Below are 72,089 nucleotides of genomic sequence, written 5' to 3' on the forward strand. Positions count from 1 at the left end.
TCTTCTCTAAGAACCCTTCTGGACACTTCAGAAGTGGGTTCTGGTCTCTCTAACCCTGCCCCAGTTCTAGCTTTTATAGGGGCTGCCTGCTCCCCCTACTGGCCTGGGAGGTGCTGCATGCTAATTGTCCCTGACCAGGGAACCTCCCTCCTGCTCTCAGACACAGCCTTTAATATTTGTGGCATCCAGGCCTGGGGTGACACACATCTAATGACCCTGTCTAATTAATCATCTGACGGCTGGGTTGTAGCACAGTTCAGCTATGCTATGCTGAAGAACCCACTGATGCCATCCGAATTTGTACCTTATGATGCTGTCTAGTTTATGAAAAACAAGTGTAGATATGACCCTTTCTCATAAAGTAGCCCCCAGACCATCTGACGGCATCATCATTGCACTGAAAGCTGTTCTATGTTCAGCTCTGCTATACATGCAGGGGAGATCATGATCATAGCTCTATAGATCTGCATGACCCAATTAAATGTTTTGTAAATAGTAATGAATTGGTCAGATAGTGGTCACCTCATCCATATAAATAAAAACTTTACTGGAATCACACATGAAAAGAACAAATACAAGTTTATGGGTCCATGAAAATCACAGAACGCACATGGATGGCATCAGTGTGGAGTCCGTGTTGTGTCTGTGATTAACTTTGGCTGCAGATCCACATGGAGTTGTCCTGCGGTGCAGATTTTAAATGTGCGACATCTGAATTAAACTGCAGCGTTTCGCTGTGGATTTCACCCATTGCTTTACATAGGATGAATTCCATTGCAAAATTCTGAGCAAATGTGCATGTTAACCATGTGCTTTTTGCCACACATTTTGCCCAAGATTAGCAGCAGGGATTTTTTTTTAATGCGAAATTTAGCTTTTTTTCACTGATTTGCTACACCTGTAATTTTTCCCCGCTTTCTAGTACACCATATGATAAAATGAAAGGTGTCATTCAAAAGTGCAACTTGTACCACAAAAAAAACAAGTTGTGACACAGCTATATCGATGGAAAAATAAAGTTATGGCTCTTGGAAGCAAAGGAGGTAAAAACAAAAGGGCAAAAATGGAAAATTGCCAAGTCCGGAAGGGGTTAAACGGCACATTTTCACAGTGAATGCAAAAAAACAAAGTAATGCAGCCACATGTACAGCAGCGTGTGACGTCATCCAGTCTACGGAGCATGCAAGTCCCGGTCCTTACGCGTTTCAGAAAACTCGGTTTCCTTCATCAGAGGAAACTGTTAACAGTTAACTTTTTGCGTTCAGGCACGCCACCGGCTGGAGCTGCCTGTTCCCTACACTGCAGCTCTACGTGCATCTTTTTTTTCGCCGAGGACCTCCGTACACCCACCGAGTGGGGGTCTTCCTGCTCTTCTTTCAAGCGGATGCAACAAAGAACTTTGCTGGACTGCATAGGTAAATAGGGTAATTATCTACTCCATTAGTGTATTGTGCTTATCACTATGTTTCTTCAGTGTTTAACATGTAACTGGATACACATTGATACATATGCTATAATAGCAGGGTGGGCAAATTAGGCTGATCTCCTAACTTCAATTTTTTCCAATTTTTTCTAAATGATCTTTGCAGCCAGGTTAGTCACCTGCCCCAAAGCTTGCTATTCGGTGTACAATGCACATATACAATCTCTTTTCTTGTTTTTACTGTTTTTATTGGTGTTCATTTACATGTATACTTATTGTGCTGTTGATGTATACATGAAGTTTTTTGAAATTTAGCACACTTGTTGTGTGTCCTATGTGCTTATGGTTTCTTAAACACATCGAAAGCAGACAAAACAGGTTTTCTATAAAAACGACACAAAGCAGCCCAGTAAGTGATACTGTTCCCATGCGCTTGGTTCTGAACACTACTCTCATCATGGTTCCATGCCTGCGCTGCGTTCAGCACCAGCAGGGACTATGATGAGGGTAGTGGTAGTCTGCTCACGCAGTGTCCTCACTGTAAAAAAAAATAATAAAATAATAAAATCCATGCACTCACTTCTCCTAGGTGTCCCCCACTGTATTCCATGTGACTACTGGACTAGGTGGACCTCCACAATATTAAAGGGGGTTACCCACAAAGTTCATTTTTAATTAATGGATCTTAATTTCTGCTATCTTTTTAAGTTTCCCATGATGATGATATAAATGTTCCCCTGCTGTGACCATGCAGCAGCTGTGATCCCATGCTGTCCTGTACACTTTTTTTTTTAATACATCCAATTGTGGAACATATTGATCCAAGATCTATTAATTGAAATGAGCTTGGTTCATGGAACAATCTCAAGACTTGGGCTGCATGGTGATACTTAACTGTGATCTGGGTCTTGCTGCCAAAAATCTCTGCCAATACTAGCATATTACTACCTTTTTTTTTGTTGTGGCCAAAGTCTCCTTGTAGCCCCAGCAGCCAATTGCTGGCCCATTCACAGGATGCTGGGCCACACAACACCTTACCATATCACAACTTAGTGGCTAAAGTCTTTTAAAATAGTCGGTTATGTACTGTGCAATTAGAGCAGGTGTCTGGTAGTTACATGGATGTACAGTGGGTACGGAAAGTATTCAGACCCCTTTAAATGTTTCACACTTTATTTCATTGCAGCCATTTGGTAAATTCTAAAGAGTTCAGTTTTTTTTGCTCTCATTAATGTACACTCTGCACCCTATCTTGACTGAAAAAAAAAACAGAAATGTAGAAGTTTTTGCAAATTTATTAAAAAAGATAAACTTAAATATCACATGGTCATAAGTATTCAGACCCTTTGCTCAGACACTCATATTTTAGTCACATGCTGTCCATTTCCTTGTGATCCTCCTTGAGATGGTTCTACTCCTTCATTGGAGTCTAGCTGTGTTTAATTAAACTGATAGGACTTGATTTGGAAAGGCACACACCTGTCTATATAAGACCTCACAGCTCACAGTGCATGTCAGACCAAATGAGAATCATGAGCTCAAAAGGAACTGCCCAAGGAGCTCAGAGACAAAATTGTGGCAAGGCACAGATCTGGCCAAGGTTACAAAAGAATTTCTGCTGTACTCAAGGATCCTAAGAGCACAGTGGCCTCCATAATCCTTAAATGGAAGAAGTTTGGGACCACCAGAAGACTTCCTAGACCTGGCTGACCAGCCAAACTGAGCAATTGTGGGAGAAGAGCTTTGGTGAGAGGTAAAGAACCCCAAAATCACTGTGGCTGAGCTCCAGAGATGCAGTAGGGAGATGGGAGAAAGTTCCACAAAGTCAACTCTCGCTGCAGCCCTCCACCAGTCGGGCCTTTTTGGCAGAGTGGCTCGACGGAAGCCTCTCCTCAGTGCAAGACATATGAAAGCCGGCATAGAGTTTGCTCAAAAACACATGAAGGACTCCCAGACTATGAGAAATAAGATTCTCTGGTCTGATGAGATGAAGATAGAACTTTTTGGTGATAATTCTAAGCGGTATATGTGGAGAAAACCAGCACTGCTCATCACCTGCCAATACAATCCCAACAGTGAAACATGGTGGTGGCAGCATCATGCTATGGGGGGTGTTTTTCAGCTGCAGGGACAGGATGACTGGTTGCAATTGAAAGACACTTTTTTTTTTAATGAAGTGACAGCATTTTAACTAAAATTTTGTTTTCCCGCTGTTAAACCTGCTGATACAGATTTTAGTTTCATAAGTTTGTCCTGTTACCGATATATTTTGTTTTTATTTAAGTCACAATGTAGAGAGTGGGGTATTAAAGGCATTTCAATTTAGTTCTGTAATGTCAGGAATTTTTCAGAAAACAAATAAAGATGGACTGAAATCTGGTGTCATTTTTCTTCTATATTGAACACTTGCAATGTTTAATAAGCCCCCACAAAGCCAAGGGCGGACATACCGCCCCGACCCGAAGGTGGAGAGGGGCCCTTGCAGGCAGGAGCATGTGAGAGTGTGAAATGTGATAACAGCAGGAGAGCACTAGGACCCTGTGACTTTTGCCTGGCTGAGCTCAGAGGAGGGGCAGTGCAAGAAACTATGTGTTCTAAGAGTGTCTGAGGTGTGAGAGGCTAGACAGGAAGTCTGTGAGAACGGAGTTGCAGGAAGATGCTGTCTTTACACGTTTCCCTGTGGATTTTGTTTACCCCTTTCTCTCTTTAAGAACAAGTGCTGAGCTGGGGAAAGCTGTGTGGCTCTGTGGAGTTTTGTCGAAGTCCATGCTGAGTGAATTAGAGACTTTGTGCTGGAGGAGTCACGTGTCGAGTGATAAAGGAAGGGACTGAGGAATCCATTTCTGTGACGGAGCACATGGTTGGTGTACTGAATAAGAGTGAGAAACTTCGGGAGGAAAGAAGGTTTCTGGTGCCATTTCTACTGAGAGGATATTGACAAGCCTTTGTGAAGAGATCTTCCCAGACCTTAATCTGAGGCTACAGGACTAAAGTCCCCGGCGTGTGGGCTCGGCATCGGCCGACAAGACAAGGAATTTTTGCTGTTTTTGGTTTTTGTGAACTTTGTTTTTGTTTTGGCGCCAAAGGTTTCCGGGACTAGCTGCAGCCACCGTGATTCACAGGCCTGTGATAGACTGCATCTGAGGTTAACGGTACCATAATTTTAAGATACCTGGGTATCCTGATAATAAGGGTATAAGAGCAATTGATATAGTTTCGTGCATTATTATTGTTAATAGGGGTAGGATTGTATTCAGTGTGCCATCTCAGGGGGTCCCCATATACCGCCCTCACTAGACTGACTTTGTGTTTAGGTAAAATTGTTCCAGATCACTAGAATAATTCACATAAACTGGAAACCTTGAGATTGGCACATTGATTTCAGCTCTTGCTGATTGTGTGTATTTAGTAGAGACAGTGTCCCAGGCAGAACCTTAGACTGATTCATTCAATACTGAATTTTAGTCTAATCCCTGTTTTGATAAAGAAAGTGTTGTTTATTTCTGTCTCTGTCTCAGTTTGTGACTCACTGGATCTCTCTCAGACCCCCGGTCATTACAAGCGTACTGCCCATAAGGGCAGACAACGCAGCCATTCAGTCCATATTATGGGCAGAAGAGGGGCCCTATGTCAAGCAGCACCGGGCCCCTTTCACTCCTGCCCCTAATCATTCTGACCCCGAGCCGGGGAGAGAGCGGAGCACACAGCGCAGAGAGCAGGGCTACAAACAGGGGGCGTGTCCTGCAGGGAGAGAGACGCTGGCCAATGAACGCTTTCCTCATCAGACTGAGGAGAGCGCTCATTGGCTGCAGCCTCTGGCTCCTGCACGGCGCCCAATAGTAAGTGTTCACCTCACCTGCAGTCAGGGTCCCCGGGCTGTACAGCACACAGAGGCCATAGTGGAGGAAGAGCAGGAGTGACTGTGCTTCTGCTGCTCCCTCCGGTCCTTCCAGCAGTAGCTGCTGACAGAGAAGAGGTGGGAGATTAGGCTCACTGCACAGGACAGCACAGCAGCAGGGGCTGATGTCAGTATACTGTGTCCCCATCCCCCACAGTGGTGTCTGAAGCCCTCTCCACTTCATCTCTGAGCTATGTGGCAGAACTCATGCACAGCTCACATCTGAACACCTGGTATCATAGATTAGTGCATGTATGTATAGGTGTGTGTGTATACATGTGTGTCTATATCTGTGTCTATATAACTGTGTGTATACATGTGTGTCTATATAACTGTGTGTATACGTGTGTATATATATGTGTGTGTATGTACTGTATATGTATATATGTGTATCAATACAGTATATGTATGTACGGTGTATGGTATATGTGTATGTATGGTATATGTGTGTATAGATATATGTATGTACGGTATACGTGTGTGTGTATACATGTGTGTCTATATTACTGTGTGTATACGTGTGTGTGTGTGTGTATATATATGTGTGTGTGTATGTACTATATATGTGTACAGGGTCGGTCTGGCCTGGCGGGAAATCGGGAAATTTCCCGGTGGGCCCCGACATGAGAGTGAGAGAATTGGTGGCGGGGGCCCTTTAAAAGTGTGAGCCTTTTAAAAGCACGGCTGAATCAAATGTAGCATCGCGCGCACGGCACATTCATTGGTGACAGCGGGCCTGCGGTGACGTGCATGCAGCATACTTACTACGTGACTCTCTGACACTAAGAGGATGGATTCTGTGGCAGACTGTGGTGTCAGGTGACATTGAAGGTGCTCTCGTCTGGCCTCTGATACGCCGAGGCCGCGCTCTGCTTTCTCTCTGCTCCGGGGCCGTCCTCCTATGATACGCCGGAGCCACAGAACCCGACGTCTCGCTCTGCTCTCCCTGCTCCAGGGCTTCTCATACGGTTCCATCCCGGCTCCATATCTGCTCTGGCCTGCTCCCCTGTAGTAATACCGGCTCCCGACCAGGTGGTGGCACCGGAGCACCGCCCCCTTCACTCCTGCTCTGACTCTGGGCTTTTTAATACCGGCTCCGGGGCTGGATATGTGGAATGTGGCCTGGCCTGGAATTGGAAACAAGGCTGCAGGCCTACAGCTCTCACTGCTTCAATTTCATGTCAAGAGCACCGTGCCAAATTTTTATGGGTGGGTTATATGGCTGTGTGTGTGTGTGTGTGTGTATGTATACTTATATATATGTATGTGTGTGTGTATGTATACTTATATATGCCTGTGTGTGTGTATATGCATGTGTGTACAGTTTGTGTATATGCCTGCATGTGTGTATATGCCTGCATATATGCCTGCATGTGTGTATATGCCTGCATACATGCGTGTGTGTGTATATGCCTGCATACATGCGTGTGTGTGTATATGCCTGCATACATGCGTGTGTGTGTATATGCCTGCATACATGCGTGTGTGTGTGTGTGTATATGCCTGCATACATGCGTGTGTGTGTGTATATGCCTGCATACATGCGTGTGTGTGTGTATATGCCTGCATACATGCGTGTGTGTGTGTGTATATGCCTGCATACATGCGTGTGTGTGTGTGTGTATATGCCTGCATACATGCGTGTGTGTGTATATGCCTGCATACATGCGTGTGTGTGTGTATATGCCTGCATACATGCGTGTGTGTGTATATGCCTGCATACATGCGTGTGTGTGTATGCCTGCATACATGCGTGTGTGTGTGTATATGCCTGCATACATGCATGTGTGTATATGCCTGCATACAAGCTTGTGTGTGTGTATATATGCCTGCATACATGCATGTGTGTGTATATGCCTGCATACATGCATGTGTGTGTATATGCCTGCATACATGCATGTATGTGTATATATGCATACATGCATGCATGCGTGTGTGTGTATGCCTGCATACATGCATGTGTGTGTGTATATGTGTGTGTATGCCTGCATACATGCGTGTGTGTGTATGCCTGCATACATGCGTGTGTGTATATGCATGCATGTGTGTGTATATGCATGCATGTGTGTGTGTATATGCATGCATGTGTACAGTGTGTGTGTATATGCATGCATGCATGTGTGTGTGTATATGCATGCATGTGTGTGTACAGTGTGTGTGTATATGCATGCATGTGTGTGTACAGTGTGTGTGTATATGCATGCATGTGTGTGTACATGCATGCATGCGTGTGTGTACTGTATATGCCTGCATGTGTTTGTGTGTATGTATTTGAGTGCCTGCATGTCTACGTGTGTATATGTGTCTTCACACGTGTGTGCGTACTTCCCTGCGTGTCTGCATTTTTGTGTGTGATTGAATGTGTCTGAGCATGACTGCGTGTGCATTTCTGTGTGTGCTTGCCTGCGTGTGTACATGTCCCCATTTCTGTGAGTATGTGTATCTGTGTGGGTATATTAGGGCTCTTTCACATGTCCTGATATTTACGGGACTGGAGATATCCGTGTCCACCTGTGTGTCATCCGTGTGACACGTACCGGCGCTTGGGAATCAGTGTACAGTTAGCGCTGTTCCCAAGAGCCGGGTGCTGAGTGCTGCCCTCATCATAGATCCCTGCCGGTGCTGCGATCAGCAGCAGCAGGGTCAATGATGAGAGTAGTAGTCTACTCCCTCCGTGTCCAACTGTAAAAATAGGAATAAAATAAAATAATCCTTATACTCACCTCTCCTAAGCATCACCCGCTGTAATCCGTGTGAGCGCTCACTCCGAGGAGAATGACTCCTGCAGCGAGCGGGCCCCGGAGCTGCGCTCAGTGATTGACAGGGCACCCCTTGTTGAGCGCAGCTCCAGGGCCCACTCGCTGCAGGAGTCGTTCTCCTCGGCGTGAGCGCTTGCACGGATTACAGCGGGTGATGCTTAGGAGAGGTGAGTATAAGGATTTTTTTATTTTATTCCTATTTTTACAGTTCTACACGGCGGGAGTAGACTACTACTCTCATCATTGACTCTGCTGCTGCTGATCACAGCGCCGGCAGGGATCTATGATGAGAGCAGCGTTCAGCACCCGGTGCTTAGGAAGAGCGCTGTCATCAGTGTGCAGGACGTTTTGCGGGAGGTGCAGCAGGTAAAAACATTCATTTGAATGGGTCTACGTGTACCAATGTCTCTGGTACGTGTGGAAACTGTCACCGCATGTACTGACGTGTGAAAGAGCCCTTAGTATGTGTTGTGTGCGCTTGTTTTCGTGTGTGTAAGCGCGCTTCTGCATGTCTGTGTGGTCTTCCGAAGATTTATTATATTTGGGGAGAGAGGGGAGAGAAATTTTAGGAGACAGAATGGGGAGATGTGTGAAAAAACAGTATGGTGAACCAGAGGAGGGGTGGGAATGAGTGCAGGAGCAGAATGGGGAAGGGGGATGTGTGAGGAAACAGTACGAAGAGTGGGGGAATAGTGTGAGGAGACAGTATGGAGGGAGAAAAATGTGAGGTGACACAGCACAGAGACTAGATAGTGTGGGGGAAGGTATAGAGATGCGGCAGTATGGCGGAAACAGTGTGAGGGCACAGAATGGGGGGAACAGTTTGCTGAGGAGGGGGGAGTGTGATGAAGGGGCACAGTACAGAGACTGGGCAGTATAGGGGGGACACAGTGTGAGAGGATAATGTGAAGAGGGGGCCCAGTATGGTAAGGAGAAGACAGTGTGGAGAGCAGGTACCATAAGAGGGGTAGAGTGTATGTCATGTTTTGTGCAGGGAGCATTGTAAGAGTTAGGTTTATTCAGGGGCTCAGTGTAGATATTTTTATTCCGGAGCATTCTAATGACACTGCTATCTTTAAGGGCATCGTGTCGGGATGTGCTGCAGAAGCCCGGAGAAGATGGAAGTCTGCAGAGACGAGCTGTGGATGAGAAAAGTCATCATGGAGTCTGGACAAGAGGAAGAAAAGAAAGAGAACAACTCTAATCAGAGAAGACGTCTCAGGTAAGATACCTGGATGTAAATGTTCATCTGTGATCCTCCCTGTGTCTCATCAGTACTGTGGTTCCTGTATGGTCCGCAGTCTGATGATGACTGATAACAACTCCCAGTATCTCTATTGTTAATTACATACTGGGAGTTGTAGGTTTATGTGATAGAAAGATATATGGGGCTGACCTGACATTACAGTTGATGGTGGTTCAGATGATGTATTCATGTACTGATGTGTTTGTGCGCGTCTGCGTATCTGTAATAATATGTATTTTTGTAAGATGCGTGTATGTAACTGTGCATTGTGGTGTGTATAACATTCATATGCTTGAGGCACCTTTACTAAATCTATTAGGTATCTTTCACATGTGTTAGGGAATTCCATTTGTCTTTCCACATTTAGGAACAGACAAGTGAAATTTGCTAACCTTGTCATAACTGTCACCATTGGGATGTGCTTGTATGGAGCGGGTTCAGGAGCTGAGCCTGCTCCATACCGGGCAGATGTCGGCTGTGTTACATAGCCGGCGTCTGCCTGTAACAGCAGTGATCAGAGCTCGCCTTGATTGCTGCTGTTTTGAGTATTTAAGTGCCCTTGTCAATCACTGACAGCGGCATTTAGATAGCACAATGGCCGGTGCATGCAGTCACCTGTTCCCTTCAGCCCCCTGTGACGCAGTTGCAGGTTGCTGATGGGTTGCCAGTAGTGCTGAGTGAGCGTGGTCGGATAAGAGACATTACAGTCACCGCGAACTACAAAGTGAGCGTGCTGCAATAACTTCCGGCACCTTGATTGTGACACTTCCATGGAGCCCAACCTCAGGCTGAGCTTCATTGAATGACTAACATGGCAGCCGTACCTGGCAACTAGTGCTGAGTGAGTGTGGTCGGATAAGATGTGACCCCAGCATGCTCGGGTGTTATGTGAGTATCTTGTAGTGCTCTGCTAATATGCTCGAGTCCCTGCGGTAACATGTTTTGCGGCGGTAGACAGAAGCAACACATGCAGGGATTACCTAACAAACCGGCAATTCCTGCATGTGTTGCGTCTGTCTACCGCCGCAAAACATGCTACCCTGGGGATTCAAGCATAGTAGCACTACAAGATACTGGGATAACACCCGAGCATGCTGGGATCACACCTTATCCGACCACACTCGCTCAGCACTAGTTGCCAGGTGCTGCTGCCATGTTAGTCATGCAATGAAGCTCAGCCTGAGGTTGGGCTCCATGGAAGTGTCACAATCAAGGTGCCGGACGTTATTGCAGCACGCTCACTTTGTAGTTTGCGGTGACTGTAATGTCTCCCTCCTTGCACCGATCCTATGACAGGAAGCGAGTGGCAGTAGGGAGAATAAAATGTAATTTTCTCCGTGTAGCCAATGCTTTTCCAATAAGCCGTCTAACCAGGCTTTAAACCCTATTTACCTGCAGATTACCCCTATATCTGCAGATAAATAGCGTTTTTCAAGGTGACAAGTTACCATTAAAGGGACTCTGGCAGTACGGAATGACTGTCCAAAGAAAGTCCTGCTGCTCAGTGCTTCACAGTGCAGCCAATCATGTAACTATAGTGCATTATAGAAATGCATAACAAGTAATAAAACCGTTTATGGTGGGCTGTAGTGTGGGCCCCTAGAGTCAGTTCTCCTGGTGGGCCCTAGGCACCCCAGTCCGACCCTGTATGTGTATCAATACAGTATATGTATGTACGGTGTATGGTATATGTGTATGTATGGTATATGTGTGTATAGATATATGTATGTACGGTATACGTGTGTGTGTATGTACAGTGTGTGTGTATGTACAGTATATGTGACGCGCCCCTTTGCCTGTGTCGCGCTGCGTTGCGCACGCGGGAGCTTACCCGGAGCCGGATCTGTTGAGGGTTGTAGTCTCGTGGCGGTGACCCGGTCCGTGCCCAGGGAGTCAAACTGAGCGGCGATGTATCAGCGGTAGATGTTGGACGACTACGCCACCCGTTGAGTACAGCTAAGGAGCTGCTGCTGCAGGGCAGACCGCTGAGGCCGGTGGTAGGATTGTGCAGCGTGATAGTATAACCCCCAACGGGAGGGGTATGGCCTCAGGGCAGCCGACGTGGATGATGGGGGTAGCAGGAACCACTCGGAGACGGTACGGTGTAGTTCAGGGTCTTTACTGGTGACAAAGATAGACCCTCCCGGAGTACTGGCTAGCGATTGGGGCCTGGTCAGTCCTTGAGCAGATGGGATCTCCCCTGGCCAGGCGGAGTTGTAGGCCTCCCAAACTAACTGTACTCTTCTGGCTACCTTGCTAGAGGCGGGTATAAGTAGCCCACGTCCCTCAGTGTACCGTGTGGTGCTCACCCGTATGGCCGGTGACTCGGGGCCTTCGGGTTTCTTGGCCAGAGGACCTGGAATCCCCTGCCTGACGGATTCTGCTGCTGGGTAGGAGTTAGTCCCCACAGCCTCGGACTCCGGGTCCGGTAAGAAATCTTCTCAGTCAGGGCGAGCTCTGCAGCTGCCAGCCCCTGACTCCTTGTAACACTGCTCCCACAGAGCTCCTGATGTTCTGTTCCTATATTTGCTTCTTTTCTCTGTCTCTACTTCTTCTCTACTCACTCACCCTGCCTCAGCCCTAGGTTTATATAGGGGAAGTTCTTCCCCTCCCAGGACTGGGCAGGAGGTGTGGCATGCATAGGATCCCTGACCAAGAGACCTCCCACCTGCTCTCAGACGTAATATCTCTATCACTGTGGCAACCAGACCCCTGGGGTGTCACATATGTATGTGTGTGTTTATGTATATGTTTGTGTGTGTGAACATATTTGTTTTCAGTTCATGTATTATACTGTGATTGTAAAGAATAGAAGAATAAACCTGGCTCTTTAAAGGGTTATTCACCAAATAATCAAGGTATCCTCAATCCATCGCATCGGGAATAACTTGCTGGTCACTGGGGATTGGATCACTGGGCCCCCCAGAGATTCTGGGAACAGAGCTCTGCAGTGTCGTCCTGAATGGAGCAGAGTTGTGCCTGTTTGGCCTCTGCTCTATTCATTATCTATGAGCTGCTGAGCGCTGCGCTCGGTTATTTCCATCAGCTCCATAGACAATGAATAAAGTAGATACCAGATGATACAGATACCAGACATATAATATATACATGGTTGGAATTTGCCGGTTCCAGCCATTATCACGTAACCATGAGGATGCGCTTTTCACACTTGCTGTCATGTGTCAACTAGAGAGTCTCAGCCATATCTTGCAATGTTCTATTCACCAACATAGCTGACACTCTAGTTGTCACCTGACTGCAAGTCTGACTGTGCTGGAACCAGCAGAACCGAATCTTTATCTTTACTGATATATATATATATATATATATATATATATATAATTTGTCTCCATGTCAGTGAAAATATATATTTTTAGAGGTGTGGAGGGGCCCATTTACTATGGAGCCCTGTGATTTCTATGCACACCCCTGCTTACAGGGCGGCAATAATGACGGTATCCTGGCTTGTTGCTCGGAGCCCCAGACTTCGGGGGTCTCACGGCCAGATTTCCCTGATCATAAGCGGCATGCTAGGCAGCGAGGGGGACCCAGGCACATTTCTTGCACAGGGGCCCCAAGCTGCCAATGTCCACCAGGGTCGGACTCAGACTTTAGTGGGCCCCTGTGCAAGAAATTTTTGCCCCCACCTGCCCTTCATAGGGCAACAAAGTTATGTAAACATGACACCCACATGTGCATCTCTCATCCCCCCATGTGCATCTCTCATCCCCCCATGTGCATCTCATCCCCCCATGCATCTTTCACTCATCTTTCATCCCCCCCATGTGCAGCTCTCATCCCCCCCATGTGCAGCTCTCATCCCCCCCATGTGCAGCTCTCATCCCCCCCATGTGCAGCTCTCATCCCCCCCATGTGCAGCTCTCATCCCGCCCCGTGCATCTCATCCCGCCCCATGCATCTCATCCCGCCCCGTGCATCTCATCCCGCCCCGTGCATCTCATCCCGCCCCGTGCATCTCATCCCGCCCCGTGCATCTCATCCCGCCCCGTGCATCTTATCCCGCCCCGTGCATCTCGCATCCCCCATGTGCATCTTATCCCCCCCGTGCATCTCTCATTCCCCCATGCATCTCTGATTCCCCCCCACTCCTAGTTAATTAAATTAATTGTATTTAAAAAAAATAAATAAAACTTGTTATACTTACCCCCATGGATCCCTGCAGAATCCTGGCGCTCATCCACGTCGCTGCCACCAGGTTCACCTGACTTCCAGCGCCGTCACATGACCGGAAGTCAGGGGAATCATGAAGGCGCTGACGCAGCAGCGCTGCACTGCTACACAGAGGAAAGCAGCGCTGAGATGTCCCGGCGCTTAACGCTCAGCATGGGGCCGGGGGCCCAGGGCCGGCTCCAGGTTTTTGTGGGCCCCGGGTTAAAGAGTCTCAGTGGGCCCCTTTAACACATACCACGATTCATGATGCACAGATACCGCAGAGAAATATATGTATAGTACAATGCAAAGATTTCACTTCTTACATAGTGATATCTATTGTAAATTCCACAATAGCTCAGAAACCAGCGAATCGCTCCACACAGTATACTGGCCCCCATAAAATGCTCCATACAGGAGACTGGCCCCCATAAAATGCTCCATACAGAATACTGGCCCCCATAAAATGCTCCATACAGGATACTGGTCCCCCTATAATACCTTATACGGAATACTGGCCCCCATATAACGCTCCATACAGAATACTGGCCCCCATATAACGCTCCATACAGAATACTGGCCCCCATATAACGCTCCATACAGAATACTGGCCCCCATATAATGCTCCATACAGAATACTGGCCCCCATAAAATGCTCCATACAGAATACTGGCCCCCACAAAATGCTCCATACAGAATACTGGCCCCCATATAACGCTCCATAAGGAATACTGGCCCCCATATAACACTCCATACAGGATTTTGGCCCCCGTATAGCGCTCCATACGGAATACTGGCCCCCATATAACGCTCCATACGGGATACTGGCCCCCATATAACGCTCCATACAGGATACTGGCCCCCATATAACGCTCCATACAGAATACTGGCTCCCATATAACGCTCCATACAGGATAATCGCCCCCATATAATACCCTATACAGAATATTGGCCCCCATATAACGCTCCATACGGAATACTGGCCCCCATATAACGCTCCATACGGAATACTGGCCCCCATATAACGCTCCATACGGAATACTGGCCCCCATATAACGCTCCATACAGAATACTGGCCCCCATATAACGCTCCATGCAGGATACTGGCCCCCATATAACGCTCCATGCAGGATACTGACCCCCATATAACGCTCCATACAGAATACTGGCCCCCATATAACGCTCCATGCAGGCTGTTCCCCCCACATAATGCCCCACGCAGGCTGTTCCCCCCACATAATGCCCCACACAGGCTGATCCCCCCACATAATGCCCCATGCAGGCTGTTCCCCCCCCCCCATATAGGATGTCACCCCCCCTTATAATGCCCCATGCAGGATGACACCCCCCCTTCCTTATAATGCCACATTCAGGATGTCACACACACCCCCTCCCTTATAATGCCCCATGCAGGATGTCACACACACCCCCCTCCGTTATAATGCCCCATGCAGGATGTCACACCCCCCTTATAATGCCCCATGCAGGATGTCACACTCCCCCTCCCTTATAATGCTCCATGCAGGATGTCACTCCCCCCCCCCCCGTTATTATGCCCCATGCAGGATGTCACCCCCCCTTATAATGCCCCATGCAGGACTTCACCCCCCCCCCTTATAATGCCTCATGCAGGATTTCACACACCCCCACCTCACCCCCCCTCCCTTATACTGCCACAGGCCTCCATACAATAAAAAAAGAAATCCAATACTCACCTCACGTCTCACCTGCTGCCGCTGCTCCGGACTCATTAGCGTCGCCGGCCTCATCCCGCTCTGCTCTGTGACTGCTCAGGAGAGAGTGCGGTGTAAAGACGTCACCGCGCCCTCTGACCTGAGACGTCACAGTGCAGCAGCCGCGGCGGATGCAGGAGCTGCTGCGGAGGCACGGGGAAGGGTAAGTATTGTGCCGGGTGCCAGGGCCCTGAGCAAGCTGGGGGGGGGAGCGGGCGCTGACACCGCTCTCCTCCGCTCACGGGTCCCATAGCACGCGGGGTGCCCGATGGTGAGGGCCCCCGCCTGCTCAGGGCCCCGGCATTTGCGCGGGTGCTGACGCCGGCCTTACGGGGGCCCCATGAGGAGACGCACAAGAGGGGGGCCCCAACGGGGCTCCGAGGGGGCCCCGACCGGCCAGGCCCCATACTGGAGTCAGGACAGTCATGCCCTGATGGAGGCTGGAGGGGCCCCCTCTCCCTCGGGGCCCCCATTCAATGAACAGGCTGCACGGGCGGTAGGTCCGCCCCTGATGTCCACCCCTGCACAAAGCAGTGTGACTAATGTAAAAGACTGGAACGATACTAATAAAGGGTAAATGATAACAGAACTGTTAGGTTGTGGATACTAGTCACACCGACCTCCAGAATAAAAATCCTAATGTTGTCCAGCTGCTTTTTAGAGGGTACTTCAATGGATCACTTTCTGATTTGAGAATTGTAATTGCTATTAAGAATTTGTTTAGCCGGATTTCATCCCCAAGCTATGCATGCGCATCATTCACAGAAAACTCCAGCAATACTTTGCATTTCTCAGGAACAGACTGACTATGTAGTGTTTGAATATATATGCAAAGTGCTTTAGTCGGGGGCAATCTCTCCTCAAGCCTCTTGTCACTTAGTTGCAAACAAGTAGAACATGATGAGTTTACCACTTTGTTGTAAAATCAAATCCTGGAACCACATCAGTGGGTGCTGAATCCTGCTGGTAATCAGCAAACTATGAAATATATATATTTTTTAAGCAAAACTATTAGTAATATCATTAAAAATGTATTAGTAATTCATTAAACAGCATTCTACTTGAATAGAGAACTGAGATCACCTTGAGCTCTATTACCTGTCCGGTGATGCTTTCTCCTGCCTGACAGCTTATGTGCCGTGGTGTTGGGGCGAGGCTCTAGCTGCGTTTTAAGATCGTTCTTTAAGCATGCCTAAATAATAAGGTGCTAGTTGCACCCTTGGTATGGCTGGGTAGTTCGGTGCACTTTTCCCACCTACTTGTTTTTCATTTACTCTCCTCTGGCTCCTGTAAAACCAGTAATGTCAATCAAGGGAGAGGAGATTGTAAACAGCCCACATAAAGCATGTTTGTTTTTTGTTTTTTTTACACAAGCTTTTAGTTCAAAGTAGCCTAACAAAGGCATATTGTTGGTTTTTGGCAAAGTAGTAATTTGGTAAAGTAGCTGACGGTGCCCTTTTAAAGGGAATGTGTCCACCCCCCTGGGCGATATCAGACCTCTCCTATGGACATACAGGTGATAGAAAAGTAAATCTATACTTACCTGTATGGCCATAATAGGGGTCTGATTGCAGAGAAATCTGGTTTTATAAAGTCTGCTTTCCAGAGGCTTGGCGTCCGTGCGACGCCAAGCAAACCCCTCCAATCTGCTTACTATTCCCCTAAATCGCCGCCTCTGTGCTAAATTACCATATCCCCCCCCCTCCCCTGCACGGCACAGGGTCCTGTGACTGCCCTGTGACAGGCCCTGCTCTGCCTACCCTGTATGGCCATAGTAGAGGTCTGATATAGAGATTCCCTTCAACCTCCACCCACAGCGGGCCAATGGTTGAACAGCTCTGTAACAAAGTCATGGGTTTTTAGCCCAAAAGGGAAGACTTTCAGATTGTTGTAACTTATTCTTAGCATAGTGCCCAAAGGCCTGATCATAATGGTTTGCTTAATGAAGTGACTGATTTGGAATCAGAGTAACTATCCAAGATGCTTCATTAAGAGAGTACACTGAAGGAAATGTGCACATGATGTCTTAAAATCGTGATCTTCTAGAAGGACAGGTAAGGGTCTCACTAAATGCTGATATGGCGGCCTGCTGTGCACTGGTGCCACAGAACCCAGAAGGGTGCATGGATGTAGTTCTCCACAAGAGGCCCTCACACATTCACACACCTCCACCCTACCACCTCAGACCAGCAGAGGGAGCCCGTTAGGGATATATAAAGGGAGGGTGGAGCCAGGCAGCTCAGTCAGAAATTAGTTAGTCTCTCAGACACAGAGAGGGACAGAGCTCAGAGTTGAGCAGAGATTGTGCTGACGCTCAGAGAGCAGCAAGCTGGCTGCTGTGCTTAGGCGAGCCAAGGCCTACAGCACGTGTGAAGGCCTAGTGAGGGCCCTGAGTGTGGCCGAAGGCGAGAGGAGAAGGAAGAAGTAGCGAGGGGGTAGAGGAGCATACCAGACTCACCCTGATATATATACCGGACACCGGGTCCGCACCTACGGGGACCCTTTATACCAGTAGGGACCACCGGAACCCCTGGAGGACTACAGGTCCCAGGTTCACCAAATGCTGATTGCAGTACTAGGGCTAGGAGTCACGGAGGCCCCAGCGACCAGGGAGAGTGATCTCCAAGAAAAGTCCCTACCACCAAGTCAGCAGGTGCAAAGAGAGACAGTAACCAAGCTAGGCCTAGCTCCAGGCAGGTCAGAAGCTTAGCGAGTAAAGCCACGGATCAGGAGGCCCTATACCCGCTCACTGGGGAGAGTCCAAAAGTGCGCCCTTCGTCCGGAGTACCCTGAACCGTACCTGCACCATCACCAATAAAGGTACTGAAGCTTAGCCCCGTGTGAGTGTGCGTCTTTCCTCCGGGACCATCCTGCCGTCTCTCCCCCGCATCCACCATCTATCCCTAGACTGCCCTGGGGCTAGCTCTACCTGTGGAGAGCCATACTATACCTGCTGCCGTAACACCAGCTCCAGAGGACTGCTCCGCAGCGGCGGCACCCTTTTGCCACATTCCACAGGTGGCGTCACGAATAGTGTTGAGCGATACTTTCCGATATCAGGAAATATCGTATCGGATTGGATCGGACCGATACCCAAAAAGTATCGGATATCGCCGATTCCGATACCGGAAACCAATGCAAGTCAATGGGACACAAATATCGGAACGAAAATAAACCCTTTCTTTCCTTGTAGGTTAATTCTACATGAAGGAAAACAACTAACAATAATGTAGAATGTATTACGCGAAAAGCCGGCAATTCAGCAGCGGCATACACCGGTACCCGACAATTTACAACAGAAAGAATAGAGCTTCACACATAGATTAGATAGATAGAAACATGTCAGTCACATATATATGAAGTACAGTGACAGTGTTGCTTACTGTACTTGTCATTTAGTGTAAAGGATTTATTTAAAAAAATAATAGTGTTTTCATGCACTGTCTCTTTAAAAAAGCCGGCCGGCAATTCAGCAGCGGTACCCGACAATTTACAACAGAAAGAATAGAGTATCACACATAGATTAGATAGATAGAAACATGTCAGTCACATATATATGAAGTACAGTGACAGTGTTGGTTACTGTACTTGTCATTTAGTGTTAAAATAAAGGATTTATTTAAAAAAAAAATTTACGTGGGGTTCCCCTTAATTTTAGGCTCTAGCGGAGGTTAAGCAGACGGCTGGGGCAGATGTTTGAAGCCTGGGAAGGGGGTAATATCCACGGAGCTCCCCAGGCTACTAATATCAGCCCCCAGCTGAATACCTAGCCTTTACTAGCTATTAAAATGGGGGACCCCCCCAAAAAATGACGTGGGGTCACCCCTAATTTAATAGCTAGCAAAGGCTAGGCAGACAGCTGGGGGCTGATATTAATAGCCCAGGAAGGGAGCCATGAATATTGGCCCCCTCCCAGGCTAGAAACACCAGCCGTCAGCCGCCCCAGAAATGGCGCATCCATAGGATGCGCCAATTCTGGCACTTAGCCTCGCTCTTCCCACTGCCCTGTAGCGGTGGCAGTGAGGTAATAGGGTTGGGGTTGATGTCAGCTTATAATGCCAGCTGATATCAAGCCCAGGTTAGTAATGGAGAGGCGTCTATAAGACACCCCCATTACTAACCCCATAGTCAAAGTTAAAAAAAAAACACAAACACCCAGAATAAAGTCCTTTAATTGAAATAAACACACAATTCTTTATTGTTCTAAATTAAACCATACTTACCGTCACGCCCATTCCAGCTGAAGCCAACGATCTCCTGCAATAAAAGTAAAATAATAAAGCAACATCATCCTTACCTTTCCATGGTTCCCAGGACAGCTTCATCTCTGCTATATCGAGATGACAGGCTGGACCGCAGCAGAACGCTGCCATCTAGCCTGTCATCCCGCGGACACTGAGAAGCGCAGGCATGCTTGCGCTCCTCAGTGTCTCTCTGTGACGGCATCCAGATGAGCCGAGGTCATGTCCAATGAACTCGGCTCACCTCATGCACGTCACTGACAGCGTGGGAGAATTCTCCTGCACTCAGCGCTTCAGCGTGAGAATTTTCCCACGCTGTCAGTGACGTGCATGAGGTGAGCTGAGATCATTGGACATGACCTCACCTCATTCACGTCACTGACAGCGTGGGAAAATTCTCACGCTGAAGCGCTGAGTGCAGGAGAATTCTCCCACGCTGTCAGTGACGTGCATGAGGTGAGCCGAGTTCATTGGACATGACCTCGGCTCATCTTTATGCCGTCACAGAGAGACACTGAGGAGCGCAAGCATGCCTGCGCTTCTCAGTGTCTGCGGGATGACAGGCTAGATGGCAGCGTTCTGCTGCGGTCCAGCCTGTCATCTCGATATAGCAGAGCTGAAGCTGTCCTGGGAACCATGGAAAGGTGAGGATGATGTTGCTTTATTATTTTTCTTTTATTACAGGAGATCGTTGGCTTCAGCTGGAATGGGCGTGACGGTAAGTATGGTTTAATTTAGAACAATAAAGAATTGTGTGTTTATTTCAATCAAAGGACTTTATTCTGGGTGTTGTGTTTTTTTTAAATACTTTACTAGAAATTCATGGTGGTCATGTCTAATATTGGCGTGACCCCATGAATTTCGGGCTTAGGGCCAGCTGATAATGCCAAGCTGGCCCTAACCCCTTTATTACCCAGTGAGCCACCGCACCAGGGACCTGGATGAGTTGGGTACAGCGCCAGAAGATGGCGCTTCTATGAACGCGCCATTTTCCGGGGTGGCTGCGGACTGCAATTTGCAGCGGGGGGGGGGGCCCAGAAAGCTTGGGCCTCCCTGCGCTGCAGATTCCAGCCCCCAGCTGCCTAGTTGTACCTGGCTGGACACAAAAATAGGGCGAAGCCCCACGTATTTTTTTTTTTAATTATTTCATGAAATTCATGAAATAATTAAGAAAAAAAGGGCTTCCCTATATTGTTGTGTCCAACCAGGTACAAATAGGCAGCTGGTGGTTGGGGGCAGCCTGTTCCTGCCTGCTGTACCTGGCTGGACACAAATATAGTGCGAAGCCCCACATCAATTTTTTTTTAATTATTTCATGAATTTCCTGAAATAATTAAAAAAAAAATTGACGTGGGGCTTCGCACTATATTTGTGTCCAGCCAGGTACAGCAGGCAGGAACAGGCTGCCTCCAACCACCAGCTGCCTATTTGTACCTGGTTGGACACAACAATATAGGGAAGCCCTTTTTTTCTTTATTATTTCATGAATTTCATGAAATAATTTAAAAAAAAAATACGTGGAGCTTCTCCCTATTTGTGTGTCCAGCCAGGTACAACTAGGCAGATGGGGGATGGAATCTGCAGCGCAGGGAGGCCAAAGCTTTCTGCCCCCCCCCCCCTTCCGGTGCAAATTGCAGTCCGCAGCCACCCCGGAAAATGGCGCGTTCATAGAAGCTGGATGCTGTACCTGGCTGGCATACAAAAATATGGCAAAGCCCACGTCAACATTTTTGGGAAAAATTAATTAAAAAATAAATAATAATTTAGGGACTGCATCTTTATTAACTCCTCAAATGTCATTTAGTGTTAAAATAAAGGATTTATTTAAAAAAAAATTGGCGTGGGATCCCCCATAATTTTAGACTCTAGCGGAGGTTAAGCAGACGGCTGGGGCAGATGTTTGAAGCCTGGGAAGTGGGTAATACCCACGGAGCTTCCCAGACTACTAATATCAGCCCCCAGCTGAATACCTAGCCTTTACTAGCTATTAAAATGGGGGACCCCCCCAAAAATATGACGTGGGGTCCCCCCTATTTTAATAGCTAGCAAAGGCTAGGCAGACAGCTGGGGGCTGATATTAATAGCCCAGGAAGGGTAACATGAATATTGGCCCCCTCCCAGGCTAGAAACACCAGCCGTCAGCCGCCCCAGAAATGGCGCATCCATAAGATGCGCCAATTCTGGCACTTAGCCTCGCTCTTCCACGCTGCCCTGGTGCGGTGGCAGGGGGTAATAGGGTTGGGGTTCATGTCAGCGCCTGCTGCCATGAAGCCCAGGTTAGTAATGATGGGCGTCTATAAGACACCCCCATTACTAATCTACAAAGTGTTAAAAAGAAAAAACACACTACACCAAGAAAAAAATAATTTATTTGAAATAAAACACACCATTTTATTTAATTCTTAGTTTACTAAAAAAAAATAGTTACCTGTCCACGTTCCTGCGCTGATCTCCCATGCACAGCTGTCACATCTGGAGATGGTGACAGCTGTGCATGGCTGCTGTAAGCTCACGCTGCCGGGAACACGTCCGCTCCCGGCAGCGGGATCCACTGACTGAGGTCACCCGAGTGCATTCAGGCAGCGCAGCTCCGGAGACCTCCTTTACGGCACTGCTGTACCGTGGGAATTTCTCACGATACAGCAGGGCCGTAAAGCAGCTAACCGGAGCAGCGCTGCCTGAACTCCGGCGAACCCGCTTATGCAATGACGGGGCTGCTTTACGGCCCCATCATTCTAGCGGCGGCAGCGGTTCAGAGCGGTCACATTCTATGTGGCTGCTCTAAACTGGAGATCATCGTGGGACACTCGTGGACTACTACGGAGGGGTAAGGATAAGGTTGTGGTTTATTATTTTATATTTTATTACAGGAGATCGATGGCTTCGGGGAATTAGGTGTCTAGGTGAGTATAGGTGTAGTTTTTTATATTTTACTTTATTTTAGGTGGCGATCGGCGGGGACAGGTAATGTATGAACTAATTTATTGTAGGCAACCACTGGCCACCAATGACATGTATATAAAATTTATTGGGGACACAGTAGGGCAATTTATATAGCAGGATCAGGCTGATGGGAACTACTGCTCCCATCGAGCTGATCCTGCTGGCATGAGTGGACGGGGGACAGACATAGGCCGATGGGAGTAGTAGTGTCACATCGGCCTATGTCTGCCTGCACGCACACACCCGCAGACATCGCACAGACACCGCGCACACCCGCAGACATTGCACAGACACCGCACACATCGCACAGACACCGCACACACCCGCACACATCGCACAGACACCGCACACACCCGCAGACATCGCACACATCGCACAGACACCCGCACACACCAATCATGATGGGTCTGATGGTCTGGGAGGTGAGGCTGACCTGTGCGGCCGTGGGAAAGTTCATGTGAGTTCATGCAATGTAGTGAAGCATGAACTCACATGAACCCTCTGAGGGCACCGCGGCTACTTCAAATGAACAGCTGATCAGCATCAGCTGATACCTCAGCTGTTCATTTGAAATAACCGGCGGGAAAGCGCAGCACAGAACGGGAAAGCCGGCGGTGAAGTCTTTTCACTGCCGGCTTCCCCGCCCGGGTCCTTCGCTCCCCGCTCCTTGGTGCTGCGCTCCCCGCCCGGTCCTAACTTACGATCGGGATGGGAGGTGGCGAGGGGAGCGGAGGATCGGGGTGGGAGGCTGCCGGGAAGCAGTATGGGGCTGTGTGATTGTTTAAAAGCCGGCGGCTTTTTACCGCCCGCCGGCTTTTAAACGATCAGGAGAATTCTCCCACGCTGGGATGGCATTCTGATGACAGACTGGATCACAGCTGAGCGCTGCCATCCAGCTTGTCATCCTTCAGAGACACTGCAGAGCGCAGGCATTATGGGAACTTCCGATTCCGGTATTCGATATTGTAAAAGTATCGGAATTAAGTATCGGAATTCCGATACCGCGAATATCGGCCGATACCCGATATTTCAGTATCGGAATGCTCAACACTAGTCACGAACTTTCCAAATCCCCTATATATAATTTCCCCTTTATACTGACCGCCCTGGGTCACGGACCGGGCCAGCCACCGTGATATCCCCCACCGGCATACGCAGAGGCCCGGCTGCCGAGTACCCCACGGCCCAGGGGGCGCGTTAGCCTTGGCGTCACGAACAGAATTCTGTGCCCGTTGCCACCGGGTACTGTGCACCTTAAAAGACTGTAATACTCACTGTGGTGAAGGTTTCCCGCCATTCCCGAGATTTCTCGCCATTGTCCGCCATCTTCCTGTCGCCGTGCGGGAAGAAGAGGGGCGTAACCGCAGGAATCTGAGAAGCGTAAACGCTGGAAGCGGGCAAAGCCCAGGACACGCCCCGCCCCTGACGTCGAATCAGAAAGTGTCAGGTCCTGGAAGGAGCCCAGAGGACGCTCTGACGTCAGACGCGAGCGACGCAAGGTCCTGGAAGAAGACCGTCGCCCGCGGAGCTGCGGCCTACCTGATAAGCAGTGAAGAAGGTAGGCTCCAGTTCACTAGGGGGGCGCAACCATGGCCGACGACCAGCGAGCCACCGGAGCACCGGTTAACGCTCCTGATGCCCAACCCGCGCCCGGCGCTGCACAGGCCGGAGCAGTCGCTCCACCTGCAGGGGTCGTGACCCCATTGATACCCATGGCCCTGCCGTATATCCCTGGAGCGAAGTGGCTTCCCCAGTATAATGGCAAACCAGACACCCTGTCTGGATTCAAGAGAAAAATATGTGGTGTGCTAGACATGTATTCTATGACCGGTAAACAGAGAGCTGCTGTTGTGCTGGGACAATTGACTGGTGCTGCAGAGTGGGAAGTTGAAACCTGGCCAGCCGCAGACCAGGAATCAGTATCCATCATCTTTAAGAGACTGCAAACTGTGTTTGAAAACTGCACTGAGACGGATCTCCGGATGAGGTTCTACCACTGTGTCCAGAAACCTGAGGACAGTATCCGGGACTACGCCTGGCGCGTACAGGAAGCCCTGCGGGCCCTGAAACAGGTTAGTCCAGCCAGCATGCAAAATGAAAATAAAATGCTGACGGATCAAGGCCCTGCCTTTGAAACCGAGCTGTTCAAAGAGTTTTGCCATTTGTACGGGTGTAAGAAGATCCGGACTACACCGTACCACCCCCAAACCAATGGGTTATGTGAAAAGATGAATAACATAGTCATCGACCTGTTGAAGACCTTACCTCTCGAAGAAAGAAACCAATGGCCGGACAAACTACCTGACCTGGTAGATCTGTACAATCACATACCTGTGAGTTCCACCAATTGTACTCCAGCGTACCTCATGAGAGCAAGAACTGGAAAGTTGCCCATGGACCTGGAGCTTGGAGTGGTCGAGCCAGAAGCAGATATGTCCACTGAAGACTGGGATGCGACTTGACAGGAACAGTACAAGAGAGTACAAGCCTGTGTCGAAGACAGTCTAAGTAGGGTGAGAGATAAGCAGGAAGCACAGAACAACAAGAGTGCACCAGCTGAACCCTTGACACCTGGAGAAGTTGTGCTGAAACGAAAGAGAAGAAGCCACAAGCTTGACGACCAGTGGGAAAGGGAACCTTACACTGTGTTGAATTCCAGATTCGACGATAGGAAAATCTGCCTAATTAGCAAAGACGGAGGAAGAACAACTGCAACAGTATCAAGAGACCATCTGAAGTTGTGCCCAAGTCCGCTAAAGCCCCAGGAGGAAGTGCCTCTCACCGTACCGGAGGAGCCTAGAGAAGAAGTACTCCATACTGACTTAGGAGATTTCCTGGCAGATTGGCCTCAACTGGATGGAGCGGTAATGATACCTGTGCTACACTTCTACCAACAGCCAGAAGACTATCCACTGCAAGTAAGACCTGTAAGTGCCCCGGAAGAGCCTGCTCAGGAAGAATCCCCGGAAGAAGGATCACCGGTAGAAGCAGAGCCAGTAGGCCCAGTAACCAGTGTACTTGCCTGTCCCGTAGAGAGGTTAAGGCAGTCTTGCAGTCCATCAACACATAGAGCGGAAAATAGCGCAAGCATCCACACTACATGCATTCCAGTACTACGTAGGTCATCGCGTAGCACAAAAGGCCAGACCCCTGTCAGGTATAAGGAGTAAGTTAAAAATACCTGCAGTATAAATAGTTACCCAGTAGGGTATTGCATAATGTTTATTGTATAAACTGAAATATATGTGTTTATTTAGTTACCCGTAAGGAATGGCCATCCCAGTCCCCAGACCTGAATATCATTGAACATCTGTGGGATCATTTGAAGAGGGCTGTCCATGCTCGGCGACCATCAAACTTAACTGAACTGGAATTGTTTTTTAAAGAGGAATGGTCAAAAATACCTTCATCCAGGATCCAGGAACTCATTAAAAGCTACAGGAAGCGACTAGAGGCTGTTATTTTTGCAAAAGGAGGATCTACTAAATATTAATGTCACTTTTCTGGTGAGGTGCCCACCTGTCAAATTTTGTTTGAATGCAGATTGCACATTTTCTGTTAGTACAATAAACCTCATTTCAAGGCAGAAACATTACTGTGTCCAACAGTTATTACATATATCAAACTGAAATAGCTGTTGCAAAAACACCAATTTTAAGAAAACATTAAGCTTAAGATTAATAGGGGTGCCCAAACTTTTTCATATAACTGTATAAAGGACTCGTAGGCTGAGGACTGTGAGCAGCCCAAGAACTGTTCATGTACATAGTTGCACTCCCTGGAGTGCTCCTTAAGTGACCACTGAACAAAAACCCGTTTGGCGTGGCCGAAGACGTGGTCCAGCACCTAGATCACCTATGCCCTGCAGCCACACCCAGGGCCTACGTTGAAGGTTTTCGGACGGGTCCCTCATGCTGCTCATCTTCAGTGAGATGGACACCAGTTAATGGATCTCACTGAGACTTTAAGAGGAGTGTTTTATATAAGAAAATGTATTAATGTTATTATTGTATTATAATGTTACCTGTAACGTTCAAGAAAAGTGCCTCCCATAAAGGGAAGAAATGTTACTGTTTAACCTGTTTTGAGAAAAATGCTTCAGTCCAGGAGTACCGAGTTTTACTAGGGGGGGATGTGGCGCCCTGCTGTGCACTGGTGCCACAGAACCCAGAAGGGTGCATGGATGGACTTCTCCACAAGAGACCCTCTTGTGCCGGGTGCCAGAGCCCTGAGCAAGCGGGGGGGAAGCGGGCGCTGACACCGCTCTCCTCCGCCCACGGGTCCCATAGCACGCGGGGTGCCCGATGGTGAGGGCCCCCGCCTGCTCAGGGCCCCGGCATTTGCCCGGGTGCTGACGCCGGCCCTACGGGGGCCCCAAGAGGAGACGCACAAGAGGAGGGCCCCAACGGGGCTCCGAGGGGGCCCCCACCGGCCGGGCCCCATACTGGAGTCAGGACAGTCATGCCCTGATGGCGGCCCTGCTGGAGGCTGGAGGGGCCCCCTCTCCCTCGGGGCCCCCATTCAATGAACAGGCTGCACGGGCGGTAGGTCCGCCCCTGATGTCCACCCCTGCACAAAGCAGTGTGACTAATGTAAAAGACTGGAACGATACTAATAAAGGGTAAATGATAACATAACTGTTAGTTTGTGGATACTAGTCACACCGACCTCCAGAATAAAAATCCTAATGTTGTCCAGCTGCTTTTTAGAGGGTACTTCAATGGATCACTTTCTGATTTGAGAATTGTAATTGCTATTAAGAATTTGTTTAGCCGGATTTCATCCCCCAGCTATGCATGTGCATCATTCACAGAAAAGTCCAGCAATACTTTGCATTTCTCAGGAACAGACTGACTATGTAGTGTTTGAATATATATGCAAAGTGCTTTAGTCGGGGGCAATCTCTCCTCAAGCCTCTTGTCACTTAGTTGCAAACAAGTAGAAGATGATGAGTTTACCACTTTGTTGTAAAATCAAATCCTGGAACCACATCAGTGGGTGCTAAATCCTGCTGGTGATCAGCAAACTATGAAATATATTTTTTTTTTAAGCAAAACTATGTTATAGCAGAAGATGGAGTCCCTCAAGTTTAAAGGCCCCATCTATGCAATATAAGTCTGACAGTTATTTTAGGTGAAAACAACAGCTATGAATGTTCCTTCTTGTATCAATAGCGTGTCCTTGGGAGAAGATAAAGTGTACTCCCTGGCCAGATGTTTCTTCTTGTAGCAATAATGTGTTCTTGCAGAAAGATGAAATGACCTTGCTAACTAGATAAGTCTAATTAAATATTTTAAAGCATACAGAAACTAGCTTTTTTCGCTTGTTCAGCTAAACTGTATAATCGAACCATATATGGCAAATCCGTTTCCTGCCTTTAGGGTGTATATTAGCCCTGTGTTTTGTAATAAAGTTTTTAGAGTATGTTTAGACACAAACATCCTGTCCTGTGTCTTCATTCTCTCCGAGCTCGTAATCCAAAGGATAGAAGACCCAAAATTCAGTGACGTCAGCTGGCACCTCGAACAGGGACCTTGAGTTAATCTACCCAAGGGTGCTCGACCGGTCCGAGGCGTGGGACGAGTGAAGCTCTCTGTTGGTGATATATACAGCGCTGAGGTAAGAATAACTGTTATATTCTACCTAATTATATCACTGCATAGAAGAGACTACCTCACCCCCGAGCGGTCGGCTCCCCAGGTAATTCAACAGATTGTTGTCTGGCTCAGGTCCCTTTGAACCAGTAGAATCCCTCAGATAAATTGACAGTCCTGCCTTCTATCCTTTGGAGAATTTAAGAATGAAAGTATGGATCCGATGATTGTGTTGTGGATGTGTCCCGGGATTGATGTTTTTGGTCTGTTTTTCTGGTTGGCGTATAAGTCCTAGAGAGGCTAGTAGTGGAATGGTTCAGAAACCTTTGTGGCCCATTGTCTAATTGACCGAGGAGTCTCTTCTAGGTGAGGAGAACCGAAAAAAATGGGGAACCAAAATGCCAAGGAAGGGATTATAGCCAAAGAATTAGTGGTACGCAGAGAAGGGAAACAGGCACTGATTGGAATTGACAAAATATTGTGTATAGCGGGAATGAATGAGAACGGAGAGATGAATGGAGAGAAATGGAAATCCTTCTTTAACTCTATCATGGATGGTTGAAAGATAAGGGTCTGTTGAAGACAGTGGATGTATGGATGAATGCATGCGCTTATTTTGAAAGAAAGATTGAAGAATTAGGAGACGGACGTTACAGACTGACAAAAACTGGAATGACAGATTTTCCTCCCTGTCCGCTCCCGACGTCACCCCCACCCCAGTACCAGAATTCCCAGGAACCTAATTGTTGGGTTTGCCCCAGATGTGGACAACAGAACCCCTTGACAGTAGACATCTGTGTGGCATGTGGAGGACCGAGACCCCACCCAGCTAGACAATTCCCAATGAGGACGGTAGTTATGCCAGGAGCACCGGGTGCAGCAGCAGCAGCAGGGGGGGATGCAGTGGTTCCAGGTCAGGAAGCTCGTACAATGTTAATGTATAGACCATGGAGTCCTTCAGAGCAGTTGGCACTGATCTCCCAGCTGCCAGACCCATCCCAGTCCCCTATGGGTTTCGCTAGAATGATCACCACCATACAGGATACGTACCATGCCACTAGAATAGATCTGCAGGGGGTAATTAAGGGAAAATTGGCAGATGAAGCCCGCTATGATAGGTTGATAGATGAGACAAAAAAACAGTATGCCAATAGGAACGGACCTGTAGATGCAGAATCTAATGATGCAGCAGCTGGAGTCCTATTCGCAGCAGCGTTGGTAAAAGCATGTCAAGACAGGCAAGCAGAAAAGCAAGTTACACTAGAAGATAGAGTGCAGGGAAAGGAGGAAGATCCTAAGGATTATTTCTATGCACTAAAGAAAACCTGGTCAGAAATTGGGTTCAACCCCGGGAATAAGACTAGTGAGAGGGTATTAGCAAGTGCTTTCATGAATGGACTAAAGAAAGAGATTGCAGAGAAGGTAAAAGCAAGTAGACCGGACTGGAGATCAGTGAAGGCAGAAGATTTAGCTAGAATAGCTCAGGGGGCACAGCATGACATAGCGCAGGCAAAAAGAGCTGCCAGAATACATATAGTAGAGACGACCCCCAGAAACAACAGAGGCAGAGGACGGACTGAAGGAGGAGGACAGAAACTGTGTTACGGATGTAAAAAGCCAGGACATTTTAGAAAGAACTGTAGGACCAACACGTATCCAAATGCTCAGAGTACGGGTCCTCCAGCTGACCAAACAACGCCCCCATAGGATGATGGTAGCTTGCACATGAACCCCCTCATCTCCTTACCCCCAACTCCCAGTTGTATAGTGCAGGTGAACCTACCAGGGGGACATGAAATCGATTTCCAAGTAGATACGGGGGCCGACAATTCAGTAATTACTCAAGGTGATTGGCCATATACTGACACTGATTTTTCACATCATGTCATTGCCACCCCCTTCAATTCCCCGTCTGTCCTACTTCCTGTCACTAAAAGAATTCCCCTGCAAATTCAAGGAGCTACTGTACATAGCTAGCTCATGGTATCGCCCCAAGGCCAATGTAACCTTTTGGGAAATGTGTTGTCCCAATTACAAGCACATATTGAGTATCATCCCGATGGCACTGTCACCATGACCCCAGGTTTAAAACCAAGTACCCTTTGCAAAATTATGTCACTAGATATTGCCAGCATAGAAGAGACAAATGAGTTTCCCCCGATATTGGAGCAGGCTGTACCACATGATTTTTGGGCCTCAGACAAAACAGATGTTGGTAGGTTAAGAGTTCAACCAGTAATGGTGAAATTAAAACCAGGAGCCATCTTGCCTCAACAGAGGCAGTATCCCCTTAGCTCGGCTCAGGAGAATGCCATAGCCCAGCAGGTCCAAAAATTACTACAGAGAGGAGTCCTAGTCAAAACCCAGTCCCCTTGCAACACTCCCCTGTTCCCAGTAAAGATAAAGAGCGTGCCAGGACAACCAGCCGCATATAGAATGGTCCATGACCTCCGGTTGGTTAACAAAGCCACAGAACTTCTAACACCAGTTGTGCCCAACCCGCATACTCTTCTGTCACAGATACCTTCTAACTCTCTTTGCTTTTCAGTGGTTGATTTGGCAAATGCATTTTTCAGTGTACCATTACATCCTGACTGCCAGTACCTGTTTGCTTTCACATTCCAGGGTAGTCAGTATACATGGACAGTGTTGCCACAGGGTGCCCAGAATTCACCCACAATGTACACTGCAAGTCTGCAGGAAATACTGGAGGGATGGTCTGAACCACATATCGTTGTTCTGCAATATGTCGATGACCTGCTCATTTGTGCCCCCTCCAGGAAACAATGTAATAGTGCAACTATATCGCTTATGTTGTTTCTCTATCACGCTGGCTGCAAGGCATCGAAAGATAAGCTTCAGTTTTGTAAATCTTCAGTCACCTTTTTGGGACATTGCATTAAACCAGGAGCTCGTCATTTAACAAATGCACGTAAACAAGCAGTACAGGCATTCACCGTCCCCATTAATGTTGCAGCCCTCAGAACTTTTCTTGGACTTGTTTCCTATTGCAGACAGTGGATTCATGCCGTCTCTATTTTGATGCAGCCCCTCTATGACTGTCTTACTCCAACACCTTTTGTACTAACACCAGAGGCAATAGACTGTTTTTATTCTCTCAAGAACCGTATTTTGGCCGCTCCAGCTTTGGGTACCCCTAATTATGAGCTCCCATTTACTCTGTACCTTCATGAACAAGCTGGACATGCAGCAGGAGTTTTAACTCAAACACACGGTGATAATCAGAGACCTGTTGCCTACTTTAGTGGCAGATTGGATGCGGTAGCCAGAGGTGCACCATCCTGCGTACGTGCTCTGCATGCTGCTGGACTATTACTCCATAAATCCGCAGACCTTCTTCTTGACCACCCGCTCACCATTCTAACACCTCATGATGTCTACACTATATTGAATCAAGTGCAACCCGCTCACCTCTCAGCAGCACGTCATCTTAGGTTACAATGTGCACTGTTAATGCCTCCCAATGTTTCTTTACAGAGGTGTACTACCCTGAATCCAGCAACTTTGTTACCTCTCTCGGATCTAAAGGAGGAGTCAGGTACTGTGCTTTTTAAGGAAGATCCAAGAGAGGAAGTTCCTCATGACTGTGTACAAATGATGGCACAAGAAACGGCAGGTTTACCTACTGTATTTGAACATGAATTACAAATGCAGATTTTGATTTTTTTGTAGATGGATCCCGTCATCAGGACGATTCAGGTACCTTCCATACTGGATATGCAGTTGTCTCCCTCAATGCAGTAATCAAGGCAGAACCAATGCTCCCACACCAGTCGGCTCAAGAAGCTGAATTTAGGGCCCTAACCGAGGCCTGTAAACTAGCGGAAGGTAGTATTGTTAACATTTACACAGATTCTAGGTACGCATTCGGTATATCGCATGATTTTGGTCCAATATGGAAGTCAAGAGGTTTCCTGACGGCAGCAGGACACCCCATTAAGAATGCTGATGCGGTCCAGCAGTTAATTGATGCGCTACAACTACCTAAACAAATAGCTGTCATAAAGGTAAGAGCACATACCAGACTCACCGACCAGGTAAGCAGAGGAAACGCGATGGCAGATGCAGCCTTCCAAGGGCACTGTACCCAGCAGCTGCCCAGATACTACATGGGCCGACACACCAATCTAAAACGGGTGTGATGAGTGTGACGCAGAAACATTGGGTGACACCAGGATTCTCCACCTGTATTGAAAACCTGGTACAAGGGTGCATGATATGTGCTACACATAATCAGGGTAGAGTAGATAAACCACCACCCAAACACACACCCCGGCCCCTCTATCCATTCCAGAGACTGCAAATTGATTATATTCAGCTGCCAAAGTCAGGATCATGGGAATATGTGTTGGTCTGTATTGATTTGTTCTCAGGATGGCCAGAGGCTTTCCCGATTGCCAAAGCCACGGCTGCGGCAACCGCAAAGAAACTGCTTGCGGAGGTGGTCTGCAGGTATGGGGTACCAGAGGTAATTGAGAGTGACAGAGGTACACACTTCACAGGTGAAATAATGAATGAAGTCATGTCAGCTCTAGGAATTCAACAAGCATTCCATACCCCATATCACCCACAAAGTAGTGGTAAAGTGGAAAGACTGAATGGGACATTGAAATTAAAAATTCAGAAAGCCATGGCTGAGACAGGAAAACCATGGCCGGACTGTTTACCACTTGCTCTGTTTTCAGTAAGATACACGCCCAATAAAAAGACTGGACTCTCTCCATATGAGATATTGTTTGGCAACGTACCCAGCCTAGGGTGTTTCTATCCGCAAGCATTAGAAATGAACAACCATGTGCTAAGTTCCTATGTGAGGGCTTTACACAAAAAGATTAAGCAAGTACATGATAATGTTTTCAGTTCTCTTCCAGATCCAGATCAAGACTCTAGCAGCCATACGCTGCAACCTCGAGACTGGGTGGTTATAAAAAGACACGTGAGGAAAAGCCTAGATCCACGGTTTGACGGACCCTTTCAACTTCTGCTGACCACAAGTACAGCCGTTAAGCTAGAGGGAAAAGAGACCTGGATCCACGCGTCCCATTGCAAAAAGATACTAGGAGAACCAGCGGACAAAGAATGATGACATTGTTTATACTTACCTGCATACTTGCGACCACAAGTGCATGGACTAGGTTAGGCACCATGGATGGAGACGACAATAGATTCATTAGACACCATCTTGCTCTAATCGATGGACTAAAGGAGCGAAACCAGACCATTGCTAACTGTTGGATATGTACACATGCCCCTGTGACGTCCACTAGCATACCCTTTCTCGCTGTCCCAGTCTCATGGGAAGAGATAAACTTTTGAGTGAACTGTTCAGATACTTTGGCCAATAATTCCACACAGAGATTTTCCTTTCTAAATCCCGCAAATTGGTTTAAAGATATTGGTGGGTGGTTGGCTGGTATAGTACAAGCTATTTTACAGGTTTTGCTAATGTGTCTTGCGGTTTATTTGGTTTTTAAGATTTTTCTAATGTGTATTCAGCGTTGTACTAAAAGAAAACATAGAAATTCGTATTGATAAATGAAGGAACAAAAGGATGGAATGTTATAGCAGAAGATGGAGTCCCTCAAGTTTAAAGGCCCCATCTATGCTATATAAGTCTGACAGTTATTTTAGGTGAAAACAACAGCTATGAATGTTCCTTCTTGTATCAATAGCGTGTCCTTGGGAGAAGATAAAGTGTATTCCCTGGCCAGATGTTTCTTCTTGTAGCAATAATGTGTTCTTGCAGAAAGATGAAATGACCTTGCTAACTAGATAAGTCTAATTAAATATTTTAAAGCATACAGAAACTAGCTTTTTTCGCTTGTTCAGCTAAACTGTATAATCAAACCATATATGGCAAATCCGTTTCCTGCCTTTAGGGTGTATATTAGTCCTGTGTTTAGTAATAAAGTTTTTAGAGTATGTTTAGACACAAACATCCTGTCCTGTGTCTTCATTCTCTCCGAGCTCGTAATCCAAAGGATAGAAGACCCAAAATTCAGTGACGACAACTATTAGTAATATCATTAAAAATGTATTAGTAATTCATTAAACAGCATTCTACATGAATAGAGAACTGAGATCACCTTGAGCTCTATTACCTGTCCGGTGATGCTTTCTCCTGCCTGACAGCTTATGTGCCGTGGTGTTGAGGCGAGGCTCTAGCTGCGTTTTAAGATCGTTCTTTAAGCATGCCTAAATAATAAGGTGCTAGTTGCACCCTTGGTATGGCTGGGTAGTTCGGTGCACTTTTCCCACCTACTTGTTTTTCATTTACTCTCCTCTGGCTCCTGTAAAACCAGTAATGTCAATCAAGGAAGAGGAGATTGTAAACAGCCCACATAAAGCATGTTTGTTTTTCGTTTTTTTACACAAGCTTTTAGTTCAAAGTAGCCTAACAAAGGCATATTGTTGGTTTTTGGCAAAGTAGTAATTTGGTAAAGTAGCTGACGGTGCCCTTTTAAAGGGAATGTGTCCACCCCCCTGGGCGATATCAGACCTCTCCTATGGACATACAGGTGATAGAAAAGTAAATCTATACTTACCTGTATGGCCATAGTAGGGGTCTGATTGCAGAGAAATCTGGTTTTATAAAGTCTGCTTTCCAGAGGCTTGGCGTCCGTGCGACGCCAAGCAAACCCCTCCAATCTGCTTACTATTCCCCTAAATCGCCGCCTCTGTGCTAAATTACCATATCTCCTCCCCTGCATGGCACAGGGTCCTGTGACTGCCCTGTGACAGGCCCTGCTCTGCCTACCCTGTATGGCCATAGTAGAGGTCTGATATAGAGATTCCCTTCAACCTCCACCCACAGCGGGCCAATGGTTGAACAGCTGTGTAACAAAGTCATGGGTTTTTAGCCCAAAAGGGAAGACTTTCAGATTGTTGTAACTTATTCTTAGCATAGTGCCCAAAGGCCTGATCATAATGGTTTGCTTAATGAAGTGACTGATTTGGAATCAGAGTAACTATCCAAGATGCTTCATTAAGAGAGTACACTGAAGGAAATGTGCACATGATGTCTTAAAATCGTGATCTTCTAGAAGGACAGGTAAGGATCTCACTAAATGCTGATATGGCGGCCTGCTGTGTACTGGTGCCACAGAACCCAGAAGGGTGCATGAATGTACTTCTCCACAAGAGGCCCTCACACATTCACACACCTCCACCCTACCACCTCAGACCAGCAGAGGGAGCCCGTTAGGGATATATAAAGGGAGGGTGGAGCCAGGCAGCTCAGTCAGAAGTTAGTTAGTCTCTCAGACACAGAGAGGGACAGAGCTCAGAGTTGAGCAGAGAGCGTGCTGACGCTCAGAGAGCAGCAAGCTGGCTGCTGTGCTTAGGCGAGCCAAGGCCTACAGCAAGTGTGAAGGCCTAGTGAGGGCCCTGAGTGTGGCCGAAGGCGAGAGGAGACGGAAGAAGTAGCGAGGGGGTAGAGCAGCATACCAGGCTCACCCTGATATATATACCGGACACCGGGTCCGCGCCTACGGGGACCCTTTATAACAGTAGGGACCACCGGAACCCCTGGAGGACTACAGGTCCCAGGTTCACCAAATGCTGATTGCAGTACTAGGGCTAGGAGTCACGGAGGCCCCAGCGACCAGGGAGAGTGATCTCCAAGAAAAGTCCCTACCACCAAGTCAGCAGGTGCAAAGAGAGACAGTAACCAAGCTAGGCCTAGCTCCAGGCAGGTCAGAAGCTTAGCGAGTAAAGCCACGGATCAGGAGGCCCTATACTCGCTCACTGGGGAGAGTCCAAAAGTGCGCCCTTCGTCCGGAGTACCCTGAACCGTGCCTGCACCATCACCAATAAAGGTACTGAAGCTTAGCCCCGTGAGAGTGTGCGTCTTTCCTCCGGGACCGTCCTGCCGTCTCTCCCCCGCATCCACCATCTATCCCTACACTGCCCTGGGGCTAGCTCTACCTGTGGAGAGCCATACTATCCCTGCTGCCGTAACACCAGCTCCAGAGGACTGCTCCGCAGCGGCGGCACCCTTTTGCCGCATTCCACAGGTGGCGTCACGAACTTTCCAAATCCCCAATATATAATTTCCCCTTTATACTGACCGCCCTGGGTCACGGACCGGGCCAGCCACCGTGATATCCCCCACCGGCATACGCAGAGGCCCGGCTGCCGAGTACCCCACGGCCCAGGGGGCGCGTTAGCCTTGGCGTCACAAACAGAATTCTGTGCCCGTTGCCACCGGGTACTGTGCGCCTTAAAAGACTGTAATACTCACTGTGGTGAAGGTTTCCCGCCATTCCCGAGATTTCTCGCCATTGTCCGCCATCTTCCTGTCGCCGTGCGGGAAGAAGAGGGGCGTAACTGCAGGAATCGGAGAGGCGTAAACGCTGGAAGCGCGCAAAGCCCAGGACACGCCCCGCCCCTGACGTCGAATTAGAAAGTGTCAGGTCCTGGAAGGAGCCCAGAGGATGCTCTGACGTCAGACGCGAGCGACGCAAGGTCCTGGAAGAAGACCGTCGCCCGCGGAGCTGCGGCCTACCTGATAAGCAGTGAAGAAGGAAGGCTCCAGTTCACTAGGGGGGCGCAACCATGGCCGGCGACCAGCGAGCCACCGGAGCACTGGCTAACGCTCCTGATGCCCAACCCGCGCCTGGCGCTGCACAGGCCTTAACGGTCGTTCCACCAGCAGGGGTCGTGACCCCATTGATACCCATGGCCCTGCCGTATATCCCTGGAGCGAAGTGGTTTCCCCAGTATAATGGCAAACCAGACACCCTGTCTGGATTCAAGAGAAAAATATGTGGTGTGCTAGACATGTATTCTATGACCGGTAAACAGAGAGCTGCTGTTGTGCTGGGACAATTGACTGGTGCTGCAGAGTGGGAAGTTGAAACCTGGCCAGCCGCAGACCAGGAATCAGTATCCATCATCTTTAAGAGACTGCAAACTGTGTTTGAAAACTGCACTGAGACGGATCTCCAGATGAGGTTCTACCACTGTGTCCAGAAACCTGAGGACAGTATCCGGGACTACGCCTGGCGCGTACAGGAAGCCCTGCGGGCCCTGAAACAGGTTAGTCCAGCCAGCATGCAAAATGAAAATAAAATGCTGACGGATCAAGGCCCTGCCTTTGAAACCGAGCTGTTCAAAGAATTTTGCCATTTGTACGGGTGTAAGAAGATCCGGACTACACCGTACCACCCCCAAACCAATGGGTTATGTGAAAAGATGAATAACATAGTCATCGACCTGTTGAAGACCTTACCTCTCGAAGAAAGAAACCAATGGCCGGACAAACTACCTGACCTGGTAGATCTGTACAATCACATACCTGTGAGTTCCACCAATTGTACTCCAGCGTACCTCATGAGAGCAAGACCTGGAAAGTTGCCCATGGACCTGGAGCTTGGAGTGGTCGAGCCAGAAGCAGATATGTCCACTGAAGACTGGGATGCGACTTGACAGGAACAGTACAAGAGAGTACAAGCCTGTGTCGAAGACAGTCTAAGTAGGGCGAGAGATAAGCAGGAAGCACAGAACAACAAGAGTGCACCAGCTGAACCCTTGACACCTGGAGAAGTTGTGCTGAAACGAAAGAGAAGAAGCCACAAGCTTGACGACCAGTGGGAAAGGGAACCTTACACTGTGTTGAATTCCAGATTCGACGATAGGAAAATCTGCCTAATTAGCAAAGACGGAGGAAGAACAACTGCAACAGTATCAAGAGACCATCTGAAGTTGTGCCCAAGTCCGCTAAAGCCCCAGGAGGAAGTGCCTCTCACCGTACCGGAGGAGCCTAAAGAAGAAGTACTCCATACTGACTTAGGAGATTTCCCGGCAGATTGGCCTCAACTGGATGGAGCGGTAATAATACCTGTGCTACACTTCTACCAACAGCCAGAAGACTCTCCACTGCAAGTAAGACCTGTAAGTGCCCCGGAAGAGCCTGCTCAGGAAGAATCCCCGGAAGAAGGATCACCGGTAGAAGCAGAGCCAGTAGGCCCAGTAACCAGTGTACTTGCCTGTCCCGTAGAGAGGTTAAGGCAGTCTTGCAGTCCATCAACACATAGAGCGGAAAATAGCGCAAGCATCCACACTACATGCATTCCAGTACTACGTAGGTCATCGCGTAGCACAAAAGGCCAGACCCCTGTCAGGTATAAGGAGTAAGTTAAAAATACCTGCAGTATAAATAGTTACCCAGTGGGGTATTGCATAATGTTTATTGTATAAACTGAAATATATGTGTTTATTTAGTTACCCGTAAGGGTATATACAGTAATATGAAAAAGTTTGGGCACCCCTATTAATCTTAAGCTTAATGTTTTATAAAAATTGGTGTTTTTGCAACAGCTATTTCAGTTTGATATATGTAATAACTGTTGGACACAGTAATGTTTCTGCCTTGAAATGATGTTTATTGTACTAACAGACAATGTGCAATCTGCATACAAACAAAATTTGACAGGTGGGCACCTCACCAGAAAAGTGACATTAATATTTAGTAGATCCTCCTTTTGCAAAAATAACAGCCTCTAGTCGCTTCCTGTAGCTTTTAATGAGTTCCTGGATCCTGGATGAAGGTATTTTTTTTTTTCAAATTCAAGTTTTTTTATTTTTTGTGTTGAAAAAGTACAAGATAATACAATATACATAGTAAAAGGGGTAGCGTAACTATAAATCTATGCATAACTACAGTACATTGGGGGGATACAGGGAGGGTTTTCCATCAATATCCAGATCAAGCATGTATTTTTCCATATGAAAGATACAGAGAGAGGGAGCAGACCACGGCAGACCACCAATCAATAGAGTGTGATTATGATCATTGTTGTGACGACATCCCGGATAACTTTAGTTGGGGGCTAGATGGTAGGCGTCAGAGTTTTGGAAATCCATCCAATCCCTCCAAATCACACAGTATCTATCAACATCAGCCGGTGAGATGGCAATCAGATGCTCCATTCTATTAAGGAGAGAAATCTCCGCAAACCATTCCTCCACAGTGGGTGGGTCTCTGCTTTTCCAGTGTCGTGGAATGACATTCTTAGCCGCCTGTATTAGGTAGCCTATTGATGACCTTTTATAACTACATTTACTTATTGGTAACATTGATAAAAGGAGGGCTTCTGGCGTATTAGGGATAGTCAAACCAGTTATTTTCTCAATCATGGGAACCACCTTTGCCCAAAATGCATTTATTATAGGGCACCCCCACCATATGTGTGACATTGTCCCTTCCCCCTCCCCACATCTCCAACATCTGTCTGAGACCACTGGGTACCATCTATGAAGGACTGCTGGTACCCGGTACCATCTAGAGATAATTTTGAAGGAGGTTTCCTGAGCTTTGGACCCTATTGAGGTTTTATGTGTTAGGAAGAAGGATGAAGGTATTTTTGACCATTCCTCTTTAAAAAACAATTCCAGTTCAGTTAAGTTTGATGGTCGCCGAGCATGGACAGCCCTCTTCAAATGATCCCACAGATGTTCAATGATATTCAGGTCTGGGGACTGGGATGGCCATTCCAGAACATTGTAATTGTTCCTCTGCATGAATGCCTGAGTAGATTTAGAGCGGTGTTTTGGATCATTGTCTTGCTGAAAGATCCATCCCCTGCGTAACTTCAACTTTATCACTGATTTTTGAACATTATTGTCACGAATCTGCTGATACTGAGTGGAATCCATGAGTCCCTCAACTTTAACAAGATTCCCGATGCTGGCATTGGCCACACAGCCCCAAAGCATGATGGAACCTCCACCAAATTTTACTGTGGGTAGCAAGTGTTTTTCTTGGAATGCTGTGGTTTTTTTGCCGCTATGCATAACGCCTTTTTGTATGACCAAACAACTCAATCTTGGTTTCATCAGTCCACAGGACCTTCTTCGAAAAAGAAATTGGCTTCTCCAAATGTGCTTTTGCATACCTCAGCCGACTCTGTTTGTGGCGTGCTTGCAGAAACGGCTTCTTTCGCATCACTCTCCCATACAGCTTCTCCTTGTGCAAAGTGCATTGTATAGTTGACCGATGCACAGTGACACCATCTGCAGTAAGTTGATGCTGCAGCTCTCTGGAGGTGGTCTGAGGATTGTCCTTGACTGATCTCACCATTCTTCTTCTCTGCCTTTCTGATGTTTTTCTTGGCCTGTCACTTCTGGCCTTAACACGAACTGTCCCTGTGTTCTTCCATTTCCTTACTATGTTCCTCACAGTGGAAACTGACGGGTTAAATCTCTGAGACAGCTTTTTGTATCCTTCCCCTGAACAACTATGTTGAATAATCTTTGTTTTCAGATTATTTGACAGTTGTTTTGAGGAGCCCATGATGCCACTCTTCAGAGGAGATTCAAACAGGAGAACAACTTGCAAGTGGCCACTTTAAGTAGCTTTTCTCATGATTGCGTACACCTGGCTCTGAAGTTCAAAGCTCAATGAGGTTACAAAACCAAAAAAAGTGCTTTAGTAAGTCAGTAAAAAGTAGGTAGGAGTATTTAAAACAAGAAAATAAGGGTGCCCATACTTATGCACCTGTCAAATTTTGTTTGAATGCAGATTGCACATTTTCTGTTAGTACAATAAACCTCATTTCAAGGCAGAAACATTACTGTGTCCAACAGTTATTACATATATCAAACTGAAATAGCTGTTGCAAAAACACCAATTTTAAGAAAACATTAAGATTAAGATTAATAGGGGTGCCCAATCTTTTTCATATAACTGTATAAAGGACTCGCAGGCTGAGGACTGTGAGCAGCCCAAGAACTGTTCATGTACATAGTTGCACTCCCTGGAGTGCTCCTTAAGTGACCACTGAACAAAAACCCGTTTGGCGTGGCCGAAGACGTGGTCCAGCACCTAGATCACCTATGCCCTGCAGCCACACCCAGGGCCTACGTTGAGGGTTTTCGGACGGGTCCCTCATGCTGCTCATCTTCACCAGTGAGATGGACACCAGTTAATGGATCTCACTGAGACTTTAAGAGGAGTGTTTTATATAAGAAAATGTATTAATGTTATTATTGTATTATAATGTTACCCGTAACTTTCAAGAAAAGTGCCTCCCATAAAGGGAAGAAATGTTACTGTTTAACCTGTTTTGAGAAAAATGCTTCAGTCCAGGAGTACCGAGTTTTACTAGGGGCGGATGCGGCACCCTGCTGTGCACTGGTGTCACAGAACCCAGAACGGTGCATGGATGGACTTCTCCACAAGAGGCCCTCTTGTGCCGGGTGCCAGGGCCCTGAGCAAGCGGGGGGGGGAGCGGGCGCTGACACCGCTCTCCTCCGCTCACGGGTCCCATAGCTGCTCAGGGCCCCGGCATTTGCCCGGGTGCTGATGCCGGCCCTACGGGGGCCCAAGAGGAGACGCACAAGAGGGGGGCCCCAACGGGGCTCCGAGGGGGCCCCGACCGGCCGGGCCCCATACTGGAGTCAGGACAGTCATGCCCTGATGGCGGCCCTGCTGGAGGCTGGAGGGGCCCCCTCTCCCTCGGGACCCCCATTCAATGAACAGGCTGCACGGGCGGTAGGTCCGCCCCTGATGTCCACCCCTGCACAAAGCAGTGTGACTAATGTAAAAGACTGGAACGATACTAATAAAGGGTAAATGATAGCAGAACTGTTAGTTTGTGGATACTAGTCACACCGACCTCCAGAATAAAAATCCTAATGTTGTCCAGCTGCTTTTTAGAGGGTACTTCAATGGATCACTTTCTGATTTGAGAATTGTAATTGCTATTAAGAATTTGTTTAGCCGGATTTCATCCCCAAGCTATGCATGTGCATCATTCACAGAAAAGTCCAGCAATACTTTGCATTTCTCAGGAACAGACTGACTATGTAGTGTTTGAATATATATGCAAAGTGCTTTAGTCGGGGGCAATCTCTCCTCAAGCCTCTTGTCACTTAGTTGCAAACAAGTAGAACATGATGAGTTTACCACTTTGTTGTAAAATCAAATCCTGGAACCACATCAGTGGGTGCTGAATCCTGCTGGTGATCAGCAAACTATGAAATATATATTTTTTTTAAGCAAAACTATTAGTAATATCATTAAAAATGTATTAGTAATTCATTAAACAGCATTCTACATGAATAGAGAACTGAGATCACCTTGAGCTCTATTACCTGTCTGGTGATGCTTTCTCCTGCCTGACAGCTTATGTGCCGTGGTGTTGGGGCGAGGCTCTAGCTGCGTTTTAAGATCGTTCTTTAAGCATGCCTAAATAATAAGGTGCTAGTTGCACCCTTGGTATGGCTGGGTAGTTCGGTGCACTTTTCCTACCTACTTGTTTTTCATTTAGTCTCCCCTGGCTCCTGTAAAACCAGTAATGTCAATCAAGGAAGAGGAGATTGTAAACAGCCCACATAAAGCATGTTTGTTTTTTGTTTTTTACACAAGCTTTTAGTTCAAAGTAGCCTAACAAAGGCATATTGTTGGTTTTTGGCAAAGTTAGTAATTTGGTAAAGTAGCTGACGGTGCCCTTTTAAAGGGAATGTGTCCACCCCCCTGGGCGATATCAGACCTCTCCTATGGACATACAGGTGATAGAAAAGTAAATCTATACTTACCTGTATGGCCATTGTAGGGGTCTGATTGCAGAGAAATCTGGTTTTATAAAGTCTGCTTTCCAGAGGCTTGGCGTCCGTGCGACGCCAAGCAAACCCCTCCAATCTGCTTACTATTCCCCTAAATCGCCGCCTCTGTGCTAAATTACCATATCCCCTCCCCTGCACGGCACAGGGTCCTGTGACTGCCCTGTGACAGGCCCTGCTCTGCCTACCCTGTATGGCCATAGTAGAGGTCTGATATAGAGATTCCCTTCAACCTCCACCCACAGCGGGCCAATGGTTGAACAGCTGTGTAACAAAGTCATGGGTTTTTAGCCCAAAAGGGAAGACTTTCAGATTGTTGTAACTTATTCTTAGCATAGTGCCCAAAGGCCTGATCATAATGGTTTGCTTAATGAAGTGACTGATTTGGAATCAGAGTAACTATCCAAGATGCTTCATTAAGAGAGTACACTGAAGGAAATTTGCACATGATGTCTTAAAATCGTGATCTTCTACAAGGACAGGTAAGGGTCTCACTAAATGCTGATATGGCGGCCTGCTGTGCACTGGTGCCACAGAACCCAGAAGGGTGCATGGATGTACTTCTCCACAAGAGGCCCTCACACATTCACACACCTCCACCCTACCACCTCAGACCAGCAGAGGGAGCCCGTTAGGGATATATAAAGGGAGGGTGGAGCCAGGCAGCTCAGTCAGAAGTTAGTTAGTCTCTCAGACACAGAGAGGGACAGAGCTCAGAGTTGAGCAGAGAGCGTGCTGACGCTCAGAGAGCAGCGAAGAGGCAGCAAGCTGGCTGCTGTGCTTAGGCAAGCCAAGGCCTACAGCACGTGTGAGGGCCCTGAGTGTGGCCGAAGGCGAGAGGAGAAGGAAGAAGTAGCGAGGGGGCAGAGGAGCATACCAGGCTCACCCCGATATATATACCAGACACCGGGTCCGCACATACGGGGACCCTTTATACCCAGTAGGGACCACCGGAACCCCAGGAGGACTACAGGTCCCAGGTTCACCAAATGCTGGGCTAGGAGTCACGGAGGCCCCAGCGACCAGGGAGAGTGATCTGCAAGAAAAGTCCCTACCACCAAGTCAGCAGGTGCAAAGAGAGACAGTAACCAAGCTAGTCCTAGCTCCAGGCAGGTCAGAAGCTTAGCGAGTAAAGCCACGGATCAGGAGTCCTATAACAGCTCACTGGGTAGAGTCCAAAAGTGCACCCTTCGTCCGGAGTACACTGAACCGTGCTTGCACCATCACCAGTAAAGGTACTGAAGCTTAGCCCCGTGTGAGTGTCCGTCTTTCCTCCGGGACCGTCCTGCCGTCTCTCCCCCGCATCCACCATCTACCCCTACACTGCCGTGGAGCTAGCTCTACCTGTGGAGAGCCATACTATCCTTGCTGCCGTAACACCGGCTCCAGAGGACTGCTCCGCAGCGGCGGCACCCTTTTGCCGCATTCCACAGGTGGCGTCACAAACTTTCCAAATCCCCTATATATAATTTCCCCTTTATACTGACCGCCCTGGGTCACGGACCGGGCCAGCCACCGTGATATCCCCCACCGGCATACGCAGAGGCCTGGCTGCCGAGGACCCCACGGCCCAGGGGTCGCGTCACTGACAGTCGGCTTAAAGGGAACCTGTCACCAGGTTTTTTGCCATGAGGCAAGACCACCACCTTTCAGGCCTGATATACAGCATTTTTTAATGCTGTATATATGCCCCCAACCCGGCCTACAAGACAATGTTTTATTATACTCGCCTGTGGGGCGGTCCGGTTCAAGGGGTGACGCTAGTCTTTTTCCAGCGCCTACCTTCCTTTGATGCCGTCCTTTTTGCTTCGTGTGGATGACGCGTCCCTATGTCATCCAGTCTCCCCCCGGCATTGCACTCCTGCGCAGGCGAATTTCTCTGCCTTGTCGGGGGCAGAGCAAAGTACTGCAGTACACATGCCCCAGGAAAGGTCAGGTTAAGTGTCATCAGTGTTTGGTCCGTGTCACTTTTCACCATCAGTTTCACATGATAAATGAATGACATGGCTTCTATGCTTTGCAATGTTAATCATGGACAACACACAGTGTACAGTACACTAATATCATGCGTGTGCTGTGATTCTCACAGACCCATACACTTGTACTTTTCCTCTATGAAGCCAGTAAAAAAACAAAAGCACATCACTGATTTTTGCATGGACACAGTCTGCAAAACACAGACATGTGAACAGCTCCATAAACTATAATTCATATGTATTTTATCCATGAAACTCACAGAACAGAGGGATCTGAATGAGGCCTAAAGGATAGTATACTGAAGGTTTATGTCATAACCAGAGACTGGTTTTAATTGGATTTCTACTGTTCTTTGTGCATTATCAGATACCAGATTTAAGAAACTTCACTGTAATATGGAAGGCAATGTGTAAAAAAATACTTCTTTCTGTATATTTTTTTCTATCGAGTACTTCTCAAAGTATCAATATCACAATATTCTTATATAAAAAAATGTATTGATTTATTCTTGGATTGTCCATTAAAAAGAATTATTGCAGAAGGTACAAAAAATTATTAGTTACAAAGTGATTGTCCATTTGTCCATAATTAGCTTAATAGTTGAGATTCACCCATCTTTTCCTGGGATCCTGGCTGGTAGATTGCGTTTGTCTGTGTGCAGCACGTGTGTCAAGATGACACCATGTGTCCGTTGGGCCTACATCAGCAGCTGGTTTACACACAGACCTCGTCCTGTGGAATGGTAAGAGACCCCCCAGTCTCTAACATGGGCTTTTATAGCACCTGTCATTCCGCATATGGTAGTGAACTAAAAATACACACACAAATAGCGCATGTCATCTAGAAACGATGGCTGATGCAATCTGTATGGTACAGAATAAAGAATAAAATGAATATCCATAATTAATATTTAACACAATGAAATGAACATCAAAATCAGGTTTGTCAACAATTTTTTTTTATTTCCTATATTCATTCCTATTACAAAACTTCTGTCCTGTCATAAATGTTCTATTGTACCAACACTGCCCTGAAAAGTGCCGTCAGGATTTGCCTTCTTGGTAAAGTCTCTGTCCCTGCAGACTTGGAGATCTCCAGCATTACTCCATGCAGCCATGAGGAACTTCTCTCTTTACTCCTTGGGTTTCCGTTGTTCTAGCAGGAAGTGGGCGACGTTCTCGTACATCACAAGGGTGGTACAGCAGGCGGGGTCACAAGGAGGATGTTGGGGACAATTCTCTCATAGAAGCTGTGTAAAACATTTTTTTCCCTTTTAAGAAAGAAGAAACACAACTATTAACTCTTGTTTTCATCTACCACTAAGTCGGTGATAACTTGGTGGGGTGAGGGGGGGGCACAAGTTTGGGTAAATACGGGCTATACCTATTTCTCAGAAGTTGTAAGGGAATATATCTTTCTAGGCTTTATCTTGAGTCCATTTTCCTTGTCGCTAATTCTCAGCCACCGAGCCTGGAAAAAATAAAGTTTTAACAAATATAACAAACTTTTAAATTGGTTTTTGAAATTAAAATCTATAGGCGGCCAGCGCAGTGCACTACATTCGTTTGTGGGACAGAACATGTCGTTAAAGGGTCTTTCTCATCAGTGCATTCCCAGTCCATATGCTTTATTAGAGCAGATGTCAGCAGATAATGGACAACCCCCCCCCACAGGAATCCCTCCTACCATTTAAGTCATGACTACGTACCATTGCAAACAGCTGAAGAAATCTGAGGCGGACTATATACAAGAAGAGTTTTCTCATACTTTTATGCCATATCCCTAGAAGATTCCATAAGTGTCTGATAGGCGCAGATCCCAGATTTGAGACCCGCATCTGTCTCCAGACCTGGGGAACTATGAATAGAGAGATAGCAATTCTGTTTTGTGGAGGTTCCAAAAACTATCCGACGACTCGGCCTTGTGTTCGGTTATTTTTATAGACCTCGACTAGAGTGGCAGGGTACATACGAAACCAGTGCTCCATCCAATTCCTCTTGAAGCTTTTATGTGGCGGATTCAAGACCCCTGTGCTATTGATTGGAGGGTGTCTACATGGTTGAACACCCATACTAGTCTAATGTGTTTGAGATGGACAATCCTCTTAAGGAAAGTTCAGAGGAGAATACCTACTACAAAACAGCTGGTTGGGTCGGATGTGGTTTTTTGCGCCACTTGGTTTGTTGTCTCATAAGATTATGTTTAAAGTTCTTTATGGTTTGTTCATGTTGAGGCTTTGTGACTTTCGTCTGTACCGTACTGTTCCTTTATCATTTCTTTAGAAAAACATTCCATGCTGTTTGATGCAGAACTGGTGCTACTCCTCTTCATGTTAAGGCATCATTCTACCAATGTGATCGCTGGTCTGATATAACTCGGGATCATTGTTAGGATGCAGGATTTATTTCAGTTAGCTCTCTACTGGGGTCCTACTAGTGCAGGCATTGAGAACGAAGTACAAAATCAGCAGGCAAATGAGTAGTCAGAAACAAGCAGAGGTCAGGGCAGGCGGCAGTGTAAAAACATAGTCAGAAACAAGCAGAGGTCAGGACAGGCGGCAATGCAAAAACATAGTCGGAAACAAGCAGAGGTCAGGGCAGGCGGCAGTACAAAAACATAGTCGGAAACAAGCAGAGGTAACGGCAGGCGGCAGTGAAAAAACATAATCCATTGAGCAAGCCATAGTCAAAACCAGTAAATCTGTCTGAGAAGCAGCTGTGCAGAAGATGTTATGGGCACGCTGCAAACAACTTGCCACTGCATTTTCTCCTGGTTAGATATTGTGTCATGGAATCCTCTTCTCAGGGGAATGACATCCCTGATATTTGGAAGTTGGTCCTTCTCTCTCATGTAGAGCCAGCATACTTCATGTGGGCTCAGCATGGCTTGCAAGTTCTTTCTAGCAGCATTGCTGACTGGCAGGATTGTAGACTTGTTTAGCAGTCACCTTAATACGCGGTGGATAGGAGTAAGGCATACTGCGGACTTTAGGTGTTTGAGAGGAAGTTGGCATCTTCCAGGTAGATGGCCTCCCGGGCAACAGGGCTGTTGTCTGTACCTCACCTATTATTTTGGTGGGTTCCTGATGTTTCTTTATATCCACTGGCTCTGCGCTGATGTTTGCTGCAGGTTGTGGTGGTGGACTTTTCAGTCTCACGTATCGGCCCGTTTTGGGTGATGGACGATATGGTGGTGGACTTTTCAGTCTCAAATATCGGCCAGTTTTTTGTTTTGGTGACCCAAACAGGCATTTAATAAATAGCACGATATGATCAAGTGCTTCCATCAGATATCCAGTAAAGCCAGTTTGCCTTTGGTGGTGTTCAGGCTTCTGGCTGTATGAGGATGTCCTGGCATGTGGGAGATGTCTCCGTGCTTGGATCTTTCCTCCAGCTACTGGGGCAGCCATTAGGCTGCCTCCCCCTCCACACACACAAAAGTGGGCGTGGATGGTAGAAAACACTCCCAAAAAAGAAATTAAGTAAAAAAAACACAAAAATATGATAAAATTCGCTCTGGATTAGTGTTCAGCTCTCCTCTCTACCTCTGCTTGCCTCGCACTGACCGTTCTTGCTGAACATTCCATGACTCGTGGACAACGGAACTGTGATGTCATAAAGCCGAACATGGCAACGGGGCTAGTATAGGAAAAATAGTTATGTTATCCATGGCAGATAATCCAATATCAGCTCTCACTGCACGGATAGGGGTTAGCTACATTGGGATGAAATATATATAAATTTACTAGAGCACAAGTCTAAAGAAGTATTCCCATCTCCAAGATCCTATCCCAATCTGTAGGTGTAATAATAATAATATTAGCAAATACCTCCAATTAGAAATGTAATATAGTATTTTTCATTCGCTAGGTCTCTTACCCCATGTGCAGGCATTGCAGGACCTTAGGTATCCATGGTTACGACAACTAGCAACTAGCTAACTAACTGTGACTTTATCAGTGGACATCACCATGGATGCCTAAGGTCCTGCGATGCCTGCACATGTGGAAAGAGACATAGTGAATCAAAAATACTATACTACATTTCTAATTAGAGATATTTGCTAATATTACTATTATTACACCTACTACATATTGGGATAGGATCTTGGAAATAGGAATGCCCCTTTAATATTTTCAAACATGTATACTTATTAGCCTCGTATGTGAGCCAATGGGATCTACAGTGGATTGCAAAAGTATTAGCCTCCTTAGTGAAGCAAACAACCAATAAGACAAAATAACGGAAAACTTCAGTGTGCATAACTATTCACCCTCCTAAAGTCAATACTTTGTAGCGCATCCTTTTGCAGAAATTACAGCTGCAAGTCGCTTTGGATAAGTCTCTATGAGCTTTCCACATCTTGCCACTGAAATTTTTTCCATTCCTCAAGGCAAAACTGCTCCAGCTCCTTCAAGTTAGATGATTTCCTCTGGTGAACAACAATCTTTAAATCTAACCACAAATTCTCAATTGGATTAAGGTCTGGGCTTTGACTAGGCCACTCTAAAACATACCTGTGTCCCCTTAAAGCACTGAAGTGTTGCAAATAGCAGTATGCTTTGGTTTATTGTCTTGTTGGAAGGTGAACCTCCATCCCAGTCTCAAATCACTGACATACTGAAAGTTTTTGCTCAAGAATATCCCTGTATTTCGAACCAGTCATCTTAACCACAACTTGGACCATTTTCCCTGTCCCTGCTGCTGAAAAACATCCCCACAGCATGATGCTGCCACCACCATGTTACGCTGTTGGGATGGTGTTTTTGGGGTGATGAGCTTTGTTGGTTTGGTGCCAGACATGGCGTTTACCTTGGTGGCCAAAAAGTTCAATCTTGTCTCAACTGACCACAGCACCTTCCTCCATACATTTGGGGAGTCTCCCATATGTCTTTTGGCAAACTCAAAACAAGTCTTACATTTTTTTCTGTAAGTAAAGGCTTTTTTTCTGCCCACTCTTCCATAAAGTCCACCTCTGTGGAGTGTACGGCTTAGGCCAGTTGAGGAACAATCAGAGAAAAGGTATAATAGAAACAAGTGCACCAATTCTGCATTTATCCCCCACTCCTGGTTTTGGCTCCCACTCCTGAGAAAAAATACTGACCAAATACTGATAGTGGGGTCGTGGCCTTATTGTGGTCGTATAGACTGATACTCCAGTCTCTGCTTGGGAACTCTGCAGCTCCTTCAGGGTTACTTTGGTCTCTGTGCTGCCTCTCTGATTAATGGCCTCCTTGGCCGGGCTGAGAGTTTAGATGGGCGTCCCTCTCTTGGCAGGTTTGTTGTGGTACCATATTCTTTCCATTTGATAATGGATTTGATTGTGCTCTGGATGATCATCAGAGATTGGGATATTTTTTATAACCCAACCCTGACTTGTACTTCTCAACAACTTTGCCCCTGACTTGTTTGGAGATCTCCTTGGTCTTCATGGTGTTGTTTGGTTAGTGGTACCTCTTGCTTTAGGCTATGTGCCGACGATGCAGAATTGAAGCGGAAAATTTCCGCAGCGTTTCTGCATGTCCTTGCCAGTAAAAACGCATGTGGATTTTACACGCGTTTTTGCAGCGTTTTTACATGTGGATTTGACATGCGATTTTCAAATGCATTGTGAAGTCAAATCTGCATGCGGAAACGCACAAATAATGGACATGCTGCTGATTTTTCCGCAATGATAATCCGCAGTGGAAATTTCCGCAACATGTGCATAGCACATGCGGCTTATCATTGGGGACCATGGGGCACAGATTACCAGGTGATTTTTAAGCATTTCCGCTGCGGAAATTCCGCATCAAAAACGCTTGAATAACGCATAGTGGGCACGCAGCCTAATGGTGTTGCAGGCTCTGCTCTGTGGCCTTTCAGAAAAGGTAAAGTGTATATACTGACAGACCATGAGACACTTAGACTGCACACAGGTGGACTTCCTTTTACTAAGCATGTGACTTGTGAAGATAATTGCTTGCACCAGGAATTTTTATAGGCTTTATAGGAAAAGGGGTGAATACTTGTGCACATAACAATTTTTAGTTCTTATCCCATAAATTAAATTCTTGCCTATATTCTTCTCAATTAACTTCATCTATTTAGACTATTTAGTGCTGATGCATCACACTCAAATTTAATTACAAAAATATTTAACACAGGTTGTAATGAATACTTTCACAAACCATTGTATATATTGTCAGCTCCTTCCAGGAATGTCACTTCCCGGTAACAAGGATGGCCCATGATGCACACTGTCCAGACCATTGCGGTCTTCTGGATTATTTCACCTAGTTTTAGAATAAATATTGTATTTTGACCTGAACCAATAAATGGAAAATCTGTTTTAATATGTCTGCAATTCCAAAGTAACCATTGGAACATGTTCACACAGCATTTTGAATGCATTTTTAGGATTTCCTTAGAAGATTATAATAGAAAAAAAAAGTTTCAAAAAGTCCACAATTCTGCAGCATCTTTAAATGCACTTTGGACATGAGTAAAATCATATTCACTTTTTCTTAAAATGTTTGAGTAGAAAAACGCTGTGGGAAAAAATGCAGCACTTAGGAAAATGGCCTTGTATAGGCTTGTTTCCTCTGTTCGTCATGATAATTGTATTTATAATAATAATCTTTAATTAATCTTATACAGCGCTATCATATTCCGCAGCGCTTTACATACATAATTATTATTGCTAATCTAAATTCCCTATCAGCAGCGTCGGACTGGAGTACCTTGGGCCCACCAGAGAAAAATAATTCTTGGGGCCCACCATGCAGTATATATACACGGGGCACATCCCCTTAGAGGTGTATCCAGGTCTTCTAGCACCCGGGGCAAAAATTCAGTTTTGCCCCCCCCCCAGCACATATGCGATTTGCACACTAAGGCCACGGCCCCACTATCAGTGTTCGGTCAGTATTTTTTCTCAGGAGTGGGAGCCAAAACCAGGAGTGGGTGATAAATGCAGAATTGGTGACTTGTTTCTATTATACCTTTTTTATACCACTTCAGAGAAAAATTACTGACTGAACATTGATAGTTGGGAGGATATTACACGCTGTCAGGATTGGCTACAAGGCTTTACTTTTATAATTAATGCGCTTGTCCAGGTTTCAGATGAAAGTCTGCAGTCACTGTGTGTGACTGCAGGCTTCTGAATTCTCACAGCGCATGCACTGCACACTTTTAGGATTCTCCCTTGCCGTGGAAACAGTGGACAGTCATGTGAGCACAAGTATGTGATTTGTACACTTCTGGCCACATTCCAACTAGACATGCCTCCCTCAATTCATTTTCATTAAGTGAGGTCACACATGTCTAATCGGCACGTGACTGGATGTATGCAAATCGCCGGCATGAGAGAATCCTGATAGCGTGCAGTGCACACTGTGAGAGTTCAGAAGTCTGCAGTCACATAGAATGACTGCAGACTCATCATAAACGTGGACATCTTTAACCCCTTTACAACCCAAGGTGGTTTGCACGTTAATGACCAGGCCAATTTTTACAATTCTGACCACTGTCACTTTATAAGGTAATTACTCTGGAACGCTTCAACGGATCCCCCTGATTCTGAGAAAGATTGTTTTTTTGTGACATATTGTACTTCATGATTGTGGTAAAATTTCTTCGATATCACTTACGTTTATTTGTGAAAAAAACGGAAATTTGGCGAAAATTTTGAAAATTTTGCAATTTTCAAAATTTGAATTTTTATGCCCTTAAATCAGAGAGTTATGTCACACAAAATAGTTAATAAATAACATTTCTCACATGTCTACTTTACATCAGCACAATTTTGGAACCAAAATTTTTTTTGTTAGGGAGCTATAAGGGTTAAAATTTGACCAGCGATTTCTCATTTTTCCAACAAAATTTACAAAACCATTTTTTTAGGGACCACATCACATTTGAAGTCACTTTGAGAGGTCTTTATGACAGAAAATACCCAAAAGTGACACCATTCTAAAAACTGCACCCCTCAAGGTGCTCAAAACCACATTCAAGAACTTTATTAACCCTTCAGGTGCTTCACAGGAATTTTTGGAATGTGGAAGAAAAAAATGAACATTTAACTTTTTTCACAAAAATGTTACTTTAGACCCAATATTTTTTATTTTCACAGGGGTAACAGGAAAAAATGGACCCCAAAATTTGTTGTGCAATTTCCCCTGGGCACGCAGATACCCCATATGTGGGGAAAAACCAATGTTTGGGCGCACGGCAGGGCTCGGAAGGGAAGGAGCGCCATTTGACTTTTTGATTGTAAAATTTGCTTGAATAATTAGCGGACGCCATGTTGCGTTTGGAGAGCCCCTGATGTGCCTAAACAGTGGAAACCCCCCACAAGTGACCCCATTTTGGAAACTAGACCCCCCAAGGCACCTATCTAGATGCATAGTGAGAACTTGGAACCCCTAGGTGCTTCACAAATTGATTCGTAAAAATGAAAAAGTATTTTTTTTTCCACTTTTTCATTTTTACGAATCAATTTTTGAAGCACCTGAGGGTTCCAAGTGCTCACTATGCATCTAGATAGGTGCCTTGGGGGTCTAGTTTCCAAAATGGGGTCACTTGTGGTGGAGCTCCACTGTTTAGGCACATCAGTGCATACCCGAGCACCCGATACTCAGTGCATACCCGAGCACCCGATGCAAACTCAAGTAGCGAGCACTTGCGCTCAACACTAGTTGCCATATCGTCATTTTTTTTTTTTACATTGGAAAAAAAAAACAACCCCAACCCTAACATTAGCATAACCCCAACCCCAGCCCTAGCGTTTATTTTTTACAGCGTTCCTCATGCGGTATAAGTGATGAGATTACTTTATTATTTGGGTCGGTGCGATTACAGCGATACCAGAATCATATCGGGTTTTTATGATTGACAGCTGTCACACACTAAAAGACACATATTTTGTAAAATCTAGTTTTTGCATCGCCTTATTTTGGCCGACAGAGTCATGTGATGGCTTGTTTTTTGCGGGATGAGTTGACGTTTTTATTGGTGCCATTTTCAGGCACGTGACATTTTTTGATCGCTTTCTATTCCTATTTTTGGGAGGCAGAATAAACAAAAATCAACAATTCAGGAATTGTGTTTTTTTACATTTTTTTATTCTGTTCCGCTTATGGTAAAATTGATAAGGCAGCTTTATTCTTCGGGTCAGTACGTTTACAGCGGTACCACATTTATATAGTTTTTCTATGTTTTGGCGCTTTTACACAGTAAAAGCTATTTTATAGAAAAAAATATTTTTTTGCATCGCTTTATTCTGAGAGCTCTAACTTTTTGATTTTTCGGATGATGGAGCTGTATGGCGGCTTGTTTTTTGCGGGATGAGATGACGTTTTCAGCGGTACCATTTTTATTTATATTCGTCTTTATGATCGCGTGTTATTCCAATTTTTTTTGGCGGTATGATGATAAAGCATTGTTTTTTGCTTTGGTTTTTTTTTTTTTTTACCGTGTTCACTGAATGGGTTAACTAGTGGAACAGTTTTCTAGGTCAGGTCGTTACGGACGCGGCAATACCAAATATGTGTACTTTTATTGTTTGTTTGTTTGTTTTTCATAATAATATTTATTGATGGGTACATTATATTTTTATTTTTAGTGGATTATTTTTTTTTTTTTAATATTTTTACAATTTTTTTTACATTTTTTTTTTCACTTTCAGACACTTTTTTTACTTTTTTACTTTGTCCCACTATGGGACTTTCACTTTTTTTATTCTGATCGCCTGCATGGCACAGGAATGCAGCACCATCAATGTGCCATGCAGGCTGTCAGCGCTGGACAGGGAGAAGATTGTTTGGAGATGCACTGCGCATGTCCAAGCAATCTTCCTGCTGTCTGGTGACCCGGATGTTGTCATGACGACATCGGGTCGTCATGGCAACACCCAGGAATCCGCTTCAGACAGCGTTGGAAGCAGGAAGAGGAGGTGAGTATCGCCGATTACCTCCCCTTGCCCCCGCAATGCCGCGATCGACTTCGATCGCAGCATCGCGGGGGTTAATGTGCTGGGAGCGGTGCAGGACCGCTCCCTGCACATAGTATCGGGTGTCAGCTGTGACAATCAGCTGACACCCGGCGGCGATAGCGCCCGCACAACCTGTGTGCGCGCGCGATCGCCATGACGTACTAATACGGGTCAGGCTCTTAAAGCCCAGGGCACTGACGCATATTAGTACGTCATGGGCTTTAAAGGGGTTAATGCTCCTAATATAAATAAAAAAAAAAAAATGTCAGCATCATAAAAAACATTTACCTCCAGGTACCTGATAGAGAACGACTCCAGAGACAGCGTCATCTTTCTTTTCTTCCTCTTGTCCAGACGCCATGATGACTTTTCTCATCGACAGCTCGTGTCTGCAGACTTCCGTCTTCACCGGGCTTCTGCACCACATCCCCACACGATGCCCTGAAAGATAGCAGTGTCATTATAATGCTCCTGAATACAAATATCTGCCCTACGCTGAGCCCATGAATAAATAATTGCCCCTCACTATATTCCCTGCACAAAATATGACCCACACACTGTCCCTCTTATGGTACCTGCTCTCCACACTGCCCTCTTCTTTCCATACTTGGCCCCCTCTTCACACTGTCCTCACACTGTGTCCCCCCTATAGGGCCCAGTCTCTATACTGTGCCCCCTCATCACATTCCCCCTCCTTAGCATACTGTTCCCCTCCTGACTGTGACCTTACACTGTACCCCTATGCCATCGCCCACCCACTACTCAGTCTCTATTCTGTGCCCACTCACACTGGCTCCTCACACTATTCCACTCAATAGTCTCCTTACACGCCCCCTCCTAGATACGCCCCTGCATCCTTTATATACTACACCGCACTTGACCCATCCTCTATATACTACACCACAAAGGACACATCCTCTATATACTACACCGCATGGGACCCATCCTCTATATACTACACCGCACGGGACTCATCTTCTATATACTACACCACACAGGACCCATCCTCTATATACTACACCGCATGGGACCCATCCTCTATATACTACACCGCATGGGACCCATCCTCTATATACTACACCGCATGGGACTCATCCTCTATATACTACACCACACATCCTCTATATACTACACCGCAGGGGACCCATCCTCTATATACTACACCGCACTTGACCCATCCTCTATATACTACACCGCATGGGACCCATCCTCTATATACTACACCACACATCCTCTATATACTACACCGCACGGGAGAGCTGACAGATCCTCATGTTTAAAATACTACTCCACTTCAGGGTATTTACCTGAGGGGCACTTTGCACACTGTGTAATCCCTTATTACCTGAGGGGCCTCTCACATTTTGTCACTCTTAATTATATATAATGCTCCATACAGAATACTGGCCCCCATATAACGCTCCATGCAGGATATTCCCCACACATAATGCCTCATGCAGGCTGTTCCCCTCACATAATGCCCTACGCAGGCTGTTCCCCCCACATAATGCCCCACGCAGGCTGTTCCCCCCACATAATGCCCCACGCAGGTTGTTCCCCCCCATATAATGGCCCATGTAGGATGTCACCCCACCTTACAATGCCCCATGCAGGATGTCACCCCCCCTTATAATGCCCTATGCAGGATGTCACACACACCCCCCTCCTTATAATGCCCCATGCAGGATGTCACACACCCGCCCTTATAATGCCCCATGCAGGATGTCACACCTCCCTTCCCTTATAATGCCCCATGCAGGATGTCACCCTCCCTTATAATGCCCCATGCAGGATGTACACCCCACTTATAATGCCCCATGCAGGATGTCACACACACCCCCTCACTTATAATGCCCCATGCAGGATGTCACACAACCACCTCATATAATGCCCCATGCAGGATGTCACACACCCCCCTCCCTTATACTGCCCCATGCAGAATGTCGCACACCTCCCCTCCCATATAATGCCCCATGCAGGATGTCGCACACCTCTCCTCCCATATAATGTCCCGTGCAGGATGTCACACCCCCCCCTCCCTTATAATGCCCCATGCAGGATGTCACCCCCCCTCCCTTATAATGCCCCATGCAGGATGTCACACACACCCCCCTCCCTTATAATGCCCCATGCAGGATGTCACCTCCCCCTCCCCGTTATAATGCCCCATGCAGGATGTCACCCCCCTTATAATGCCCCATACAGGATGTCACACACCACCTCCCTCATAACGCCCCATGCAGGACGTAACCCCCCCCCCGTTATAATGCCCCATGCAGGATGTCACACCCCCCCTCCTTATAATGCCCCATACAGGATGTTACACACATCCCTCCCTTATAATGCCCCATGCAGGATCTCACGCCCCCACCTCACCCCCCTCCCTTATACTGCCACAGGCCTCCATACAATAAAAATAAATAAATCAAATACTCACCTCACATCCCACCTGCTGCCGCTGCTCCTGACTCCAGCGTCGCCGGCCTCATCCCGCTCTGCGCTGTGACTGCTCAGGAGAGAGCGCGGTGTAAAGACGTCACCGCGCCCTCTGACCTGAGACGTCACAGTGCAGCAGCCGAGGAGGATGCAGGAGCTGCTGCGGCGGCACGGGGAGAGGTAAGTATTGTGCCGGGTGCCGGGCCCTGAGCAAGCAGGGGGGAGCGGGCGCTGACACTGCTCTCCTCCGCTCACGGGTCCCATAGCGCGCGGTGAGGGCCCCCCGCCTGCTGAGGGCCCCGGCATTTGCCCGCGTGCTGATGCTGGCCCTGGAGTGCGGCGTGCCCCCCCCGCCCCACGGTGGGTACGCCCATGGACCCATCCTCTATATACTACACCACACAGGACCCATCCTCTATATACTACACCGCATGGGACCCATCCTCTATATACTACACCACATGGGACCCATCCTCTATATACTACACCACACAGGACCCATCCTCTATATACTACACCTCACAGGACCCATCCTCTATATACTACACCACATGGGACCCATCCTCTATATACTACACCACATGGGACCCATTCTCTATATACTACACCACACATCCTCTATATACTACACCACACAGGACCCATCCTCTATATACTACACCGAATGGGACCCATCCTCTATATACTACAACGCACGGGACCCATTCTCTATATACTACACCACACATCCTCTATATACTACACCGCATGGGACCCATCCTCTATATACTATACCGCACGGGACCCATCCTCTATATACTACACCGCACGGGACCCATCCTCTATATACTACACCACACATCCTCTATATACTACACCGCACGGGAGAGCTGACAGATCCTCATGTTTAAAATACTACTCCACTTCAGGGTATTTACCTGAGGGGCACTTTGCACACTGTGTAATCCCTTATTACCTGAGGGGCCTCTCACATTTTGTCACTCTTAATTACCTAGGGGCCCCCTTCCCCACTGTCACCCACTAATATTCTGTGGGCCCCCTTCCCATTGTGTCACCCCCCCCTAATGCTCTGTGGGCCCCCTTCCCACTGTGTCACTCCCCTAATTCTCTGTGGGCCCCCTTCCCCACTGTGTCACCCCACTAATGCTCTATGGGCCCCCTTCCCCACTGTCACCCCCTAATACTCTGAGGGCCCCCTTCCCCACTGTGTCAGCCCCTACTACTCTGTGGGCCCCCTTACCCACTCTCACCCACTAATTCTCTGTGGGCCCCGTTTCACACTGTGTCACCCCCTAATACTCTGTGGGCCCCCTTTCCCAATCTGTCACCCCCTAATACACTGTGATGGCCCACTTCACCACTGTCACCTCGTAATGCTCTGTGGGCCCCCTTTCCCACTGTGTCACCCCCTAATACACTGAGGGCCCCCTTCCCCACTATGTCATCCCCTAATACTCTGAGGACCCCCTTCCCCACTGTTTCACCCCCTACTACTCTGAGGGCCCCCTTCCCCACAGTCACCCACTAATATTCTGTGAGCCCCCTTTCCCACTGTGTCACCCCCTAATACACTGAGGGCCCCCTTCCCCACTGTCACACACTAATACTATGTGGGCCCCCTTTCCCACTGTGTCACCCCCTAATACTCTGAGGGCCCCCTTCACCACTGTCACCCTGTAATGCTCTGTGGGCCCTCTTCCCCACTGTGTCAACCCCTAATACTCTGAAGACCCCCTTCCCCACTGTGTCACCCCCTAATACTCTGAGGGCCCCCTTCCCCACTGTGTCACCCCCTACTACTCTGAGGGCCCCCTTCCCCACTGTCACCCACTAATATTCTGTGGGCCCCCTTTCCCACTGTGTCATCCCCTAATACACTGATGGCCCCCTTCCCCACTGTCCCCACTAATACTCTGTGGGCTCTTTTCCCACTATGTCACCCCCTAATGCTCTGTGGGCCCCCTTCCCCACTGTGTCACCCCCTAATACTCTGAGGGCCCCCTTCCCCACTGTGTCACCCCCTAATACTCTGAGGGCCCCCATCCCCACTGTGTCACCCCCTAATACTCTGAGGGCCCCCTTCCCCAATATGTCACCCCCTAATACTCTGAGGGCCCCCTTCCCCACTGTGTCACCCCTTATTACTCTGAGGGCCCCCTTCCCCACTGTCACCCACTAATATTCTGTGGGCACCTTTCCCACTGTGTCAGCCGCTAATACACTGAGGGCCCAATTCCCCACTGTCACACACTAATATTATGTGGGCCCCCTTTCCCACTGTGTCACCCCCTAATACTCTATGGGCCCCCTTCACCACTGTCACCCCCTAATACTCTGTGGGCCCCCTTCACCACTGTCACCCCGTAATGCTCTGTGGGCCCTCTTCCCCACTGTGTCACCCCCTAATACTCTGAAGGCCCCCTTCCCCACTGTGTCACCCCCTAATACTCTGAGGGCCCCCTTCCCCACGGTCACCCCCTAATACTCTGAGGGCCCCCTTCCCCACTGTGTCACCCCCTACTACTCTGAGGGCCCCCTTCCCCACTGTCACCCACTAATATTCTGTGGGCCCCCTTTCCCACTGTGTCATCCCCTAATACACTGATGGCCCCCTTCCCCACTGTTCCCACTAATACTCTGTGGGCTCTTTTCCCACTATGTCACCCCCTAATGCTCTGTGGGCCCCCTTCCCCACTGTGTCACCCCCTAATACTCTGAGGGCCCCCTTCCCCGCTGTGTCACCCCCTAATACTCTGAGGGCCCCCATCCCCACTGTCACCCCCTAATACTCTGAGGGCCCCCTTCCCCGCTATGTCACCCCCTAATACTCTGAGGGCCCCCTTCCCCACTGTGTAACCCCTTACTATTCTGGGGGCCCCCTTCCCCACTGTCACCCACTAATATTCTGTGGGCCCCTTTCCAACTGTGTCACCAACTAATACACTGAGGGCCCCCTTCCCCACTGTGTCACCCCCTAATTCTCTGAGGGCCCCCTTCCCCATTGTCACCCACTAATTCTCTGTGGGCCCCTTTCCCACTGTGTTACCCCCTAATGCTCTGTGGGCCCCCTTCCCCACTGTGTCATTCCCTAATACTCTGAGGACCCCCTTCCCCAGTCACCCACTAATATTCTGTGGGCCCCCTTTCCCACTTTGTCACCCCCTAAAACTCTGTGGGCCCCCTTTCCCACTGTCAACGACTAATATTCTTTGGGCCTCCTTTCCCACTGTGTCACCCCCTAATACTCTGTGGGCCCTCTTTCCCACTGTGTCACCTCCTACTACTATGTGGGCCCTCTTTCCCACTGTGTCACCCCCTAATGCTCTGAGGGACCCTTTCCCACTGTGTCACCCCCTAATACTCTGTGGGTCCACTTTCCCACTGTGTCACCCCCTAATGCTCTGAGGGACCCTTTCCCACTGTGTCATCCCCTAATACTCTGTGGGCCCCCTTCCCCACTGTGTCATCCCCTAATACTTTGAGGACCCCCTTCCCCATTCACCCACTAATACTCTGTGGGCCCCCTTCCCCACTGTCACCCCCTAATACTCTGAGGACCCCTTTTCCCACTGTGTCACCCCCTAATACTCTGTGGGCCCCCTTCACCACTGTCACCCCGTAATGCTCTGTGGGCCCTCTTCCCCACTGTGTCACCCCCTAATACTCTGAAGGCCCCCTTCCCCACTGTGTCACCCCCTAATACTCTGAGGGCCCCCTTCCCCACTGTCACCCCCTAATACTCTGAGGGCCCCCTTCCCCACTGTGTCACCACCTACTACTCTGAGGGCCCCCTTCCCCACTGTCACCCACTAATATTCTGTGGGCCCCCTTTCCCACTGTGTCATCCCCTAATACACTGATGGCCCCCTTCCCCACTGTTCCCACTAATTCTCTGTGGGCTCTTTTCCCACTATGTCACCCCCTAATGCTCTGTGGGCCCCCTTCCCCACTGTGTCACCCCCTAATACTCTGAGGGCCCCCTTCCCCACTGTGTCACCCCCTAATACTCTGAGGGCCCCCATCCCCACTGTCACCCCCTAATACTCTGAGGGCCCCCTTCCCCACTATGTCACCCCCTAATACTCTGAGGGCCCCCTTCCCCACTGTGTCACCCCTTATTACTCTGAGGACCCGCTTCCCCACTGTCACCCACTAATATTCTGTGGGCCCCTTTCCCACTGTGTCACCCCCTAATACACTGAGGGCCCCCTTCCCCACTGTGTCACCCCCTAATTCTCTGAGGGCCCGCTTCCCAACTGTCACCCACTAATACTCTGTGGGCCCCTTCCCCACTGTGTCACGCCTTACTACTCTGAGTGCCCCCTTCCCCACTGTGTCACGCCTTACTACTCTGAGGGCCCCCTTCTCCAATGTGTCACCCCCTAATACTCTGAGGGCCCCCTTCCCAACTGTCACCCACTAATACTCTGTGGGCCCCTTTCCCACTGTGTCACTCCCTAATACTCTGTGGGCCCCCTTCCCCACTGTGTCATCCCCTAATACTCTGAGGACCCCCTTCCCCATTGTCACCCACTAATTCTCTGTGGGCCCCTTTCCCACTGTGTTACCCGCAAATGCTCTGTGGGCCCCCTTCCCCACTGTGTCATCCCCTAATACTCTGAGGACCCCGTTCTCCAGTCACCCACTAACATTCTGTGGGCCCCCTTTCCCATTTTGTCACCCCCTAAAATTCTGTGGGCCTCCTTTCCCACTGTGTCACCCCCTACTACTCTGATGGCCCCCTTCCCCAATGTCAACGACTAATATTCTGTGGGCCTCCTTTCCCACTGTGTCACCCCCTAATACTCTGTGGGCCCTCTTTCCCACTGTGTCACCCCCTACTACTCTGTGGGCCCTCTTTCCCACTGTGTCACCCCCTAATGCTCTGAGGGACCCTTTCCCACTGTGTCACCCCCTAATACTCTGTGGGCCCCCTTTCCCACTGTGTCACCCCCTAATACTCTGAGGGCCCCCTCCCCACTATGTCACCCCCTACTACTCTGAGGGCCCCCTTCCCCACTGTGTCACCCCCTACTACTCTGAGGGCCCCCTTCCACACTGTCGTGTCACCCCCTAATACACTGAGGGCCCCCTTCCCCACTTTGTCACCCCCTAATACTCTGTGGGCCCCTTTCCCACTATGTCACCCTCTAATGCTCTGTGGTCCCCCTTCCCCACTGTGTCACCCCCTAATACTCTGAGGGCCCCCTTCCCCAATGTGTCACCCCCTAATACTCTGAGGGCCCCCATCCCCACTGTGTCACCCCCTAATACTCTGAGGGCCCCCTCCCCCACTATGTCACCCCCTAATACTCTGAGGGCCCCCTTCCCCACTGTGTCACCCCTTACTACTCTTGGGGCCCCCTTCCCCACTGTCACCCACTAATATTCCGTGGGCCCCTTTCCAACTATGTCACCAACTAATACACTGAGGGCCCCCTTCCCCACTGTGTCACCCCCTAATTCTCTGAGGGCCCCCTTCCCCATTGTCACCCACTAATTCTCTGTGGGCCCCTTTCCCACTGTGTTACCCCCTAATGCTCTGTGGGCCCCCTTCACCACTGTGTCATTCCCTAATACTCTGAGGACCCCCTTCCCCAGTCACCCCCTAAAACTCTGTGGGCCCCCTTTCCCACTGTCAACGACTAATATTCTTTGGGCCTCCTTTCCCACTGTGTCACCCCCTAATACTCTGTGGGCCCTCTTTCCCACTGTGTCACCCCCTACTATTCTGTGGGCCCTCTTTCCCACTGTGTCACCCCCTAATGCTCTGAGGGACCCTTTCCCACTGTGTCACCCCCTAATACTCTGTGGGTCCACTTTCCCACTGTGTCACCCCCTAATGCTCTGAGGGACCCTTTCCCACTGTGTCATCCCCTAATACTCTCTGGGCCCCCTTCCCCACTGTGTCATCCCCTAATACTCTGAGGACCCCCTTCCCCAGTCACCCACTAATACTCTGTGGGCCCCCTTCCCCACTGTCACCCCCTAATACTCTGAGGACCCCTTTCCCCACTGTGTCACCCCCTAATACTCTGTGGGCCCCCTTCACCACTGTCACCCCGTAATGCTCTGTGGGCCCTCTTCCCCACTGTGTCACCCCCTAATACTCTGAAGGCCCCCTTCCCCACTGTGTCACCCCCTAATACTCTGAGGGCCCCCTTCCCCACTGTCACCCCCTAATACTCTGAGGGCCCCCTTCCCCACTGTGTCACCCCCTACTACTCTGAGGGCCCCCTTCCCCACTGTCACCCGCTAATATTCTGTGGGCCCCCTTTCCCACTGTGTCATCCCCTAATACACTGATGGCCCCCTTTCCCACTGTTCCCACTAATACTCTGTGGGCTCTTTTCCCACTATGTCACCCCCTAATGCTCTGTGGGCCCCCTTCCCCACTGTGTCACCCCCTAATACTCTGAGGGCCCCCTTCCCCACTATGTCACCCCCTAATACTCTGAGGGCTCCCTTCCCCACTGTGTCACCCCTTATTACTCTGAGGACCCGCTTCCCCACTGTCACCCACTAATATTCTGTGGGCCCCTTTCCCACTGTGTCACCCCCTAATACACTGAGGGCCCCCTTCCCCACTGTGTCACCCCCTAATTCTCTGAGGGCCCGCTTCCCAACTGTCACCCACTAATACTCTGTGGGCCCCTTCCCCACTGTGTCACGCCTTACTACTCTGAGGGCCCCCTTCCCCACTGTGTCACGCCTTACTACTCTGAGGGCCCGCTTCCCCAATGTGTCACCCCCTAATACTCTGAGGGCCCCCTTCCCAACTGTCACCCACTAATACTCTGTGGGCCCCTTTCCCACTGTGTCACTCCCTAATACTCTGTGGGCCCCCTTCCCCACTGTGTCATCCCCTAATACTCTGAGGACCCCCTTCCCCATTGTCACCCACTAATTCTCTGTGGGCCCCTTTCCCACTGTGTTACCCCCTAATGCTCTGTGGGCCCCCTTCCCCACTGTGTCATCCCCTAATACTCTGAGGACCCCCTTCTCCAGTCACCCACTAACATTCTGTGGGCCCCCTTTCCCATTTTGTCACCCCCTAAAATTCTGTGGGCCTCCTTTCCCACTGTGTCACCCCCTACTACTCTGATGGCCCCCTTCCCCACTGTCAACGACTAATATTCTGTGGGCCTCCTTTCCCACTGTGTCACCCCCTAATACTCTGTGGGCCCTCTTTCCCACTGTGTCACCCCCTACTACTCTGTGGGCCCTCTTTCCCACTGTGTCACCCCCTAATGCTCTGAGGGACCCTTTCCCACTGTGTCACCCCCTAATACTCTGTGGGCCCCCTTTCCCACTGTGTCACCCCCTAATACTCTGAGGGTCCCCTCCCCACTGTGTCACCCCCTAGTACTCTGAGGGCCCCCTTCCCCACTGTGTCACCCCCTACTACTCTGAGGGCCCCCTTCCACACTGTCGTGTCACCCCCTAATACACTGAGGGCCCCCTTCCCCACTGTGTCACCCCCTAATACTCTGTGGGCCCCTTTCCCACTATGTCACCCTCTAATGCTCTGTGGTCCCCCTTCCCCACTGTGTCACCCCCTAATACTCTGAGGGCCCCCTTCCCCAATGTGTCACCCCCTAATACTCTGAGGGCCCCCATCCCCAATGTGTCACCCCCTAATACTCTGAGGGCCCCCTCCCCCACTATGTCACCCCCTAATACTCTGAGGGCCCCCTTCCCCACTGTGTCACCCCTTACTACTCTGGGGGCCCCCTTCCCCACTGTCACCCACTAATATTCTGTGGGCCCCTTTCCAACTGTGTCACCAACTAATACACTGAGGGCCCCCTTCCCCACTGTGTCACCCCCTAATTCTCTGAGGGCCCCCTTCCCCATTGTCACCCACTAATTCTCTGTGGGCCCCTTTCCCACTGTGTTACCCCCTAATGCTCTGTGGGCCCCCTTGCCCACTGTGTCATTCCCTAATACTCTGAGGACCCCCTTCCCCAGTCACCCACTAATATTCTGTGGGCCCCCTTTCCCACTTTGTCACCCCCTAAAACTCTGTGGGCCCCCTTTCCCACTGTCAACGACTAATATTCTTTGGGCCTCCTTTCCCACTGTGTCACCCCCTAATACTCTGTGGGCCCTCTTTCCCACTGTGTCACCCCCTACTACTATGTGGGCCCTCTTTCCCACTGTGTCACCCCCTAATGCTCTGAGAGACCCTTTCCCACTGTGTCACCCCCTAATACTCTGTGGGTCCACTTTCCCACTGTGTCACCCCCTAATGCTCTGAGGGACCCTTTCCCACTGTGTCATCCCCTAATACTCTGTGGGCCCCCTTCCCCACTGTGTCATCCCCTAATACTCTGAGGACCCCCTTTCCCAGTCACCCACTAATACTCTGTGGGCCCCCTTCCCCACTGTCACCCCCTAATACTCTGCGGACCCCTTTCCCCACTGTGTCACCCCCCAATACTCTGTGGGCCCCCTTCACCACTGTCACCCCGTAATGCTCTGTGGGCCCTCTTCCCCACTGTGTCACCCCCTAATACTCTGAAGGCCCCCTTCCCCACTGTGTCACCCTCTAATACTCTGAGGGCCCCCTTCCCCACTGTCACCCCCTAATACTCTGAGGGCCCCCTTCCCCACTGTGTCACCCCCTACTACTCTGAGGGCCCCCTTCCCCACTGTCACCCACTAATATTCTGTGGGCCCCCTTTCCCACTGTGTCATCCCCTAATACACTGATGGCCCCCTTCCCCACTGTTCCCACTAATACTCTGTGGGCTCTTTTCCCACTATGTCACCCCCTAATGCTCTGTGGGCCCCCTTCCCCACTGTGTCACCCCCTAATACTCTGAGGGCCCCCTTCCCCACTGTGTCACCCCCTAATACTCTGAGGGCCCCCATCCCCACTGTCACCCCCTAATACTCTGAGGGCCCCCTTCCCCACTATGTCACCCCCTAATACTCTGAGGGCCCCCTTCCCCACTGTGTCACCCCTTATTACTCTGAGGACCCGCTTCCCCACTGTCACCCACTAATATTCTGTGGGCCCCTTTCCCACTGTGTAACCCCCTAATACACTGAGGGGCCCCTTCCGCACTGTGTCACCCCCTAATTCTCTGAGGGCCCGCTTCCCAACTGTCACCCACTAATACTCTGTGGGCCCCTTCCCCACTGTGTCACGCCTTACTACTCTGAGGGCCCCCTTCCCCACTGTGTCACGCCTTACTACTCTGAGGGCCCCCTTCCCCAATGTGTCACCCCCTAATACTCTGAGGGCCCCCTTCCCAACTGTCACCCACTAATACTCTGTGGGCCCCTTTCCCACTGTGTCACTCCCTAATACTCTGTGGGCCCCCTTCCCCACTGTGTCATCCCCTAATACTCTGAGGACCCCCTTCCCCATTGTCACCCACTAATTCTCTGTGGGCCCCTTTCCCACTGTGTTACCCCCTAATGCTCTGTGGGCCCCCTTCCCCACTGTGTCATCCCCTAATACTCTGAGGACCCCCTTCTCCAGTCACCCACTAACATTCTGTGGGCCCCCTTTCCCATTTTGTCACCCCCTAAAATTCTGTGGGCCTCCTTTCCCACTGTGTCACCCCCTACTACTCTGATGGCCCCCTTCCCCACTGTCAACGACTAATATTCTGTGGGCCTCCTTTCCCACTGTGTCACCCCCTAATACTCTGTGGGCCCTCTTTCCCACTGTGTCACCCCCTACTACTCTGTGGGCCCTCTTTCCCACTGTGTCACCCCCTAATGCTCTGAGGGACCCTTTCCCACTGTGTCACCCCCTAATACTCTGTGGGTCCACTTTCCCACTGTGTTACCCCCTAATGCTCTGTGGGCCCCCTTCCCCACTGTGTCATCCCCTAATACTCTGAGGACCCCCTTCTCCAGTCACCCACTAACATTCTGTGGGCCCCCTTTCCCATTTTGTCACCCCCTAAAATTCTGTGGGCCTCCTTTCCCACTGTGTCACCCCCTACTACTCTGATGGCCCCCTTCCCCACTGTCAACGACTAATATTCTGTGGGCCTCCTTTCCCACTGTGTCACCCCCTAATACTCTGTGGGCCCTCTTTCCCACTGTGTCACCCCCTACTACTCTGTGGGCCCTCTTTCCCACTGTGTCACCCCCTAATGCTCTGAGGGACCCTTTCCCACTGTGTCACCCCCTAATACTCTGTGGGCCCCCTTTCCCACTGTGTCACCCCCTAATACTCTGAGGGTCCCCTCCCCACTGTGTCACCCCCTAGTACTCTGAGGGCCCCCTTCCCCACTGTGTCACCCCCTACTACTCTGAGGGCCCCCTTCCACACTGTCGTGTCACCCCCTAATACACTGAGGGCCCCCTTCCCCACTGTGTCACCCCCTAATACTCTGTGGGCCCCTTTCCCACTATGTCACCCTCTAATGCTCTGTGGTCCCCCTTCCCCACTGTGTCACCCCCTAATACTCTGAGGGCCCCCTTCCCCAATGTGTCACCCCCTAATACTCTGAGGGCCCCCATCCCCAATGTGTCACCCCCTAATACTCTGAGGGCCCCCTCCCCCACTATGTCACCCCCTAATACTCTGAGGGCCCCCTTCCCCACTGTGTCACCCCTTACTACTCTGGGGGCCCCCTTCCCCACTGTCACCCACTAATATTCTGTGGGCCCCTTTCCAACTGTGTCACCAACTAATACACTGAGGGCCCCCTTCCCCACTGTGTCACCCCCTAATTCTCTGAGGGCCCCCTTCCCCATTGTCACCCACTAATTCTCTGTGGGCCCCTTTCCCACTGTGTTACCCCCTAATGCTCTGTGGGCCCCCTTGCCCACTGTGTCATTCCCTAATACTCTGAGGACCCCCTTCCCCAGTCACCCACTAATATTCTGTGGGCCCCCTTTCCCACTTTGTCACCCCCTAAAACTCTGTGGGCCCCCTTTCCCACTGTCAACGACTAATATTCTTTGGGCCTCCTTTCCCACTGTGTCACCCCCTAATACTCTGTGGGCCCTCTTTCCCACTGTGTCACCCCCTACTACTATGTGGGCCCTCTTTCCCACTGTGTCACCCCCTAATGCTCTGAGAGACCCTTTCCCACTGTGTCACCCCCTAATACTCTGTGGGTCCACTTTCCCACTGTGTCACCCCCTAATGCTCTGAGGGACCCTTTCCCACTGTGTCATCCCCTAATACTCTGTGGGCCCCCTTCCCCACTGTGTCATCCCCTAATACTCTGAGGACCCCCTTTCCCAGTCACCCACTAATACTCTGTGGGCCCCCTTCCCCACTGTCACCCCCTAACACTCTGCGGACCCCTTTCCCCACTGTGTCACCCCCCAATACTCTGTGGGCCCCCTTCACCACTGTCACCCCGTAATGCTCTGTGGGCCCTCTTCCCCACTGTGTCACCCCCTAATACTCTGAAGGCCCCCTTCCCCACTGTGTCACCCTCTAATACTCTGAGGGCCCCCTTCCCCACTGTCACCCCCTAATACTCTGAGGGCCCCCTTCCCCACTGTGTCACCCCCTACTACTCTGAGGGCCCCCTACCCCACTGTCACCCACTAATATTCTGTGGGCCCCCTTTCCCACTGTGTCATCCCCTAATACACTGATGGCCCCCTTCCCCACTGTTCCCACTAATACTCTGTGGGCTCTTTTCCCACTATGTCACCCCTAATGCTCTGTGGGCCCCCTTCCCCACTGTGTCACCCCCTAATACTCTGAGGGCCCCCTTCCCCACTGTGTCACCCCCTAATACTCTGAGGGCCCCCATCCCCACTGTCACCCCCTAATACTCTGAGGGCCCCCTTCCTCACTATGTCACCCCCTAATACTCTGAGGGCCCCCTTCCCCACTGTGTCACCCCTTATTACTCTGAGGACCCGCTTCCCCACTGTCACCCACTAATATTCTGTGGGCCCCTTTCCCACTGTGTAACCCCCTAATACACTGAGGGGCCCCTTCCCCACTGTGTCACCCCCTAATTCTCTGAGGGCCCGCTTCCCAACTGTCACCCACTAATACTCTGTGGGCCCCTTCCCCACTGTGTCACGCCTTACTACTCTGAGGGCCCCCTTCCCCACTGTGTCACGCCTTACTACTCTGAGGGCCCCCTTCCCCAATGTGTCACCCCCTAATACTCTGAGGGCCCCCTTCCCAACTGTCACCCACTAATACTCTGTGGGCCCCTTTCCCACTGTGTCACTCCCTAATACTCTGTGGGCCCCCTTCCCCACTGTGTCATCCCCTAATACTCTGAGGACCCCCTTCCCCATTGTCACCCACTAATTCTCTGTGGGCCCCTTTCCCACTGTGTTACCCCCTAATGCTCTGTGGGCCCCCTTCCCCACTGTGTCATCCCCTAATACTCTGAGGACCCCCTTCTCCAGTCACCCACTAACATTCTGTGGGCCCCCTTTCCCATTTTGTCACCCCCTAAAATTCTGTGGGCCTCTTTCCCACTGTGTCACCCCCTACTACTCTGATGGCCCCCTTCCCCACTGTCAACGACTAATATTCTGTGGGCCTCCTTTCCCACTGTGTCACCCCCTAATACTCTGTGGGCCCTCTTTCCCACTGTGTCACCCCCTACTACTCTGTGGGCCCTCTTTCCCACTGTGTCACCCCCTAATGCTCTGAGGGACCCTTTCCCACTGTGTCACCCCCTAATACTCTGTGGGCCCCCTTTCCCACTGTGTCACCCCCTAATACTCTGAGGGCCCCCTCCCCACTGTGTCACCCCCTACTACTCTGAGGGCCCCCTTCCCCACTGTGTCACCCCCTACTACTCTGAGGGCCCCCTTCCACACTGTCGTGTCACCCCCTAATACACTGAGGGCCCCCTTCCCCACTGTGTCACCCCCTAATAATCTGTGGGCCCCTTTCCCACTATGTCACCCTCTAATGCTCTGTGGTCCCCCTTCCCCACTGTGTCACCCCCTAATACTCTGAGGGCCCCCTTCCCCAATGTGTCACTCCCTAATACTCTGAGGGCCCCCATCCCCACTGTGTCACCCCCTAACACTCTGAGGGCCCCCTCCCCCACTATGTCACCCCCTAATACTCTGAGGGCCCCCTTCCCCACTGTGTCACCCCCTACTACTCTGACGGCCCCCTTCCACACTGTCGTGTCACCCCCTAATACACTGAGGGCCCCCTTCCCCACTGTGTCACCCCCTAATACTCTGTGGGCCCCCTTTCCCACTGTGTCATCCCCTAATACTCTAAGGGCCCCCTCCCCACTGTGTCACCCCCTACTAATCTGAGGGCCCCCTTCCCCACTGTGTCACCCCCTACTACTCTGAGGGCCCCCTTCCACACTGTCGTGTCACCCCCTAATACACTGAGGGCCCCCTTCCCCACTGTGTCACCCCCTAATACTCTGTGGGCCCCTTTCCCACTATGTCACCCTCTAATGCTCTGTGGTCCCCCTTCCCCACTGTGTCACCCCCTAATACTCTGAGGGCCCCCTTCCCCAATGTGTCACCCCCTAATACTCTGAGGGCCCCCATCCCCACTGTGTCACCCCCTAATACTCTGAGGGCCCCCTCCCCCACTATGTCACCCCCTAATACTCTGAGGGCCCCCTTCCCCACTGTGTCACCCCTTACTACTCTGGGGGCCCCCTTCCCCACTGTCACCCACTAATATTCTGTGGGCCCATTTCCAACTGTGTCACCAACTAATACACTGAGGGCCCCCTTCCCCACTGCGTCACCCCCTAATTCTCTGAGGGCCCCCTTCCCCATTGTCACCCACTAATTCTCTGTGGGCCCCTTTCCCACTGTGTTACCCCCTAATGCTCTGTGGGCCCCCTTCCCCACTGTGTCATTCCCTAATACTCTGAGGACACCCTTCCCCAGTCACCCACTAATATTCTGTGGGCCCCCTTTCCCACCTTGTCACCCCCTAAAACTCTGTGGGCCCCCTTTCCCACTGTCAACGACTAATATTCTTTGGGCCTCCTTTCACACTGTGTCACCCCTTAATACTCTGTGGGCCCTCTTTCCCACTGTGTCACCCCCTACTACTCTGTGGGCCCTCTTTCCCACTGTGTCACCCCCTAATGCTCTGAGGGACCCTGTCCCACTGTGTCACCCCCTAATACTCTGTGGGTCCACTTTCCCACTGTGTCACCCCCTAATGCTCTGAGGGACCCTCTCCCACTGTGTCATCCCCTAATACTCTGTGGGCCCCCTTCCCCACTGTGTCATCCCCTAATACTCTGAGGACCCCCTTCCCCAGTCACCCACTAATACTCTGTGGGCCCTCTTCCCCACTGTCACCCCCTAATACTCTGAGGACCCCTTTCCCCACTGTGTCAGCCCCTAATACTCTGTGGGCCCCCTTCACCACTGTCACCCCGTAATGCTCTGTGGGCCCTCTTCCCCACTGTGTCACCCCCTAATACTCTGAAGGCCCCCTTCCCCACTGTGTCACCCCCTAATACTCTGAGGGCCCCCTTCCCCACTGTCACCCCCTAATACTCTGAGGGCCCCATTCCCCACTGTGTCACCCCCTACTACTCTGAGGGCCCCCTTCCCCACTGTCACCCACTAATATTCTGTGGGCCCCCTTTCCCACTGTGTCATCCCCTAATACACTGATGGCCCCCTTCCCCACTGTTCCCACTAATACTCTGTGGGCTCTTTTCCCACTATGTCACCCCCTAATGCTCTGTGGGCCCCCTTCCCCACTGTGTCACCCCCTAATACTCTGAGGGCCCCCTTCCCCACTGTGTCACCCCCTAATACTCTGAGGGCCCCCATCCCCACTGTCACCCCCTAATACTCTGAGGGCCCCCTTCCCCACTATGTCACCCCCTAATACTCTGAGGGCCCCCTTCCCCACTGTGTCACCCCTTATTACTCTGAGGACCCGCTTCCCCACTGTCACCCACTAATATTCTGTGGGCCCCTTTCTCACTGTGTCACCCCCTAATACACTGAGGGCCCCCTTCCCCACTGTGTCACCCCCTAATTCTCTGAGGGCCCACTTCCCAACTGTCACCCACTAATACTCTGTGGGCCCCTTCCCCACTGTGTCACGCCTTACTACTCTGAGGGCCCCCTTCCCCACTGTGTCACGCCTTACTACTCTGAGGGCCCCCTTCCCCAATGTGTCACCCCCTAATACTC

General features: G+C 49.0%; 1 long non-coding RNA gene across 1 annotated transcript; it reads left to right on the forward strand.

Moving 5' to 3' along the window:
* Window positions 1–6,048: 6,048 nt before the first annotated feature.
* Window positions 6,049–33,770, forward strand: LOC141250429 (uncharacterized). Its single transcript, XR_012312668.1, has 3 exons — window positions 6,049–6,530; window positions 9,161–9,302; window positions 32,900–33,770. It is a non-coding gene; the product is annotated as an uncharacterized lncRNA (long non-coding RNA).
* The last annotated feature ends 38,319 nt before the right edge of the window (window positions 33,771–72,089 follow it).

The sequence above is a fragment of the Phyllobates terribilis genome, unplaced genomic scaffold, assembly GCF_046119375.1.
Source record: "Phyllobates terribilis strain yellow unplaced genomic scaffold, ASM4611937v1 Scaffold_2__4_contigs__length_985480577, whole genome shotgun sequence".
Classification (NCBI taxonomy): domain Eukaryota; kingdom Metazoa; phylum Chordata; class Amphibia; order Anura; family Dendrobatidae; genus Phyllobates; species Phyllobates terribilis.